We start from the raw sequence: 60,948 nt of genomic DNA on the forward strand, positions 1-60,948 counted from the left end.
AAAGCTGCTATAAATAGTTTTGTCCATGTGGGTCTTTTTCCTTTTTATTGATCTCTTTGGGATGCAGATTTCATTGCTAGGTCTTTGTTTTAAATAAATGTTTTTGTAGTGACAGTTGTCCCCAATATGTAGCATGGAGATGTCATTGTGTGGCTCAAAGAGAGACAAAACAGTTATCTTTAGCATCTTCTCCCCATCCCTTCTCCCAAGGAGACTTTAATTCCTGTCAGGAGGGAAATCAGGAGATTGGGCTAGAAGCTCTCTGCTCTCCTCAGAGAGAAGGGGTACTGGGCTAAAGTTCTATCTATCTGCTCCCTTAAATATTGTTAGTTTAGGGGACATGATTTTCAAGTTCAAATTCTGATTACTGTTCACTAATCAGGCAGAAAGAACCTCAACTTTATATTCAAGACTTGATCTCTCTCCCAGTTTCACAACGATCATCAAAGAAATCCATTTATCTAAATCCATAGCAAACAGAAGTCAGAGAAAGTATAAACAGGAGAACATATATCAAACAAGACAAGTGAAGGAGCTCTCCCTTTGGGAGCAAGATAACTCAGCAAGAGAGAGGAAAAACAGAAAGCTAGAGACAGAGAGCTAGAGAAACAGAAAAAGACAGAGAGAGAATTAGAGAAACAGAAAAAGACAGAGAGACAGAGAACTAGAGAAACAGGAAGAGTCAGAGTCATAGATGTTACGCAAAAGGGAAGTTCCGCAAAGTCTTTAGTGTGTAGGCCTTTGGGATTGGGGATTTGAGCTTTTTGGGACAAATCATTTCCTGATTTCCAGTTTTTAATTTGTAAAATAAGAGGGTTGGATTTGGTGACTTCTCAGGTACCTCCTAACTCTGGGAATTTGGGATTTGATGGAGCCTACCAGCTCCTCTCACATCAGCTTCTTCCCAGAGTCTTTTCCTTTAGCAACCTAAAGTGGAATTGGTAATGTCCATCTTCTCTTTCAAAACTGGACATTAGAAAAGTCCAATGTGACTGCAGAACCTGAAGAGACTGACAACTTCCATGGGAATGAAGAGATTCAAAGAGTCTGGCATTCTCCTCCCTACCCCTCATGCAGGTATATTGGTATCAATTTCCATCAGTGAGGAGAGAGTCCCAAGTGATAGGCTGTGAGACTTGGGTTACATTTTTTATCATGTTGATGAAAGGTCTTTTAATTTCTGCTTTTTAGTGTTCTTCACATAAATGATTGCAGACTTTCTCTGCACAAAATTAACAAAACCATGTTTTTGTTATGAATATGATTTACTATGTCAATTGTTTTCTTATTCCCAAAACATCTTCAAATTGTGGTATAAATCCAAGTTGGTTTGGATATATTTCTGTTATCTCTTTGTTTAATTTTTTGTTTGCTTTTGTTTGTTCATCATTGTTATTAATGAAGAATTCTCTTTTCTTACTTTTACTCTGGTTTGGAAAATCTGGACCATATTTCCTTATGGACTTATTTTAGTAGTATAACCCCTAGTCCAAGACTCCCACCAGCCCATAAAGGTTTCTGACTCAGGGTTCAGTGAGAGAGATCCCTAAATGAAGAAGGTAAGATTTCTCTCTCTTTTTTACTCATTAAAAAAATCTTCCTTTCCCAGGAAGTACCTACTCTGTGTAAATCCCAAAATCCCAAACCAGAGTCCCTTGTAGAAGAAATCCCATTGATGTCACAGGTCACATCTTGGGGTTTTTCTGGGTTTTGAAGATATGAGTCCCACCAATCCAAAGCGCCTAATCCCTTTCCGAAAACCCACATTTCTTTGGAGCTCACCCAAGTTTGTTCTATTTCTGTTGCTACTAGTGCTCTTGCTTATGATTGAGCAAGACTGAATTTCCATTTAGATGTCTTGTTTTTCAGGGTTTGACTTGAGAAATTTTGGATGCAGGGGCTCAGTGGAAATTTTTTTTATTAGACTTTCATTGGGAATTGCCTTATATGTTGCAGGGATGCAGAGAAAATATTTATGGACTCCCTTATATTCTGAAATGATCCGTGGGAGGAATTTTCATCCTGAGAGTCGATTTCTCTCTGAAGGAAAAAGGAGTGACTTCCAATTCATTCCAGTTTCCTAACTATTTGCTGTTGGGAGAAGTCCACATGCTAGTCCTTTGGGACTAGACTCTGAAAAGGGAACTCCATTTTCTTTTCCTCTTTTTTTTCCTTTTTCTCCTCTGTAAATTGACCTAGTATCTTATATGTACAAAGCATTTAGTAATCTGTGCACCCAGTCAGTTCAATGTTGCTCTGATCTGGTTAGCACCTCACTTTTTTTTGCACTTAATAGTACTTTTTTTCCAATTATACATAAAGATAGTTTTCAACATTCATGTTTGTAAGATTTTGAGTTCCAAATTTTTCTTCTTTCCTTCCTTCTCTCCTCTTTCTCCAAGACACAAGCAATCTGATATAAGTTATACATGTGCAATCATGTTAAACATATTTCCATATTAGTCATGTTGTGAAAGAAAAATCTGAACATAAGGAGGAAAAAAACATAAGAAAAAAACAAATTTAAAAAGTGAAACTAGTATGGTTTGATCTGCATTCAGACTCCATAGTTCTTTCTCTAAATATGGATGGCATTTTCCATCACAAGTCTTTTGGAATTGTCTTGGGTTGTATTGCTGAGAAGAACTAAGTCTATCATTGTTGACCATCATACAATCTTGTTGTTACTGTGTACAATTTTCTCTTGATTCTGCTCAATTCACTCAGCATCAGCTCATGTAGGTCTTTGCAAATTTTTCTGAAATTTGCATGCTAATCATTTCTTACAGTACAACAGTATTCCATAACATTCATATACCACAACTTGTTCATCCATTCCCCAAATGAAGGACATTCCTTCAATTTCCAATTCTTCACCATAAAAAGAACTGCTAATACAGTTTTGTAAATGTGATCCATTTTTCTTTTTTATGGTCTCTTTGGGATATAGATCCATCAGTGGTATTCCTGGATCAAAGCTATGCATGATTTATAGCCCTTTGAGCATATTTCCAAATTATTCTCCAGAATGGTTGGATCAATTCATGACTTCACCAACAGTGCATTAGTGTCCCAGTTTTCCCATATCTCCTCCAACATTTATCATTTTCTTTTTCTGTGATATTAGCCAACTTGATAGGCAAGAAGTGGTACCTCTGAGTTGTTTTAATTTGCATTTCTGTAATCAATAGTAGTATCTCATTTTTACTGCCATTATTTTTCACTATTCCTTGCCTTTAGTGTCAGGAAGAGCAGGATTCCCATCCCAAATTCCTTTCTGGGTCTTCCCAGAGTTTTTTCCTTTAAAAACCTAAAGGAAAGCAAGGGGGAAGCAAGGACCTGGATGCTACTTCTCTCTCTGAACTTCAATATGTCCTCTCTCTTTAAAAGGAAATGCTTTCATTTCCCCAGAAACTTGAGAAAGTCTGGGTAATGTCTGTGCCAACACTCCTAGGACCATCCCAAAACATCCCCACCCACCAAGTCTCCATGGCAACATCTCAGTGGGAAGGTTGATTTCCCACAGAGGTTACTCTAGAATGCTTTCTCTCTCTTTCTCCTTTTTCTTTCTTCCTTCCTTCCTTCCTATCCCTCTCTGGCTCTTTCTTTCTTTGTTTCTCTTTCTGAAAATAATTTATGCAGCAGGACAATTCTCTCTTATTCAAATATTTGATAGAATTTACTTATAAATATGTTTGGACCTGACATAGTTTTTTACCCATGACTTTTCATTTATGTCTTGCTCAATTTTTCTTTCTGAGATCAAATTATTTAAATCCTAATAGTTAGCATTTAATTACTAGAATATATGTAGCACTTTAAAGTTTGTAAAACACTTTGTCAATATTATCTCATTTGATCCCCACAACAGGGAAAGGAGAGTCTATTATTCTCATACTCATTTAAAGATAACAAAAGTTGTTAAGTGATTTGCCTGAGTAACACCATTAGTAAGTGTCTGTGGTCACATTTGAACTCAGATCTTCCAGAATCTATGTTTAGCTCTCTATTCATTGAACCATGTAGCTGCCCAAAAGATCATCTATAGCAGTGGTTCTCAAAGAGAGGTCAAGAGAACCCTTGGTGGAGGGGCAGCTAGGCACAGTGGATAGAGTACCAGCCCTGAAGTCAGAAGGGCTGAGTTCAAATCTGACCTCAGACACTTAACATTTCCTAGCTTTGTGAGACTAAGTCACTTAGCCCCAGTTGCCTCAGCAAAAAAGAGAGAGAGAGAAAGAGAGAGAGAGAGAGAATCCTCAGTGTTCCTGAAACCTTTAAGATAGTCTACAAATTCAAATTTCATTTTCATTTCCATGAATATCTATAAAGGTAATCCACATAAACAAAAACTCAATAATACTTTAAAGATACTGAGATCAAAAGTTTGAGAACCTCTGATCTATAGCTTCTCTTGTTGTTTTTCCTATTTTTAGCTTTTTGTCAAAAAGCAGTATGACACTAATCAAACTCCCAAGAAACTATTTTACTGACCTAGAAAAAATAACAACAAAATTCATCTGGAAGAACAAAAGGTCAAGAATTTCAAAGGAATTAATGAAAAGAAAAGCAAATGAAAGTGGCCTAGCTGTACCAGATCTAAAACTATATTATAAAGCAGAGGTCATCAAAACCATTTGGTATTGGCTAAGAAATAGAGCAGTTGATCCATGGAACAGGTTAGGTTCACAGAACAAAATAGTCAGTAACTATAGCAATCTAGTTTTTGACAAACCCAAAGACCCCAGTTTTTGGGATAAGAATTCACTATTTGACAAAAACTGCTAGGAAAATTGGAAATCAGTATGGTAGAAACTAGGCATTGACCTGGTGTATTCTTCTTTTTTTCTATAATATATGATGGTTCTCTCTGGGAGCAGGTTTCTTGGGGAGGTTTTCTGGAGGCAGCCTTAGTTTCGGTTCAGAGTAATAATCACCCCAAATACAGCCAGGAGTTAAAATCCAGTCCTTTATTGTATCCTTCAAAGTCTTGAGCTTTAGCCTCTAGCTCCCTCCGAATGTCTTCAGCCAACACAAAGATGGAATGTGGAATGAATCTGTCTCCACCTCCGAGAGTGGGCTTCTGTGTCTGGCCCTGAGAGCTTCTTGCTTATATGCTGTGCACTGAGTACACACCAATCATTATATCACTGGGAAACCATTATTTGTTATAGGATTAAATCAGTTCTAAACTAGATTTAAACATTGTCTCCTCAATTCCACTTAGTACCTTGTTTCAAGTTCTGGCCCATAACATCTTGTAGGATCAGATCAATCATACTGAACCATGCTGAATTAGATAATTATTGTCTCTATCAATTCTAATGATTTAACACTTTGTAAGGATTCCAACACTGACCCACACCTAACAACCTATATCAAGGTAAGGTCAAAATGGGCTCGTGATCTATATGTAAAGAATAGTATTATAAACAAATTAGAAGAACATAGGATAGTTTACCTCTCAAATCTGTGGAGAAGGAAGGAATTTGTGACCAAAGAAGAACTAGAGATCATTACTGATCACAAAATAGATCATTTTGATTATATTAACTTTAAAAGTTTTTGTACAAAAAAATTAATGCAGACAAGATTAGAGGGGGAGCAATAAAGGGAAAACATTTTCATATTCAAAAGTTCTGATAAAGGTCTCATTTCCAAAACATATAGAGAACTGACTCAAATTTATAATAGTTCAAGCCATTCTCCAGTTGATAAATGGTCAAAGGATATAAACAGACAATTTTCAGATGAAGAAATTGAAATTATTTGTAGTCACATGAAAAGATCCTCTAAATCACTATTGATCAGAGAAATGCAAATTAAGACCACTCTGAGATACCACTACACACCTGTCAGATTGGCTAAGATGACAGGAAAAGATAATAATGAATGTTGCAGGGGATGAGGGAAAACTGGGACACTAATACATTGTTGGTGGAGTTGTGAATGGATCCAACCATTCTGGAGAGCAATTTGGAACTATGATCAAACTGTGCATACCCTTTGATCCAGCAGTGTTTCTACTGGGATTATATCCCAAAGAGAACTTAAAGGAGGGAAAGGGACCCACATGTGTGAAACAGTTTGTGGCAGCTCTCTTTGTAGTGGCCAGAAACTGAAAATTAAGTGGGTGCCCATCAATTAGAGAATGGCTAAATCAGTTATGGTATATGAATCTTATGGAATATTATTGTTCTGTAAGAAATGACCAGCAAGAGGATTTCAGAAAGGTCTGGAGAGACATATATGAACTGATACTGAGTGAAATGAGCAGAACCAGGAGATCATTATATACTTCAACAATAATACTATATGATGATCAATTCTGATGGACATGGCCTTCTCCAACAATGAGATGATTCAAACCAGTTCCAATTGCTCAGTGATGAAGAAAGCCACCTACACCCAGAGAGAGAACTGTGGGAGCTGAGTATGGAGCACAACATAGCATTCTCACTCTTTCTATTGTTATCTGATTGCATTTTGTTTTCTTTCTCAGTCTTTCTTTTTCTTCCTTCTTGATCTGGTTTTTCTTGTGCAGCAAGATAACTGTATAAATATGTATACAGATATTGGATTTAACATGTATTTTAACATATTTAACATGTATTGGACTACTTGTCAGCTAGGGGAGGAGGTGGAGGGAAGGAGGGGAAAATTTAGAACAAAAGGTTTTGCAAGAGTCAATGCTGAAAAATTACCCATGCATATATTTTGTAAATAAAAAGCTTTAATTAAAAATTTAAAAAAGCAGTATGACATTGTAAAAAAGAAAAAGAAAAAAAAGGACCAGACTTGGAATCAGAAGATTTGAATGAGCTCTATTCCTTTATGTAAAATGTACTAGCTATGTGATTATTGGGGGGAAAGGGGAATAGCAAAAATCAATGCCTCAAATAACTTTATAAGAATATGTTACTACAAAATGTTTATCTGTGTTTCCAGGATGGAAATTCTCCAAACCAATAAAATCAAAGATTCAAAAAAATATGTGTATGTTTATTATATATGTGTGTTTGTCTATGTATATATGTACACATAGGTGTACATACATGTATACACAACTCAAGTCAAATCAATAAGTCAGCAAGTACTACTACTATTTATTAAGTGCTTTCTATGAGCCAGGTACTGTGCTAAGTATTGGAAATAGAAATAGAAGCAGAAAGAAAAACAGTATCTGCCCTGGAGTTATATTCTTTTTTTAATTTAATTTTAAATTTACATTTTAGAAGTACAGAGACTTTTTTATCTTCCTTTTTTTGTTCCAAATTCTCTTCTTTCCCTTCTCCTATTCATTGAAAAGGAAAAAAAAAAAATCCATGACAAATATAGTATTACAAAACAAATTTCTTTTTTAACTAAGTCCCCTCCCTAACCCTACCTCAAAAAATTTTTTTTCATAATGATAACTTTTATTGACAGAACCCATGCCTGGGTAATTTTTTTACAACATTATCCCTTGCACTCACTTCTGTTCCGACTTTTCCCTTCCCTCCATCCACCCCCAACCCCCAGATGTCTGCCTCAAAAAATTAAGAAAAAGAAAGAGAAAAAATAAATATATACATATATAGACACATATATACATACCAGACATATATAAGTGTGAATTATGTACGTATGTCTACTCCATCAGTACTCTATCTGATGGTAGATAACATTATGGGGTCTTTGGAATTGTGTTGTTTCATTTTGTTGATCAGTTACTAAATTAGCCTTTCCCAGGTTATTTTCTTTTTGTTGTTGTTTATTTCAATCTTGTACAAGTCTGACTTTTTGTGATCCCATCTGGGGTTTGCTCTGCAAATATACTGCAGTAGTCTGGCATTTTCTTGTCATTTTACAGGTGAGGAAATGGAGGCAAACAGGGAGAAGTGACTTGGTCAGGGTCACCCATAGAAAGTGTCTGAGGTCGTATTTGAACTCAGGAAATGGTCTTATTTGAACTGCAGGCCCTTGACACTCTACCACTTAGTTTGATAATTATTTTTACCATTTTTAAAAATCTTTGTGTATTTTATTTTTATTTTTACCATTTACCAATAAATACCATTATTTTTACAATATTGCTATTACTTTGTAAATTGTTCTTAGTTCTGCTTATTTTATTTGCATCAGTGCATAGAAATCTCCCCAGGTTTCTAAAACTATTCTATTCATTATTTCTGGCAAAGCAGTAGTATCCCATTATAATCATATACCAGAACTTGTTTAGCCAGTCCCTAATGGATGAACAACCCCTCGGATTCCCATTCTTTGCCATCACAATAAGAGCTATTACAACTATTTTTGTACATATGAGTCCTTTTCCTTTTTCTTTTATCTCTTTGGGATATAAACTGTGTGGTGGTAACAGTGGATCAGAGAGTTTGCATGATTTAATAGCTTTTTGGGCATAGAACCAAATTACTCTCTAGAGTGGTTGGACAAGGAGCTTTATTTTAATGGGGACATTAAGACAATACATACAAGGGAACTGAAAAGATGTTATAAAGGGCACAAGGCATACTAGACAAAGGTCTATACATATGAGTCACCAGTGCAGTTTGGAGAAGGCTAACATGCACACACAAACACATATATGTAGACATGCAGTAGAGCACATGTATACATAGAGGTGATTTGTGCATTCAGATATACATGTGCCCATTGTCATATATAAACACATATCAGGTAAAAAATATTTATTAAGTCCTTACTATTTGCCAGGTGCTAAACTGTGGGGATTTTTAAAAAATCAGAAACACAATCCCTATCTTCAAGAAGCTTATACTGTAATGGAAGAAAATTATAAATAAAAGCAGGAGAGAGAAAGAAAGAAAATACCAGGCTGGGGCCAAGGCTGAGAACTTTGCAGAATGAAGGATGGCTGATCTGGTTCTCACTTAAAATGAAGGTTTTCTGGCTTCAGGGCCAAAGGTTGAAGAAGGCTGAATCATGGTGGCAAAGTCCCAAGAGAAATATGAATTATGTATATTTGTGTAGCAATATGTACACATATATACACACACATATATATATATGCATATATATATATACATATATATTTGTATATATACTTCTCCCCCTTGGAGGGCAAAGAAAACTTGTCTCCTGTGTATGTCTATAGACACACAAGCATATATCTGTATATATCCATGTATATACATATATATATATACACACACACATGTATACATTTTGGAATATATTTACAGTGTCTGAGTTTATAAAGTGTTTAGTTCAGCAGGAAGACTATCTTCTCTCTCTGGATCCCACCTTCACATGGACAGATCCCCCTCCTTACGGCATAAATTTCTCTTTAATTATTCCTACTTATTCTTCTCCCTTCATCTCAGTGGAGGGAACCCAACCTATTTAGGAAGAATTATTTGCTATAGCTCAAGGGAACAAGACAATTGTCTCAATACAGTTATTTCTATGTCTTTTAATTTCCTCTAACCAACATGGGTTAGTTCCATTGCCTAGGAGAATTCCAGTACCCATGGCTTTTTCTTTTGTTTGCCTTTAGGGTGGTTCTAACACTCCTCAGAAAACTCTCTGATTTGTAATAAGTTATAAATCAGATATTCTTGTGATTTGGGAAAAAAAAATCTCTGTTTTTGTCCCTTTTAGAACAACCATAGTCTCTCATTCCATTGCTTCTACTGAATACCCCAAAATGATGTCCTAGAGAACCTGGCTTCTTTTTTTGAAGACACTTTGACAACACAAAGAAGGGGAAGTAGTGGGAGAGCCAGGCTGAGACAAGAAGGTTGTAGTTTTACCATTGTGATTTATTAGCGATTGGGAATAACAAAAGTCAATAGCATTTTCTTTTTTAACATTCTCCCTCTTTCTTGAAACTTCAGGGTCTTGGCAGAAACAGTTGCACTGGCCCTCCAAAGCAGCCCATTGTTATCTGCTCTTGTGGTTTCCAAAATCCAGACACCAGTTCCTGGAACTGTTATCTCTTCATGTGAGAGGATGATGATGATATAAGGAGATTGAGAGGCTGTTGCATTGTCTGACCTCTCTCCTCTTCCCTCTATCTCCAATTTATTTCATTCCCAGTCCGCAACATCTGTGTTAGTAAAGGCTGCCCTGAAACTCCCTCAAGTTTCATAATCCACAGCTTCGGAGACTCTCAGAGAATTGATTTGCCCTTTCACCCAGGCATGGTCCTTAACACCCATTTTTCCCTCCTTCTTATCTTAGTACTATTACACCAGTGAGAAATTGATTTTCCTATCCCCAGAACATTGCCTTTCATCTCTTGTCTTTCATTAACATTTCAGCTCCTCCTTTCCTCAGATAAAGGAAAGGACCTCTGTCTTTTCAGCTGCAGACACAATACCCAAGGCTCCCAGAAATTTGTGTAAATAGGTATTGGAGACTATATGCAAACATAGACTTTGTCCCCAGTGGCCTACTACACACCTATTTCAATTAGGTTTCCAGTTTTGTTAACATATAATTTGGTATGGTAATGTAACCTCATTTTGATTTGAGCTTGGGTGGTTTTTCTGGACTAGACTGGGTAACCTACATCCTATATGGGTGGAGGGAGATGTGACTCCTGATGGCTTAGAGAGAGAACACTGAACCATGTTGTATAGCATTCTTATATCAGGAACAAGGGACTTTTTCAGAGAGATGGTTGTAGGACTTTGAGAGATGTGGTCATGAAAACTGTGACCTTTTGAAAAGCAAATGAGTGTGAAATAATAAAATTATCTCTTTTTGTAGATAATATGATGATGAATTTGGAACCTAAAGATTCAACTAAAAAGCTAGTGAAAACAATTAATTATTTTAGCAAAGTAGGAGGACATAAAATATACCCATATAAATCGTTAACATTTCTATGTAACACCAACAAAACCCTGCAAGAAAAAATGGTAAGACATGCCCCATTTAAAATAATTGTAGATAGTATGAAATACCTGGGAGTATATCAAGAACTACCAGGAACATACTTATAAAACATTTTTATACAAATAAAGTCAGATTTAAATCATTAGAGAAATATTAATTATTCATGAGTAGGCTGAGCCAGTATAATAAAAATGACAATTTTCTCTATTTATTCAATGTCATCCTATGTAAATTACCCCTCAAAATCATTTTACTATGCACAAAAAATAATATAGTAACAAATTTCATTTCATATAACACAAAATTCATTTGGAAGAACAAAAAGTTAAGATCATAAAAGGAATTACTTAAAAATGTAAAGGAAGAAGGTTTAGCAGTACTAGATCTTATACTATAAGGTAGTAATTATCAAAACTATCTGGTACTGGCTAAGAAATAGAAGGACAGAAGACTAGAACAGTCGATATGTAGTAGATAATGCAAGTGATTATTTGACAAAGTAAAGATTTAAACTTCTGAGATAAGAATTTGTTATTTGGTTTAAAAAAAGTGCTGGAAAATCTGGAAAAGTCTGGCAGAAATTAAATATAGAACAATATCTTACACCATTTACCAAAATAAGGTCAGAATGAATATGTTGTCCAGATATATAGGGAGATAACATAAGAAAATTAGAAGGTGGAATAAATTACCTATTAGATTTATAGATAGGAAAACAATTTATGAATAAACAAGAGAGAGAGAGAGCATTGTGAGGTATAAAATGGACAATTTCAATTATTTCAAATTAAAAAGATTTTGTACAAATAAAACCAACATAACCAAGAGTATAAGGAAAAGAGAAAACCAGGAGAGCATTTTTATGGACATTTTCTCACATAAAAAGCTCATATGTCAAATATATAAAGAACTTTTTCAAATTTTTAAGAATAAGAGATATTATCCAATTGGTAAATAGTCAAAAGATATGAATAGGCAGTTTTTTGATGAAGAAAACAAAACTTAAGTCTGTGTGTATGTGTCTGTCTCTCCATGTGGTGTGTATATATATATATATATATATATATATATATATACACATATATGTCATATGAAAAAAAATCTTCTAAATCATGATTATAGAAATGCAAATTAAAAGAAATCTTATGCCTATCAGGAGCTAAAATGATAGAAAAGGAAAGCAACAAATGTTAGAAGGGATGTAGAAAAATTAGACATTAATTCACTATTGGTAGAATTGTGAACTGATTCAACTATTTTGAAGAATACAGAATTATGCTCCCCCAAATTATAAAACTGTATATGTCCTTTTGACCCAGCAATACCATTATTAGGTATGTTTCCCTAGGTAATTAGGGGAAAAGAAAAAGAATTTAAATGTTCTAAAATATTTATAGAAGCCCTCTGTGATGGTGATGAACTGCAAATTGAGGGGATGCTCATTAATTGGGGAATGGTTGAACAAGCTGTGATATATGAACGTAATGTAATACTATTTATAAGAAATGATGAGCTGGTTGCTTTTAGAAAAACATGGAAAGACTTGCATGAAATAATTAAGAGAGAAATGAGCAGAACCAAGAGAATGTTGTACATGATGATAACAACTTTGAAAGATTAAGTAATTTTGAGTATTATATACTGAAATTAATAACAAAGGACCTGTGAAAATGTGATCCATATCCAGAGAAAGAATTGATAAACAGAAGTATATATAATACGGTTTTACATATATGTATATATTTGTGTCTAATGATAGCCCTCTTTATAGTGGGGTGAGGAAGGAAGGAGAAAAGTAATAAAAAGTACAGAGCAGGGAACAAACAAAACTTAGAAGCAAAGAACAGTTGGGTAGTTTTGAAAAGACAGTTATGTAGTTAAGAAAAATAGAAAATAGAAAATCATAATTTTAAATTGAATCCTTTTTTATGTTGTACTATCTATGTGGAAATGTTGGAAGGGGATTGTATTTAAGTTCAAAATTAACAAAAATTGAAAAAACAAAGAAAAGCAAATTTAGGCATAGGTTATGTCCAGAGTATTCCAAATGTGTATGGAAGAATCCTGTACCTAGCTTGCAATGTGGTTATTGGTTATAGTATAACATTTATTTCATCTTACAGAAAAGCAACCTGGTACTGGGACTGTATGATCGGGTGAGGAAGGAAGGAGAAAAGTAATAAATGGTACTCCCACAGCCACTGACCCCAACATATTGCTTGACTTTCAGATCTTTCAACTCTAGCAACTGTTGGGAATGATTCTCCCTTAGTGTGATTTTTCTCTTGGTGAGCTGAGAGCTTATTTTCCTCCTAGGAAAAGAGACCATACTTTTGTGCATTTATTTTATGGAGGGTTATTTTAATGTGCATATTTTCCCAATTTTGTTTTACTGCTTGCTTTGATAAAGAATGGTTTTCAGCTTTGATGGACCAGACGCACATGTGGAAATGTGTGGCCAAAGGGTAAACTCACAGTTCCCAGAGACGGAAAATCTTGTCTTAAAGCCATAATCTGCATTCTTAAAAAGGTCCTGTACCTTGAAGCTGCTTTCTCTTGCAAGCAGAGACAAACAGATTTTTTTTCCCTATATCTTTGTCTGTGCTAGTCTTCAGCATGTGCTCCTTGTTGGGTGTGTGCTTCAGGTTCTCTGATAACCAGGTCCATAGAAGGAAGGAATGTAATATTTTCTCTGGACTCACTCCTCCTTTTCCCAGAATGCCCTATAGTGTAAGTCACAAGTATCAGTTGATTTCTGGAAATGGAAGCCAGATTGCAAAAGTGATGAGAATTGAGTGGGAAGTGAGAAGATGAGGCAAAGATACTTGAATTCACTGAATATCAATTTAGTAGTGAGAGGTAGGACTTAAAAATGGGACAATGTAGTTGAAAGGGATAGAAAAGAAAAGAAATGACTTCTTCATTTAAAGACTTGGGGAGACCTCAGAATATTTGTAGGCAAATAAAAAGAAGCCAATTAGTGAATAATTTTTATTAACCATGTACTATATACTAGCTACTGTACTAGATGCTGGGGTTGCAAATACATGTTTCCCAAGGCATAGAGAGCCCCAACGGGAATTCTGGGCTCACAAGGACCCAGGTTTGGATATGGATGCAGCCTGATTCCAAAAAGGTCAAATTTCTCTTTCTTTTGAGTTATCATTTTCACATGGATTAATCAAGGAATGTCTCCAAGACAAAATATAGGCATAGCTTATGTCCAGAGTATTCCAAATGTGTATGGAAGAATCCTGTACCTAGCTTGCAATGTGGTTATTGGTTATAATATAGCATTTATTTCATCTTACAGAAAAAAGCAACCTGGTATTGGGACTGTATGGTAGGATGAGGAAGGAAGGAGAAAAGTAATAAAAAGTACAGAGCAGGGAACAAACAAAACTTGGAAGCAAAGAATAGTTGAGTAGTTTTGAAAAGACAGTTATGTAGTATATATAGTAGACAGTATGTAGAATGATCTTTCAGGAGCCCATGAAAAATCATAGCATAGTCCATTTGTTTTCAGCTAGCATCCTCCCATTTCCACCTCCCTCTTCTTTAGTCTTAGACCAGAACTGACCTTGGGAATGCTATCATGGAAGCCCCCTATCATTCAGATGAGTTCTTTCACAGCCATCTCCCTCACTACTTCCTACACCCTCTCCCAAAGACTCATGTAATGACTGTGCTTTAAATTCTCCCTGAAAAATAAATATTCTTTGGGGCTCTTTTTTTTTTTTTTTTTTTAAAGCATACTTGCTGCTGAAGCAAGAACCATGCTCTGCTACTTTCTGAACAAACAGAGTCCATACTACTGACTTTGCTGTCTCGAGAAATCACAGAAATGATATGAATTGACTCTTTCCTTCACCAAAGAAAAGGAATCTGTAGGAATTCTTATCTCTCCAGAAGATCCAGTGATATAATTCTAAAATTTCTGAATTTGAAGTCATCCAGTGACAACTCTCAAAACTGGTGCTACCCATTTTTGTTTTTCTTCCCGGGTTATTTATACCTTCTGAATCCAATTCTCCCTATGCAACAAGAGAACTATTCGGTTCTGCAAACATATATTGTATCTAGGATATACTGCAACATATCCAACATATAAAGGACTGCTTGCCATCTAGGTGAGGGGGGGGAGGGAGGGAGGGGAAAAAAAAATCGGAACAGAAACGAGTGTCAATATAAAGTAATTATTAAATAAAAAATTAAAAAAAAAAAAACTGGTGCTACCCAGGAAATGCTTTTTCTTAGCTAGAAGGTTACTGTCTAGAATTACATAACCTAGAGAATTCAACGTCTGCCTCACCCTCTCTTCCTTTATATAAGAAACTATATACATTGCTCAGGAATATTGTCCTAGACCTTTCCACCCATGCACATGGAGCTATAAATGACAAGACACTGTTGGAGCTTCTTACTAACTGACCCCAAGAGAGGATGCAGTTGTCACGGCAACTAGATCCAAGGAGAAACAAGGCAAAGACAAGTGACAAAAACTCATATTCTCAAACAGAGGTTTGAAGGCAGTGGTGGAGGCTAGACCTAATGCAAAGGAGGGGCATCTGAAATTCCAGGCCTGAAAGAGAGTTTGGATCAGAATATGCAGTACTCAGAGGCAGTTGTGAGGCTGTGAGGGTGCGCCAGCCTCTTAGAAAGAGGAACAATTAAGCTCTCATCTGGGACTTGAACTCCAACTCATTAAGACGGGACTAGAATGGTCTGGCTTCCCTCCAGATGAGAAGTCTGTCCATTAATCAATCGACAAGCATTTGTGGTTGTTAGAGGCATTCCAGTGAATTCCATCTTCACCCTGGGGACTTGTAACTCTGTCCTAAAGGTCTGGACTCTACCCATTCAAGAGAGGAGAAGAAACTCAAGTTGTCCAGGCTTGCTATTGGTCATGTGCTTTAGATAAAAGATCATGGGATTTCAGAATTAGATGTGGAAGAGACCATTGAATCCAATGCCCTGATTTTACAGATGAGGCTGAAAGAAGACTTGCCCAGAATTACATAGCAAGTAAATGTCCAAGGAAGGATTTGAAATCAGGTCTTTATGACTTGAAGCCTATCTTTATATCTTTTGAAGTCACTTAACTGCCTCAGGGGAGAGCCAAGTTTCTGCGAATATTATGAAGTAAAAGAAATTGTGGTTTCAGAATGACAAAACCATGCAGTAGAAAAAAAATGCATTTGCAGTCAGAGAAAACAAGTTCACATCCTGATTCTACTATGTTTATGACCTTGAACAAATTTCATAGGCCCTTCAAGTCACTCCATATGCCTTGTTTTTCTCATCTCTAAAATGAGTAGGTAACCTCTAGATTTTTGTTCTTGAAACAGAATCTCAGATTTTAATGAAAGGCCATCAGGTTCAACTGGAGGCCATCAAATTCAACGTGAAGGCTATCAAATTCAATTTGGTGGCCATCAAGTTGAACCTAGAAGCCAGCAAGTTCAACATACAGAACCAAAATTTGAAGCTGAGTCCTAGATCTAAAGCCAGAAGACATTAGATTTGAGTCCTGACTTTGCCACTCACTGTCTTTGATGCTGTGCAGGTCATTCTTCTCTGAGCTTTAGTTTCCTCATCTACAAAATGGGGATTGAGGGGCAAATTATCAAAATGAACGGAAAGCTTAGTTCTAAATCAGGAAGCTCTGGGTCCAAGTTCTGTCGCTGACATATACTAACTGTGTGACTTTGGGCAAATTAACTTCTCTACTAATTGGAGAATTTAGAGGTATTGGGGAACTTCCCCATCATGGAGTTCTCTAAAGATATTACAGATTTGAACCAAAAATAAATAAATAAAATGAGTTATAATCTCTGCCAATTACTCCTTCCATGGCAGTTGTGAAGGGAACCTTCTGTTCATTCTAAAGTGCATATAAATGTGAAAGTCCCAGCAGACAGTTCCCTCCCACTCATCTAGATGTCTGTACATTCCCTTTCCTTCTCTTTGCTGTCTTTCCATTTCTTGGGAAAACTGAGGGTCCTTATCTCAATTCCTCCTCTCACAGTACAAGGCTACCTATTCCAAAATGGTATAGAATTCTACACCTAGAATTCTAGGGGTATCTAATTCCAAATCTTCCCACACTCCAAATTTCCCAAGGTCCTTCCTTTGTGGGGAAGGAGAAAAGGACAGAGAGAAGATAAAGCTATTTTCCCTCCCATCCCCACAAGCAATTTTTTCTTTGAGGCAAGACTGGAATTATTCTCTCCTCTAATCTGTCAGGCTCTTGAATCCTGGATTCCTAATTGGCTTGCTGTTTTATCCAAAGAGCCTTCAGCCAATCACAACATATTTCATGTCATATCTAGCTGAACTGCATTGATTGATTGATTGAATGGAAATGTCTAAACCTGCTTCATCTTTCTGATTAATTTCATTGAGAAAGCTGATGAGCTCCCATCCTTATAATAGAGGACACAATTAGCTCTAAGTGTAATCCTTTCTTTGAATATATCTCTTACAGAAACTATAGAAACATACTTGCCTTTTTGTTTGTTTGTTTGTTTTTCTTTTGCTGAAGCAATTGGGGTTAAGTGACTTGCCCAGGGTCACACAGCTAGGAAAGTATTAAGTAAGAGCAGATTTGGACTCAGGTCTTCTTGTCTTCTGGGCTGGTGCTCTATCCACTGTGCTACTTAGTTGCCCTGATTACTGCCTTTTTAAGAGCATAAGAAACTAAACTGAATTCTGTTAATTTTGGGGGATGAGGTGAGGGGATAATTTTAAAAGTCAATTCAGTTAAGAAAATGGTTTGATATGAAGTACCTTTCTATATAGAGTCAGGAAAAAGGTAACATTGTTGGGGTGGTTTTTTTGTTGATGGTCTGTGTGGATCTGTATATGTGGGATGAAGGAGAGTGAGGAGTTCAGGATGATGCTGAGCTTATTAACCTGGGAGACTGGAAGATTGGTGGTGTTTTTGAGAGAAATAGGGGAGTTTGGGAAGAGGGAGGGTTCAGAGACCTTGTTGAGATTGGAAGACATGAAATAATACTGTATCCCGTCATCACAGTTGTGAGACTTCCTGTAATTCATTTAGCAGCTTTGGAGGAGAAAGAAGAAGAACTGAGAGGAGGAAGGTAAAAAGGAGGATGAAAGTAATTCTGGGCTGAGGATTGGCAAGGGAAGAGGGAATAGAACTAGGGTACGAGAGATTCTAAAACAAGATAATTCAAATTTGGCCTCAGATAAATTAGTACTACCAATCCTGGGCAAGTCATTTAGCCTTGTTTGCCTCAATAAAATAAAGCAGAGGACAAGGAAGAGGTGAAATGTCTATCTATTGATTTTAATAGTATTTTATTTTCCAAATAATATGTAAAGATATCTTTTAACACTCATTTTTATAAAACTATATTCCAGATTTCTCTCTCCTTTCCTTATCTCCCTCTTTCCCAAGAGAGCAAACGATCTGATAGATTAAATAAGTGCAATTCTTTTAAACAAATTTTCCTATTTATCATGTTGTGCAAGAAAAAGCAGAATGTCCAACTATTGAGAGGAGATTGGAGAGAGAGGAAAGTATTCATGAAGGAGAGTACAGAGATCCTGGTAAGGTCCAAGGATAGGTGAAGCAGAGGAAGAGAAGCCTCAGCAACAAGCGAACAAGCAAAGGAGAGCTCCATTAGCTGTGCAACCATGAGCAAGACACACCCTCTCTGGGTCTTAGTTTTTTCATTTTTTTAATTACTCAGTTTCCAAGTTCTTATTATATTCATGATTGTGTTTGTAAAGAGCAGCGGCCACCACAAGTAGGGTTCCTGGTCTGACTGATTTAATATCTGTGAACAGAGGGACAAAATGGCCATCTTTAAGATGTTTCTCCCGAGAAGAGAGTCCACCAGCCTTCCTTGTTTAGCAGGAGATTTGTGATAGGTGAGGTGAGCGGGAAGAGTCCAGAGGAAACGTTCACTGGTTCTGCTGCTTTTGATGCCCTGCTGAAAAGCGTCCAATCAGGATGACGCCGATTCAATGCAACCCAACAGCCATTGCTATGGCAAGATAGCCCTTCTGGAAGGGTTCCTGTGGCGATGGAGGCTCCGCCATGCGGGGTTACCCAAGATGGAGAGTCACAATGGAGAGCTCTGACAACGGGTGACTCCCTGGAGAAGGACACGGACAAGAAAACCCCGTGATGATCGGCCTGGCACGCTGTGGTCCGCGGGGCCCCACGGGCGATGGGGAGACAAAGGCTGAGTCTTGGGTGACTGGACAGACACGGCAGGACTTGGAGACAAAGGCTCTGAGTTCCAGTGCTACTCTTGCCACTCACCAGCTATGTGATCGTGGACTATTTATTCCCTCTCCCCTGTTTCCTCATCTGCAACCTAAGGGGGTTGAATTAGATGACCCCTGAATTCTTCTCTAGCTCTCCGATTCAGGTAAGATCTGAGGGGCTTTACAAATAAAACGCGAAAGAATGGAACTGCATTTCGGTTTACTTTGGGAGAGGCTTGAAGCGTGCACAAGCTCACATCTTCTAACCTACCAGGCGCACGTCTCCCGGCTCCGCCCGTGGGCGGGCGCGATGTCACGAGATACGCCTCCCGCTAGTCCCTTCTGCCCGCCTGATCTCCGGAGTCTTGGGCCTGGACTGGAAGGTGATTGGTTGTCAGATGCCAATGTGGGCGGGGCCTCTGGGGCGAGGGGTGGGACTACAGATGCGAGCCCGCCGGTCGGCGTCCGCGTTCCCAGGCGTCGCCTCATTTTCCTCCGTCACCGCGTTTTACGCGTGCGCTCCCGAGCCTGTCTTCCGCCGGCTCTTATAGCGGCCGCGGCCGGAGCCCTGGAGGGATTGAGTGACCGAGCAGCGACCTAGCGAACGGAGACGTGGGCCGGCAGCTCGAAGTCTTCGGGACACCGACGTCGCAACATGGGGGCCCCGCTGTTGTGGCTGCTGGGGACCGTGTTCCTCTGTGCGCGGGCCACCTCCGGAACCGGTGAGCGGGGCTGGGGCAGCCTGGGGTCCCCACGGCCCGGGCTCGGGGACCGTTGGAGGTTGAGGGAATTCAAGCAGGGCTCGGGGTGACGGACTCGGGCTGAGGTGTTGAGGTTCTGAGGCCCCCGGGGAGGGCTGGAAGATTGAGACTCAAGGGTCCGGAGGGGGGGGTGCTAGCTGGGGGAAGCTCAAGGGTTCGGAGGGGATGGGGGAGGGACGGGTGCAGCTTGGGGGCTTGAGGCCCAGGGTTCGAGGGGGAGGGGTGCAGGCTAGGGAATTGAAACTCAAGGGGCCTGGAGGGAGAGGGAGAGGTGCAGACTTTGGGATTGAGACTCAAGGGGCCTGGGGGGAGGGGTGTGTAGGCTGGGGACCTGAGGTTCGAGGGGCCCGGTGGGAGGGGTGTAGGCTAGAAAATTGAGCCTCCTGGACCGGAGGGTGTGGGCTGGGGACCGGAGACTAGAAGGAGCTCCGTGGAGAAGAGAGGAGCACAGACTGGAGGTTAGAGCCCGGAACGCGAGGGAGAGAGGGAGATTGCTAAGGTTGGGAGCGAAAGGTCCCGGAATTGGGGGCGGGAAGGGAAAGATGAGGCCGAGAAGTAGGGACTCGGTGTGTGTGTGGGGGGGGGGGGGAGGCGGGGCCAGGTTGAGGCTCTGGCTGGGAGGAGGGAGGTGCCCCGGAGAGCTGGGGTCCTAGGGGATTGGGGCGGGGGGGAGGGGGAGGACGAGGGCGCGATGGCGGAGGGAGAGGGCTGGTTAATTGCTGGCCGGAGGTGGAGATGAGATGGTGTGATCTTGAGTTTAGAATAATGGAGTGCTTTGGGGCTGCTGAGGTGGGGCCTCCCCTGTTTGGGAGAACTTGGGGAGAAGTGGAGTTTAGAGTGGGGAAAGCTGAGCAAAGATCTCTTGACATACCGTTTGGCAACTCTAGCTTGTCTCTCCAGGACTCTTGATATTTTCAACCACTTACTGGACTATCTCAGTTTAGGCCCGGAGCTATTCTATTCATCATCTGTTATATAGGGTGGTAAATGTTGGTATAAAGGGAAGGAAATAAATATCTCTTCCTCAGTTTGATTCTGCATTAAAACAATATGGCAATAAAAATTTTAGCTACAAGTTTTGTGGGCTTAATGTTCTACATTGATTCAGAAATTCAGCTTGACTGTCATGCATTAGGGGAAGAGTTTCGGGAAAAAAAAGTGAATCTTCATTGTAAGGTATTTTTCCTTTTTTGAGGTTTAAAACCATAATTTATCATGAATGATAGCAAAATAATAGCACCTGTGTATTGTACATCCACATGGAAGATTTGGAATATAGCTGTAACTTTGGAGGGTTTTCATAAAGCCCTTTTTCTACAAGAACTGTGAATTGCAAGTATTACTGTTCCCATTATAAAGAAAACTGAATCTCAAGGTGAGGGAGTAATCTGCTGTTCAAGGTCATATAGCTAGTAAATGTTGGAACTGGAAAATTCCTGCCTTCCACTTAAATGTTTTTACCATAACACTATGCTGTAATTTCTGTTTCTAATGTTTAATTTTAGTATTCTAATTATTACTGTTTCTAATTATCTTTTTTCCCCACTCAGTTCCTTTTCTTTATTTCATAATTAAAAACTATTCCAATGCTCCTTGTCCTGGATACCTGTGAACCAAGATGAGATCAACAAAAAGGTTGCACCTTTATTTCCATTTATTATAGCCCTGGAAACAAAAGCTTTCCAATGATAGAGGTTTTACTCTTGTATAAATTCACTTTTAACTTCAGGTTGTGTGCTATTTTTGCCACATGGGTTTGTTTTTAATGAAATTTTATTTTCATTTATCAAGCATTTGTTTTCCCCCATCTCTTCAAGAAAATAAAAATTTATTAACCTTGTAACAAATGAGCATAGTCAAGCAAAATAAATTCCCATGTTTGTGTTCAACAGTGTTTCATTCTGCTATATTAGTTCATCATCTCTGTTAGAAGTTAGGTTGTCTGATGTCATGGTTATTCATTGTCTTGACTACTTTTTTTAAATCTTTCAAAGTTGTCATAATATTAATGTTATGTAGTACAAATTATTCTGGTTCTTCTCACTTTTTTACATCAGGGGTTCTTAAAATTTTTCCACTCAATTCCTTTTCACTCAATGAATTTTTACATCACCCTGAGTATATATACATGTAATTATATGGGCATATAAATCAGTCATTTGCTGATGATAATTTTGTGACATCTCTTCCCCATATTCAGTTCCTTTATCCCACATGGGGTCTCAACCCACAGTTTAGGTTTCCCTCCCTCATTTTATACAGGAGTATGCCGTTACATGAAAATACTACTCTTTGTTCAGCCATTCTTCAGTTAATGGGCTCCTCTGAATTTCCAGCTTTTTGCCCTTAGCAAAATCTGCTATAAATATTTCCTATTGTGTTATTGACTTATGTTTTGTGCCATAGTCGAACAGCTTGCAATTTCAGGAAAGAGAAAAAAATTTTCATTCCATTTGAATATTTTCCCCTTCTTGAGTTGGTTCATCTGCTTTTTATTCCCTTCCTCACCTCAGGGAAAATTAAAATTTAGTCCATTTAATTGATGGAGGATGGGGGTGGGTGAGGACTTGGGCACTCAGTACTTGGGGGTTTGAGGGTCAAGAGAGTGCTTGTTAGGGTCAGATTGCTTTGAATCAGTTTGATTTTTTTTTTTTTTTTTTTTTTGCAATAGCTGAAATGCCAAAAAGAGAAAATTTCTTGATCCTACTTTCAATCTTGTTTTTGTGTCTCTCTTTCTCCCCATCTCACCCCCATTTGTTTTTTGCTCTAATCTTGCAATGTAGTCAACTCCTACTAGTTTTCTTTAGGTGAATTATTTTCCTTTTCTACAAAGAATTAAAGAATTCTTTGAGGGGAAAATTGAGGGGAATCTTAGAAGTCATTTTATCCCTCTTGCTGACTAATCCTGACTTTGGCTGCCAGGTATTACAGATGGTTTAGTATCTCACATTCCTTTTTGTCATGGGGGTTTATGGGGAGAAGGCCAGAATAGGATTGTTAAATATATTTGAAGCTTCCTTTATCCTCATATCTACCTCTATTGGTATAATTTAGTCAGTTTTCTAGGAAGGAGCTTTGTATTATATCTGAAAGATGTAGGGCTGTGCTTCAAGGGAGCAGAGGGTATGGAGTTTGGTTTGTTTTCCCTATCTCAGTTAAACTTTGGTTACAATCCAAGCTCTCTGGGTGCTTTCTTCCCCTGGAGCAGCAGGTAGTATCTGTTTGTAGGTGAAGGTGACTTTACTTAGGTCATATGGTTTCCTTAGAGTAGAGGATCAAGGGGCAGTAGTAGAGTTTTAACTTTTAGACTGATTTTGGAAAAGAAATTTACACATTCCTAGTGCTCCTAGTTGCTGGGGAACTTTATACCCTTTGTACTCTGTTAACATTATCCAAGCTATAGTTGTATACTGTTTGTGGTTGGTAGTGATTTATTGCTTCAAGGATCCTGTAAAGCCAGGCTTGGATCATTGTAAATTCTTCCTGAATAGTGATAAATGGTGTACAGTAAATACTTCCTACAGATTTCTCAAATTTTCATATGTGTTTTCCATAATATCTTAGGTTAAAAGATATTATTTAGCTGATGGTTAATATAATCCTTCATTTTATAGATAAGAAAATTTAGGCCGAGAGTTTTTATGACTTGCCAAAGTCATATGATGAATTAGTAAAAAGTAGGATTAAAACCCAGGACTCTTAGTTAAAAGCGTTTGTTAAGCACGATCTTGTGTTGGGCATTTTGCTAAGTTCTGGGGATACAAAGAAAGGAGTTTCTTCGAGGAGCTTACACTTCTAATGTGGGGGGGCAACATGCCAACAACTTGGGCAATTTCAGAAGGATGATACATTAATGGAGACCTGATAAGATTTCTTGCAAAAAGTGGGGTTTGGCTAAGATGGGAAGGAAGTCAGGAGTCTGAGATATGGAATAGAAATAATGAGAAAGGAATGGGCACTTCGCTAAATGCTTTACAAATATTATCTCATTTAATCCTCACAGCATTCCTTTGAGGTATATGATGGGGAAGAACTTTTCAGGCATGGAAACAGCCAGTGCAAACCCAGAGTCTGGAGGTGGAATGTCTTGTTCCAGGAATAGCAAGAAGGCTGCTGTCATTGGATTGTAGATTGTGTGGAAGAGGGAGGGTGCTGGTAAGGGTGGGGATGGGGCTGTAGGATGAGGTGTAAGGAGGAGCCAGATTAAGGAAGCCTCAAAAGCCCAGGGAAATTTAATTTGATTCTGTGGATGATAGGGAACTACTGAAGTTAGGACATGGGGAGTGACATGCACTTCATGAAGCTCATTTGGACAACTGAGGGGAGGATGGACTGGCATGGGGAGAGAGCTGGACCAGTCATCAGGTGAAGTGTATAGACCCTGGTGATGGCAGTTTCAGAGAAAGAAAGGAGGAGGATGAGAAATTGCAAAATGTAGGATTAACAGGACTCTGCCCACTTTGGTTTTTTTGTGCTGAAAAGCTCTTCTCTGAGCAGCTTGTAGACATCTAGAAGCCGGCCAGCATTCTCTATTATGAATGCGACCTTGGGCTTGTTTTCTTCAAAGGGATCCTTTTTTTTTTTTTTTTTTTTTTTAGGACCATATCCAGTTGCTTCTAATGTTTGGTGTTTGCTTGTACAGAAGCATCTCTAATTATTTTTGGACCAAGGCAAAACTAGATACAGAAATAATCCAGGTGCTGGACTTGGCAGATAGGAGACCTAAGTTAAAGCCTGACCTCCATCAGGAACTACCTTGGACAAATCAGTTCACCTGTTTGCCTCAGTTTCCTCAACTGTAAAATGAAGGTCATAATAGTACCTACCTCTTAAGGTTGTTGTGAGGCCAGGATGATGTGATAATTGTCAAGTGCCTAGCCCAAACCTGGCAGGTATTAGGTGCTATATCAATGCCAGCTATTAGATAGTTGAGAACTGATTAGTATTAATCTGCTAACAGAAGCTGGCTGCTTCACTGACTCCAGGAGACTGTTATAGAATCTCTTGATTGATTTGGAATGAAATCTGTGAAAGGCTTAAAGCCTTGATTCTCTTGAACCCTTGAGCATTCACTTTGTAGATTGTGACTTATCTACTACCAGACCCTTTCTCACCCATCAAAATATTTGTGCAGGCTCACTTGTATGTATGTGAGGTGGAATATCGCCAAGTCCTTTGATCCTTCTGTTCCCCTTCACACATCCTCAGCTGAACTTGACATAGCTTGATCTCATTCCAAATCTGTATTTCTTTGCTCATCCTGCTGTATATACATACCTCAGGCCTGGGATAGTTGCCTTGCTTCCCTTAGTTTCTTCTCTGCCTTCTTCATGCAACAATAACAAAATTACCTTTCGAAATCCTGAAGCCGTAGCATTTCTAAGGCCCAGTTCTAATTCCACTTCCTCGATGAAGCTTTTCTTGCTTCCTTGCTCTTCACTTTCCATATATCACGCCAAGTTGAAAATGATTCCTTCTTCCTTAGTTATCTTAACACATATAGCTTTGATCCTTTTGTCTTATTTCTGTATCCTGCTCCTTTCCTATCAGCTCAGAAGGAAGAAGCCATATTTTATTCATCTTTATTGTATTCGGAGAGACAAATAATGTATTGCATGTAGAAGATATTTAATGCTTATTTAATTGAACTGATTAACATTTGATTTCTTGAAATTAATTCACTTTGCACCTCTTCCCTCAACTTTTCCCCCACCCCTTCCTATGGAGCAGTCAAATACATAATCAGACTTTTGTCTATGGCTCAAGGTTCATCTGGTTTTATGGCTTCAGGCAGCATTCCTTGGGGGACATAAAAGAAAAAGAAAATGAGCTTAAGAACTCCATTTTTGCTTAGCCCAGACAATGAATGGCTCACTCAGAGAGCATAGATCTCTTCATCCTTGACAGCTGTTACACAAAGTTTATAAACTCAGTTCCTCAGATGAACTGTGGCTTTGCATCTTGGGCTTCCTGGTATGCTGCTATTAGCCTTTAGGGCTGTACTTCCTGGACAGGACTTGGAACATTGCATGTACATACACTATTGATTTTGTAATTTCTGAAAATTTTAGCTTCTTCTGGGTTATTTGAGTTGAAATGAGATTTTGTTGTTGTTCTAATGGCACCATTGGAAATTCCCAGCCCCAAGCAACTCTTTAAGGATTCAGAAATTTCTTTGGTTTCTAAATGAATGACAGCTTGCTATTTTCAGATGGCTTCCTGGGTACTCAAGCCCCTTAACCCAATGTGTTGGTCAGAATCATTGTTGCTAACAAGCCTTAGATTGAAGGTCAGGAGGCCTGGGTTCTTGCTTTGTTTTTACAAATAAGTGACCAGGTGACCTTTGGCAAATCCTGGATTCTGTCTTGATAGCTGCCTCAGACTGAGCAGGAGCTGGTGGAGGTTTGCTTAGTAAGACAGTGAAGCTTGATGTTTTTGTCATATACTTAATTGGAACATCTATTAATGGCTGTTGGATTGCGGTAAATTACTATACCTGGCCAGGTACCAAGTTTGTATTTTGTGCTAGTTCTTTATCTTTTCTGGACTTTGTTACAGTGATTAGTTTAGATGTAATTACTTGGGCATTCTTTACTTTTAAGCTGCAGCTTGGACAATAGGAAACATTGTGATCACAGGAAGACACTTGAATTTCATTTAATACCTGTCAGGAACTGATATAATTATAGATACTAGTGACTTTTTGGTAATGTTTGCCTTACATGATGTCTTTAGAAGTACATTTGGATAGTTTAGATTTTAGAATAATGTGCCAAAGTAACCTGATATATCTAGGGAGGAAAGAAAGGATACTTAAATTTATAAAACTAAGAACTTCTATTCTGCACTTTTTTTTTTCTTTTCTCAACACCTATTTTTTCACCCTTGACTAAAGTGGTCTGATGCAAACACACAGCAACAGCAGTAGGTAAAGACAAGTGTGAAGCTGCTGTTTTTTGTTATTTGCAGTCATTAGTCTTTTTAAAATTATTCACAAAAAAGTTGTTCAAAACTATGTTCCCTAGTTAGGGAAATGTATTTTTTTTGCTTTGTATTCTTTTCTTGAGAATGGTTCGTTAACTTTTGTCACTTTGTGAGAAGGTTCATCCAAATTTGTAAAATATTTCTATTTCTAAAATACAACAATTGATTTAGTTAAATTTGATAAATAAAAAGCAACTTTTGGACGTCAAAATAGTGGGTAACTAAGAAGCAACAAAATGCATCTGTACCGTCAAAATAATGGTGATAATCCAAGTGTCTAGACTGTTTTACAGGGATGACATGTCATAGAGATATTGTTGATCCTTAACCTCTCTGAGATAGGTAGGACAGATAAAGTTCTCAGTTAGAAATGAAAATCTAAGATTCAGAAGCAAAGTGACTTATCCAAAGTCCCCATAGCCAGTGAAAAACTGGGCCCAACTCTTCTGAGTCCTGATTCCACTGCCCTTTCTTTGTCACATTGCTCTTTAGAAAGAATGACCACACCTGCAAAACAATTTTTTTAAAATGGAGATTATGTTAATCCTCCGGTTCATCCACTCATAATTTATGAGAATTAGGGCAGGGATGCAGGTGTTCCCCAGGCCAGGGAATTTCCAGTATTTTGGATCTTGGGACATAATTCCTTTGCATTCGTTAGTATGGGAATTAGATTTAGAGAATTGGCTTTCTTTGAGTTGTTTTTTTGTCCTTTTTTTTTCCTTTTAAACTAACATTTGCAATAATACCTCTTCGACTCATAGCTGGCTTTATAAAATCACCACTATCCAAAAAGAAATTGGTGGAGGACAGTGTGGAATTACACTGTGAGGCAATTGGCAGCCCCATCCCAGAGATCCAGTGGTGGTTTGAAGGAAACGAACCTTATGAGGCCTTCTCCCAGCTGTGGGATGGTGCTCGGCAGGACCGCGTCAGAATACATGCCACCTACAATGAGCTTTCTGCCAGCACTGTCATCGTCTCTAACCTCACAGTCAGCGACTCGGGCACATATGAGTGTCGGGCCAGCAACGACCCTGACCGCAACCACTTGTCGAGGAGCCCCAAAGTCAAGTGGGTTCGTTCCCAGGCGAACGTAATTGTCGTCGAACGTGAGTGGCCAGGCTGAAGCACTTGACCAGACTCCGCATCTCTCTGGATGTCTAAAGTTTGCAGTGCACCACCTCCCACCTCTGCCCCGTGGCTTTCTGAAAGCCCATTGTCCCTCCTCACTTCCCTGCTTTGGCTTTGTAGACCTGAGAAACTTTTTTCCTCCTGTGAGTCTCCCTCTCGTTCCCTTACCACTGAGGCCCTGCTCAAAAAGGGTTGTGTGACTTTGATATAAAATGCTTCTGACTATCTTGTGCTGGATTCCAAAGGCCTAGAATGGTTCCATGCCCAAGTCCTGTTCTGTGTTTGCAGATTTCAGAGTCTTGATTCTTCTGTTTGAGGGCTCTGTTTTAATTACTAGCAAACTCCTTTTGTTTTTTCTTCTATGAATACTTTGCCTTACATTCAAAGGAATCCTGCCTTTTCCCAGATGATACAACCATTTTTGAAGTGGCCATTTCTGTGTTACACTAGTAGATCATAGTTCTTGGTGTTGTAAACCAACCTTGCATACAGAGCTGAAAGTCTAGGTTTTGAAGCAGGGGGAGTTTTCCTAGTATTGGAGCTATTCTAAAAATAGGTTACTGCTTTGGGAACATTGTACACTTTGAATCTTATTTGATTTCCTAAGACAGCTTTTTGATATTCAAAGCTGTTGTAGTCAAATGACTTAAAATGTTCTCTTGGCCAATAATGCCAGCTCAAAGGTGGGGCTGTGCCAAAGTGGCCAAAACAAAAAACATTTTTCAGCCCTGTATGAACAGTTTGTTGGGTAGCACCAGGGTGACCTGGGCATAACAGGATGGTAGATGTGTATGTTATAGTGATCATTTGTGGGGAAAGTTTAGCTTCAACTTAAGGACTTTTTTTTTTTTTTAAATTTAAAAAAAATCTTGAGTTTGAGAGCAAAGACAATTTTTAGTAATAATTAAAACTGATACTTAATGCTTTATGAAGTACTTTGCATATTCTTAATTTGATCAACATAACAGTCATTTAAGGCACTTAGAGCTGGTGTCATTTCACACATGAGAAGTGAGCTGGGTCCCATTTTCATGTTAGGTTAATTTTAAGAGTTTCTAAATCTAAAATAAAATAGATGTATGGCTATTAACATATTGCGAACAAGGATATATTAGAGATATAAGTAAAATTCCTTCAGAAAGGACTCAGATTTACTTGGGGATTAAGGTTTTTTTCTTGAGGATATACCTACTAATAGAACGACTAGAAATGCTATCTGCCTATGAAGAAAATAGTTTTTTATATGGTCTCTATTCAATACTTAGGTGTCTCAGAGTTCAGCAATGTCCATTTTTCTCTCTTGCTCCATAAAAGTAGAAAACTATAAAAAATTAATAGGGGATGAGCAGGTAAGAAGGAAAGTGGGAGAAAAGAGAAAAAAAAGCTTTAAATTTGACTAGATCGTGGTTTATTCCGCCTCCCCCCCTCCAATTCTTTAAAAAAAAAAAATCTCACTTTTTCCTTTTCTTTTGTAAAAATGTAGGAAGTCACGTTTGGACGGCTGTCGATGTTTCTGCTCATAGAACACTGCTGACCTGTAAATTGAATAAAACTTCAACTCAAATTGAGGGTCATCGTTGGCTGAAGGGTGGCAAAGTGTTGAAAGAAGATACATCGGATAGTACAGTCACAGAATATGAGTAGGTATTTCTTAAAATTAATCTTGCTACAGAGGTAATGTTTCTGTGTTCTGTTTTTTTTTTTTAAAGTTGTAAATAAATATCTTTAAAACCTTCCAAAATAATCTATTCCTAAACCCTTTAAATTCATCATCCATCTCATACGCACCATGGATAAGAATGACTGTGTGGCTGGTCCTGGAAGTTGAGGTTATTGAGCAAGGAAATGAAAGGAGAAGGCAGGGGACCAAAAAATTTCTTGGTTTTCAGAGTAATACCAGCTTCTCTACCAAATCCATACCTGAAGCATCTTGGAAAACCACTGTCTTTTTTTTTTTTTTTTTTTTAAACAGATTGACTTAAGCCATCCTGCCCATTCTTTTTAAAAGTTGAGCAATTTTGGTCAGTTTTTAATACGCACCTGCTAGGTCCAAGCACTGGATCTAGTTTGACTGGAGTTTCTCATCTTTAAATCAGGGGTTGTCAGCATGAAAAGAAGACCAACAAGTTTTATTGTAGGGGATAGTAAAACTTCAGCCAGATCATAGGCTATATATATTGACTTGAAGTATCCAGTTGAAACACCTCAGAGTCTGTCCAGCTATCCCTGTGGACAGGGTAGATATGTTAGACAATAACAAAGTGAGGTAAAATTGGAACTAGTTGAATGACTGGATCCAAAGAAGAGTCATTAATAATTGTCTGCTTGAATCATGTCTCTTTCTAACAGTGATTTGGATAAAAAGTATAAGTGACATGCTCATCAGATTTGCAGATGACAGAAAACTGGAGATTCCAAAAGACTGGTGTTATCACTGAGCTCTTAAGGATTTTGTAGATAATGGCTAACAGAAGAGCTAACTGTATTTTGGGGTTACATTGAGAATCATCATATCCCTGACAAGGGAACACCTAGAATATAGTGTTCATTTCTGGCAGCTCCATTTTAAGGAGACTTTGGTGAGCTGTGTGATCAAGTTAGTGAAGGGTCTAGAGATCATAAGAAGATTTGGTTGGAGAAATTGGATATATTTAACCTGGAGAAGAAAAAAGACTTAGAGTTGGCATGAGAGCTGCTATCAAGTATTTGAAGGACTGTGTTACAGAAAAAGAATTAGACTTGTTTTGCTTGGCTCTGGGGACAGAGTTAGGGACAATGGAAAGACGCAGATCCAGCTGTGTAAAAAACTGATCTACCTAAGGAGAACAATGGTTTCACTATCACAGAAGTCTTCAAACAAAGGTGGAATAACTACACATTGTTCATAGTATAGAGCAAGTTCTTGTTCTGGGACAGTAAGAATTGGGTTTGTGAAGTCCTTTTCATCTGAAATTCTGTATCTGGGCTGTTAAAAATTATTTTTAATTATTTTTAAATTGGAACAGCGAATTCAGTCACTGCTTTCAGTATTGGTGAGGCCAGTCCTTTAAGAGTCAATCCTATTTTTAGTGTTTTATTTGATCTATATTGATCTGAATTCTCTTTCCAGTGAAATACCCCCCCAGTCCTGATCTTAGTTCCTGCGATTGTACATATGGAATCTTTCCCCTTGACCAACTTTCTGGATATTTGAAGACCACAAATGTGTTAAATGTGTCTGGTTTTTTAACCATTCCTCACAGAATATGGTTTAACGTTCCTTCCACATTCCAGGCTTCCACATTTCAGTTTTCTTTATTGATATAACTCTAGAGCTTTACCATGGACCAAACTTTTTAAGTACCTGGAAGGATTTGAGCTTTATGTGTCCATGTGTCTTTTCTAAGCTGCTAAGAAATGTGAGGTTTAACACTGCTGAGTGCCCTCTCAAGTTTTGTACTGTTCCTTTCAGCTGAGGGCCTTGCTTCTTACTTGACTGAGAAATTATAAGCTATTTGCCCTGAGTTCCCTCTTCTCATAAACACTGGATATCGTCCCTCACCCCTTTTTCCTTTCTTTGGGTCTCTTATGAGGTACATCTCTCTCTCTTTTTTTTTTTTTTAAGCTTTTTGTTTTCAAAATATATGCAGAGATAATTTTCAACATTTCATCCTTGTAAAATCTTGTGTTCCAAATTTTTTCCTTTCCCTTATTCCCCTCCCTTAGATGCCAATTGTGCAATTCTTCTATACACATTTCCACAATTATCATGGTGGTGCCTCATCTCTTCCACTCAAGTCAGTCCTCCTTATATGCACCTTAATTCCTTTTTCTGTCTTCTCCAATAAATTGTCTTCCTGCTTCCGCCACAACCCTTCTCTCTATAATTTTCACCTCACTATCTGCCCAAGTCTTCTTTATCCTTTAAAAAAATTTTCCTTCAACTGTATCATCCTTTTTTAATTATCATCCTACATTTCTCTTTTTAGTTGAAAGCCTGGGGAGGGGGCGGGGAAGATCCCTTTTGGTGTCGAGGACACGGAAGAACAATGGAAAACATACTGGATCTGAAGCTAGAGGCACTGGGTTCAGATATCACCTTTGACACTTTCTGCTACTCCCTCTGTGATCTTGGGCCAACCACAACCTCTTCAACCCCAGTTTCCTCACTTCTCCAATGAAGGCATTAGCCTTAGATGGCCTCTGAAATCCCCTCTGGCTCCAGATCTGGTAATAAGCTGTGATCCTTTACTGTCTCACAGATCACTATGTAATTGTAGTTTAAAGCTCCCTTCTGAGCTCTAGTCTTTCTGCAGTTGGCCCTATTGGCTCCTGTGAATTTAATTATCTTTTCTATAATTTCCCGCCATAGTCTATTCTGAGCTTCTGTTCCCCATTACCAACTAATGATTGCATAATTCTTACTAGTTGTCCCATTGGCATCTTGAATTTAGCCTGTCCAAAATAGAACTAATTATCTTTTCCTTGATTCCTTCCTGTTTCTCTCCTTTTTTTTTCCCCCCAAGGTTAGCAATTCATTTATTACATAAACTACACACAGGTACAGACATTCACCCGTTATATAGTCTAAAAGAGAAATTTTTTTTATTGTTATTATAGCTTTTTATTTAGAAGTTATATGCATATAATTTTATAGCATTGACAATTGCCAAACCTTCATGTTTCTCTTGAGCACCACCAGTCATGCAGGTTCAGAGCCTTGGTGTCAACCTTGACTTCTCATTTTGAGGGAATGGGGAGTGGATGTGAAGTAATAGGGTTAAGTGACTTGCCCAGGGTCACATAGCTAGGATGTTTTGAGGCTGAATTTGAACTGAGGTCCTCCTGACTCTGGGCTGGCACTCTAGCTCCCCAACTTCTCTCACTCAGCACACAGCATGTGTTCATTCTGTTGCCAAATCTTTCTCTTTACCACATCTTTTGTATTTGACTTCTTTCCATAGACATGGAAATTTGCCTTGCTTTTCTTCATGCATGTTATTGCTTTTCTGTGCTTTGGCACACATGGTCCCTTTCCACTAGAATATCTTCTTCCTTATCTCTATCTCTTAGATTTCCTACTCTGATTTTTCCTAATCTCTGTAGCTGCTATGATTCTTCCCTTCAAAAATCAAATAGCTACTTTACATATTCTTAGAAGTATATGTGTGGTCTCCCTTGATAGACTATAAGCCCATTGAGGCTAAGTACTATTTCATTTTTCCTTCTGGTATCCCTAGTGTCTACCTTAGTACTTAAAACAAAATAAATGCTTAATAGTTAGTGATTGGTGTAGAAAGGGATTTTGGCTCAGTGGGACAACCCAAAGAAAGCTTGAAAGTAAACTCTTGACCTTAATCTTGTTGATGGTATGCATTGTTGCCATTTTGAGGATTTGGGAGTAATTTGTCTGTGCTACTCTGGAAATCTGTATTTCCAGTTAAACCTCTCATAGTTAACATTCCCAAATGTGAATAGCTATTTTGTAGAATGGCAAGAGCTGGGCCTATTAATGGGAGTATTAGCCCATTAAAATACCATAATAATAAGCTTTTCCTTCTCATTACTATCGGTTCCAGCTGATGTTCAGATCCAAAGCGACCTGCCTTTGAGTAGAAGAGTTGATGGGTTTCACTCCTTCTCCTCCTCCCTCCCTTCCCATGGCAACAGGGAAGCAAAATGAGGATTAAAGTATTTATAACCTGGCCTTCCTCCCATGACCTCAATTCCTCAGCTGAGTGGCTTTTGGGAAGGGGGCAACATAACCATCTGGTAGAATTAACAAACAAATCATTGTGATCAGTGTTGTGACATAAAAGATTCGGGTCCTTACAGCGAAGGGCCTTGGAATTACAGAATCAAATGTGTTTTTTTGTGGGGTTTTTTTCTCAATAGTATTTTTCCAAATACATGTAAAGAATAGCTTCAACATTCATTTTTGTAAGATTTTGGTTTCCAGATTTTTCCTCTTTCTCCCTTACCTCCCTCCCTAAGACAGCAAGACTGAATCATATTTTTTTAAAGAATGGCTACCTAGTATGTTGAATTCTGTCATGTCAAATACTCCAAAAGTTTTTAGGGGTTTTACTTGAAATTTAAACAGTAAAGTTTTTGGCTGGTCATAGAGAAAGTAACTTAATTTTTCTTATCTATAGCAGGAAATAAGAAGAGCAATATTGGTCATTCATGGAGTGAATGAAAAGTGTTCTTAGTTTAGAGGGCTAGTTAATTAATTGGCTGAAAGGCCTATATTGGTTTTCAGTCCTGTAGCCCAAGGAAAGTGATTAGAAGCAGGATGGTCACCAGCACTGATGTAGTTCTCCAAAGATTGCAAAACTTTTTACATGCCGTATCCCAGAGAATACTCACAACAACCTTTTGTAGTAGGATATTTCTGGTACGAACTCCATTTTATAGATGAAGATCTAAGGCTCAGGTCAATTGACTATCTTGTTTTTCTCTATTTCTGACTTTTCATCAATTCAACTTTGCTTTTCCAAATTTTTCTAACTCTCCTTGAAGCACAGCTTGAGTACTCTTTCCTTTTCCTGCCACCCTCCTGCAATCACTTCCTAGTTTACTTTTCATTTATTTGGAAATAATTAACAAATAAATGAAAAGAAATACTTACCTGTATATAATAATCTCTCCCTCTTCCTTCCCCCCTCAAAAAAAATATAAAAATTCACTTGGAGCAAGCATTATTTAATTCTTGCTTTTTGTCTTCCTGCCTAGTACAGAGTTTGTGAGTATCAAAGGCAGGATTTAAAAAATCTTTAATACTCTTAAGGCTAGCACTTTACCATCCAGAAGGTAAGGAGCATTGATGTTTATTTACCATACTGTGCACATTTTTACTGGAGTAGAAATCTACAGCCCTAGCATGTTGGATTTAGAGAATATCTAGCCCAGCTGTTTCCTTTTGTAGATGAAAACACTAAGATGTGGGCTTCCCCAGGGGGAATGCAGCCAGCTTGGGCAGACCTGGGATAAAATTCCATGTCTCTTGGCTCTTGGCTGTGTTGTCTTCTTTTCTTAAAATGTTTGATGAGTTTCTTTAGACTTTTGTCTAGATGGGAAGTACCACTGGGCTTTTCTGCAAGCAAGCAAAAGGGAGCAGCCTAGAATCATAAAACAGTTTGAAAGCCTTTAGAATCAAGGGGATCTTAGAGGCCTTTCTAGAAGATTCTTAATTAGTATAGGAATTTCAAGGGAGCCTTATACCCGGGTAATAGTGCTTTCTTGTTAGAGTTCCACATGGACTCAACTTTTTCTGTTCTTTGGAAAATGGGGGAAATTTATATCACTTTGCTTTCTTGAGTGCGGTACTAACCAGCTAAACTCCCCATGTCTATCTTTTGAGTTCCCCTATAATTGACTGTACCTATCTGTTCTTTACCTTCATCACCTTATATTTGTTTCTTCTTGCAGGGTTTTGTCAGATGATAAATCTGGGGAATATCAATGCGTTTTTCTTCCAGAACTTGCAGGAAAAGCTGATGTACGAGTAAAAGGTAACATCTCTCACTGGACCAGAAAAGTAACCATAAATGTAAAATTTAATTAACTAAATGTTTATCGGAGGTTAAGGGTTGAGAGAATGTGGAAGGAGTCTCTAGGAAGCCAAAGGGAATGTTTTGTAAGGAGTGTAATGAATATTTTTTAAGAAAGTGTTTCAAGCAGATAAATAATGGTATCCTGATGTTTGTAGAGTCCCTACTAAGTGCCCTTTTGGGTAATTCTTCACATGTTTCTGATTCAGATGAAAGGCTAGTTCAGCCCACTGGGAACTCCTACATTGAATCTAAAGCTACCTAGACCTCTGGTATCAAGAAAATAAAATCAAACCTTTAAAAGACTTCAGGAGACCATATGTGAAAATTATTCACATTTTTTAATTAAGAAAAAACTTGGGAGAGTTTTAGAAAAATTGCTTAATGTGCAATGGTGAATTTCTTGTAGAAAACTGAGTAGTAACTCAAGCTTTTATTCTTTCCTAGTAAATAATTGTTACTTTAGAAATAAAGGAACTTATTGTTGGCCATTTTAAATCTAAGCTTTGTCTTATGCATGCACTTATATAGGAATGAATTCTTTAGGAATGCTTTGCAGATGACAAAGTTTAACTTGACTAGGTTCAGTAGCATTCTTTCCTTAGGTGAATTAATGAAACACTGGCAAGATGGAGTAAGACGATTACATGTGTAGAGCAATGCATAAAGCCCTCATTGATCAAAGAGCAAAACCATTAACGAGAAAAGGATTAAGTCTGGCATTTGGGGTATTTCATGTTAGAAGTATATGTACCACTGTTTTACCTGTATTATCTTGTAAAGAACAGAATTATTTTTTGTGAGATTCAGGTACCAGGTGCATAGAGGTAATTGAAGCTAGGGGAGTAAAAAAAAAAAATGCCAAGGGAAAAAGTAAAAGTGGGCCAACAAGAAATCCTTAGAGAAAACCCCCATTAAAGGTTTGGGAAAAACCAAGGCAGAGTAATTAGAGAAGGAAACAAGAAGCAGGAAATGAGGTCTTTGTGCTAAGAGAGGAAAGTCTTTTCAATGGGAGAAAGCAGTCAGGTGTTCTGAAAACTACAGAGAACAAAAACTAAGGATGAAAAAAATTGTGATACTGGCATACTGGAGGCAGAAATCCAGAGTGAAATGCCTCTTTTTTTCCCCTTGTTTTTAATTGGGCTTGATGGGGACAGAGGGAGGAGTGCCAAAAAAAAAAAAAAGAATGAGCCCTTGAAACATTTTTAAGGGAACAGAGGAATTCAGGAGGAGGGGAGACACAAGCAGGATAATTTTGAAAGTAATAGGTTGAATTTATTTTAGTCTTTAAGAAGAAATAGATTTGATTTCATAAATTTCCTTTTTGTGATCTACTTTGTATATGGCAATCTTACTGTTTTTTAATGTTAAGTTCAGGAGTTGGGGTGGAGTAGGTGGGGTAGAAACCATTATACAATTGCTAGACCAAGATTCTGATGGAATCTCACCAGTTCTCACAGTCTTAGGTGAGTCGTAGAGAATAACTACCTCTATATCAAATGACTGAGGACAGTATTGGGATTGCTAGCAAAAAAAAAGAGAAGAGTCTTTATTAGGAATTAGGAATAGAGTAGAATTGCTGAACAGCAGTGAGTGTTTAGCTGAGGTTATATACCAAGAATTTGGCACTAAACTCAATTTACCTTAGAGCACTCATTCTCAACAGCCATATAATAGGACTACAGAAAACTTTTAGGGGTTACTTTTGTGGGTGAAAAAAAAAAGAGAATTTCTCTTATCAGATTTTGCTAAAAGGTCATTGTAGCAAAGGATCCTAGGGTAACTAGTGAATTGTTAAAGTGGCAGACCTTGTGGTCACAGCAGGACATGGAAACAGATGAAGCCAGAAAAGAGGAACAAGATAAAAAATAAAAGATTGTGATTAGGGTTTAGTGTGAGAGGTAGCAAGAAAAGCATATTTGACAGGGGTGGGACACAGTGTTGAAACAGTTAACAAACATTGAGCTTTACTCTGTTTATTCAATCTTGGAAGTGGTGTGATTCTGAGAGCTGGCTGATGAGGTCCAGAGTATGTCCATGTCTGTGTGGCTTAAGATAGAGAAGTAAAAAAAAACATTGAAATGCCCACAGATGATGGGAAATGGTGACCTAGATTCATTTAAAAGTTAACCTGGAAATTAGTAGATGCCCAGCCACAAGGTATTAACTGGAGAGAGTACAGTTGGGTGAGTGGACCTTGAAAGAGGAAAGGCATCCAGTTTTAGAAAATGATTTAGAGGAGGTAGTGAGGAACAAGGAGTATAGATTGCCTGCCCCTTCTGGTCCTATGTGTGTTGAGGCAAATGGAAACAATGAGTGTTCAATACTAGGAAGGATTGACACAAATGAGGGATTCTCTGAGGAGACCCACACTTCTCTGTTGACTTGAAGCAGGAAGATGAATGTTGGTTGAAAAATTGGAGGGTGTATGGTTAAGGAAAAACAAACCGAAAGAAACTTTTGAGAAATAAAAGAGCTATATAAGGGATGAATCAAGTAAAGTAAAAGGAATGGGTATGTACAGGACCAAAACACTGGAAAGAGGGTCATTGAATGGCAATGAAAATCTGTTCAAATACTATGGGCAATGTTAGTAAGAAGCTTTGATAGTTAAAGCATATGGTCTTCCTTTCGGTTAATAATCTGTAAATCCCAGCCCTTCTGTTGCCTGGTTTTATGTGAGTGTGTTCAGGGGATGCCTAAAGGACTGTAAATTGTTCCAGTATCTCTTGTAGCAGCACAATGTATTTATTAGGGAAAAATTAAAGTTTGCAGTTATAAAGCAGTTTTTGTAAGGAACAATGGAATGGGCTCAATGCTTATTGAACCAGGTGGTGATGGGACTGGATGGGAGATGGAGTGGGCATGTAGGTAAGAGGTAGAGGGTTCTGGAGCAGAATGCAGGGCATCCATCTCTCCTAAGGCAGAAACACAGGCTACACTTAATTATTAGAGAAGCTTTACCATTAATCTAGTGCAGAACCTGAGGGAGAATTCTGAACTTTGATCACTTAGCTAGTGGCGGAGATGGAGTTGTGGCCTGCCTCTAGGATATCGCTGCTGACAATTAGAGGCCGGTATCTTGGCACCAAATGATTACTTTTTAAAATCTCATACTTTTCTCTTCCTTTAGGTCCCCCAAAGATTGTGGTTAGCAAGAAGTCAGAACATGGGAATGAGGGAGACTCGATAACTCTTACATGTAAGAGTTCATCTTATCCCTCCATCAGTCATTGGACTTGGTACAGACAATATGAGTCTGGAAGTAGTATGGTAAGTAGTCTCATCTTGGATATCTGTGAATTATTATAATCTCTTTGGGGCTTTGAGCCTAGGCAGGTCAGGTATCAGGACCATGGATTTTTCTCTCCATTTTACTTACCAGAGAGCAGAGGCTCAGCTCACATAGCTAGTTAGTGGCCTGGGGGAAGTTGGGGGGGGGGGGGGGGGGAGGGTGTATGTTAGAGTAGCACAGATTCAGATTTGGAAAAAACTGCAGACTGCCTTTTACCTCTCATGTTTCTGATGAGGAGTCTGGGGCTCAGAAAAGCTGTAACTTGCCCAAGATCTCACAGGTAGAAAGTACAGGGCAGAGCTGAAATTGGAACCATATTTTGTGACTTCACATCTGACTCCACTTTCCATTGTGGTGATGTATGTGCTGCCTCTTGGGAACGCTGGTCTGCCTCTGGGACGGCACTTTTCTCTTTGATGATAACTCCTTCTTCTTTACAGAACATTGTAAATGGTAGTGAAGGGAGGTACTTTATAACAGAGACTCCTGAAAAAACAGAGCTACAGATTCAAGCAGCAGATTTGGAGAAGGATCCTGGAAAATACATCTGCAACGGCACCAGCTCCGAGGGCTCTGATTCTGCTGAGATTACTGTGAAGGTCCGCAGCCGTTTGGCTGCACTCTGGCCCTTCCTGGGCATTGTGGCCGAGGTGCTGGTCCTCGTCACCATCATCTTCATCTATGAAAAGAGGAGAAAGCCTGATGATATAGAAGGTAAGGCGCCAACCTGTTGATTCCTAACAAGATGGAAAGGAAACGTCAGGGAGAATTATTGGTAGAGTACTTATAAAAACCAAGGGTCACACAGTAGGCCTTTAATCTAGACCAGTGTCTTTCATAAATGAAATGAAGTCTTTACTTGTTTCCAAGGGCTTTTTCTCCAGAACAATTCAGCAATTATATGTTGAAGACTTATAAGCAGGACTATCTTTCTGGGTGCTGTTAAAAGATGCAGAGATGACTATAATAGATCTGTCTTAAGTCAATCTATCACTTGAAAAAGATGTCATCTTCAAAGGGCTTGGAGGATGAAGAGCAATCAAAACAGGGGTCCAAAAGTAGAAGCATAGACAAGGGGGAAGAGGAGGGGTGGTGGGATGGGAAGATCAGTGGCTAAGCCATCAGCAGAGAGATCCTAGGTTTTCTCATTCACCAAGTGATTGTACATAACCTTTTTCTCTCTGGCTGACAGTTTCCCCATTTGTAAAATTAGGTGCTCTTTAAAGCATTTATTGGTTCTGATATTCAGTGTTTTATGTGCTTAAGTTCCTTCTAGCTCTAATATGCTATGGTGTTGTTAAGTATTAGTACTGGGCAAGTGATTTTTAAACTCTGCTTAAATTCTGTCCCTGGATTTTTTTTGCTGAAAGCCTATGCATGTATTTTTTTTTTTTTTTTAAGTGTATGTCCCTAAGCTTCTGCAAATTATTTTTCCTGCTTGTTCCTGTTCTTTCATCTTTGTTATTTCTCATAGTCCTGAGGGCTTATACCTACCTGACCAAGCCAGGTTGCCCTCTGGCAAAGACTAATATGGTGAAAACTGAACAAAAGGTTGTAAGTTTGGGTCTTGTCTTGACTTTGTGTGTACCTGAGTTAAGTCAGTCATTTTTTCTGGCTCAGTTTTGTTGTCAGTAGGAAAGCAGCAGGTGCCTAAGTGAGGGAATGTGAGGGTTTCTTCTCTTTGTAGGAGAGGCCTAAGCTATAGCAGAAAAGGATTATGTTAAATCTCAAGGAGGAACTGGCCTTGTTTCTTCATAACCTGGAGAAGGACTTGATTTGTTTTGTTTTTTTAAAGGTTACTAGACTGATAGGTCAGGGAAATGTAAAAGATACTTTGTGTCTAGATTTTAGCAAAGTATCTGATAAAGTCCTTCTGAACAAAGATGGGGCTTTGTGGGTAAGAGGATTATAATACCTGGGTGGATTTATAGGCTTTTAAATGTCCAGATCTGCAGTTGGATCTGTCTTGGAGATATCTCTAGCATTGGGTCTATTATATTCAACATTTTTATCATTATAAAATTTTGGAACTTTAGCAAAGATTTAAATTGAATGTGAATTGGCAGTGTTGTATGGCCACAAATATTCTAAAGAAGGCTGCTGTTGGAGGAATAAGGGAAATGACAGAGCACTGATCAGACAACATCCAAAGCAGTCATACTGGAGTAACCTTTTTTCAGAGAGACGTTAACAAAGAAGAAAAGTAGATCTGAAAATGGATAATTAAGGGGTGGGGAGTGGAGATGGGGAAATACAAATGGAAGCTAGATGAAAAATATAGGAAGAAAATAAGAGCAGAGAAGTGGGAAGGTAATTGTTGTCTTCAAGTGTCTAAAGGTGTCCTAGTATCCTAGACAGGAGTCTTGTTTCTAATTCAGAACAAGGACTCAGAAGGGGGAGTTAAATTTAATCATTAGATGCCCCTTACTGTTATGGATTGGCTCAGTGCAAGTTAACTTTTACCTGGAAGCACACATGGAGGGAATAGATTACTACTTGCAATGTTGTTGTGAAAGGAGATTACCTCTATCAGGTAAGAGTTGGACAAGCTTATCTTTGGGTCCCTTTAGCTTTCAGATTTTTCTGTTCTAGGACTTCCCCACATGTGAGTGACAAAATCTGCATCTTGCACATGCTTGGGGTCAGAGCATCCAGCAATTTTCCCACTTACAAGTTTGTTTGGGGTGTAGTGAGGGGAATAGGAAAGGTATAAAGGGAGGGAAAGGGGAGGACCTATCTACATTTACCCTTCTGGACCATCTTATTTGGAAGTTAAGGGAGTGGGTTAACTTTAACTGAATAAATGATGGTACTTTTCATTTAGCAGAGAAAAATCTATTAGGCTAGGGTTGTCAGAATTTCTAGAATTCCACCAACTTTTCCATGAGCAAATTTATCATTTCCCATTAAATGATAGAGATAATCTATAGAAGGGGGCTACTCCTAGTTAGTTGCATAAGACTTAAATTCTAAGTGTTGGTTTTATTTATTTATTTTTTTTGGAAAGGTATTCCCCTGTTCATAAATTATTTAGTAGGTGACAATTTCTGTGTTAAATTAGCCATTTCTAGTTCTGTGGAGTTTGTTGTCAGAGGTCAATAAGATTAATAGTCCAGGTTAGAGTGATCACCGCTTCACTTTTTACTTGTTTTCTCCTTCTTGCTTCTGCTGCTAGCTGAACCCCCACGTGGTAAGTGAATGGCATCCCCATTTGTCATTTGGCTTCAGCCGTTCCATCAGCTGTTAAAGTCCCAAGCATGAACTCCTTGACTTTTTGCATGACTTCTACATTGCTGGGAGCATTCGCTTAACTCAGGAAACCTGAGCCAAGTCAGCTGTTCCCAGATTACTTGAAGCATGAATGACACAGACACCCTGTCCTCCCCATGTTCCTTGTCTGCATGTTTCTGGCATCAGGAATCCCTCAGGATTCACTGAAAGCTGTCCTCACAGTATGAGCACAGAACCAGTTGCCTCACAGATATCCACAATTCTAACTCTTTTTCCCCTTTCTTACTCATTACTTCCCATTACTTACTCATGAGGTGTTCAGACCTCCCTGACAGTATGGGTCTCCTCAGGTTTCCTGCAGAAACATGAGCGTCTTGTCCTATCAGCATGGAATCATGGAGGCTACATTTGTATTGTGTCTTTGTGACCTGCTGTGTTTGTCTTCTCTGAAAAAGAGAGAAGCTAATCATTTACCTTCCCTCTGTCCTTCGGAGATGATAAAAATGAGTTCTATTCAGAAGCAGTTGGAAGGACTTGGGGATTGTTTAGTCCAACTCCTCCATTTTTTCCCATAGGTCTTAGACCTAAAAGAAATCCTAGATTTTTATGAAGAAAAATGAGATACCAAATAAGGGAATTGATTTGTCCAAGGTCACATAATATGTTCAATATAGAAACATTTCTGAAGCTGCTGGCACGGGGTGTCTTTTCTTGGGCCATACATCAGGTAGCTTCCTGGATCTTGTGACTGCTTTTTCAAATACGAATTCATCACAGGAGTGGGGCCTCTCATATACATTATGGAAAGAAGGCTGGACCAGAAATACAAAGACTTGCCTTCCAGGAGGATCCCCTCCTCGGATTTCCTTCCTTTCTGGGGTTCAGATTACTCATTGGTAAAATGATGAGAGGATTTTGGACTCATGATCTCTACTGTCCTTTTCCACCCATTCTTTTATAATTGAGGTGTGTGTTCTTGGGCGAGCTTGTCTCATTTACTAGGAGCTGGGAAAATGAGGGGATATGGTAGAACTGATCATTTAATAGAAGTTGGACAACCATGAACTAATTCTAATGCTTTTAATTTTTCTCTCTTCATGGTTACCCCTTGCCTGAGAAGATGAGGATGGCGGGTCTGCCCCACTGTAAGTACTGATTGCAGCCTGCTAGTCATAATAGTTACAAGTAGGCAGGGAGCCACTTTTTAGGGTTTGGAGGCTGGATCCGTGCAGATGGAGCATCTGTGTTCTTCAGCAAGGAATAAGAATATCACAACTAGTAAGAAGTAAAGATGTTTCTTGTTGGATAGTTTTAAGGTGAGACAGCTTATTTAAGGACAACTCAGTATTGACTCACATGCTTTTGGTACATCTTTTTAGTGCATTCAGGTTCACCCATTTGAGTTGAGCAGCTAGCATTTATTATGGTTTCATAGTATGCTAGGAACTGTTCTGTAGAGTATGGGGGGAAGAAAGTATTGGGAGACTAAAAAGGTGGGAAGAAGCCAAATTCTGAAAACATTAAAGGCCAGACAGGATTCATTTACTTAATCCTAGAGGTAATAAGGAGCCACTGGAGTTGAGAATGATGAAGGATATGATGAAATCTGAATTTTGGGAAGATCAATTTAACAGCAGAGTTGAAGATACATTAGGGATAGGGAGAGATTTGATAGGGAGGCCAGCTAGCATAGTATTGCAAAATCTAGGCATGGGGGGATGAGTGTCCACACCAGAGCAGTTGCACTGTAGGAAGACAGAAGGAGGCATATGCAAGCAGTGTGGCAAAGATAAAAACAACAGGACTTAGCAACTGATTGAAAATGAGGGATTGAGAGAGACTATCCAAAGGTGTCACCTGGGCTGCAAGCCAGACAGAATCAGGGAAGCTAGGGGGAGGACTTGGAGAGAAAGGGTTACATTCACTTTTGAATAGGTTGAGTTCAATATTCAGTTCAAGAAATCCAGGAGGCATTTGAATATTATAACTGAAAGTTAAGAAAGAAGTTAGTGTTGGACAGTAGATCCTGAAAATCCTCTTGCATTGAGATGATAATTAAATCCATGAGATCTGATGAGATCACCAAATGAAGAAGTGGAGAGGAAGTAGAGAAGAGGGTTCAGGACAAAGCACACTGTTAACAAGCTGGATGAAAACTCAGCAGAAGAGATTGAGAAAGTTTGGTTATGCTGAGAGAGCAGGGGAGAGAATATGAAGGAGAACGCGAATGGAAAGTTTTAGAGGCTGCAGAAAGGCTGAAGACAGAGAAAAGACTAATAAATCTGATCATTAAAAGCAGTTTTGGTGGAAAGTTGTGGTTAAAAACTAGACTATAAAGATTTAAGAAGAAAGTGAAAGAAAGTGGAGGCAGTGATGGTAAACGGTTTTCTCGGAGTTTAGCCACAAAAAGTAGAAGAAATATAGGCCAGTGGATATTTGGCTCCCTGCCCAGGCTTCCTCTTTTCCAAGTATGCCAAGAAGTTCTCATCTTCTATCTTTATCTTCCTAGGAAAAGTGGCGTGTCTGCAAATGACAAAGAGAGACAGAACGTTCGTCAGAGAAATGCCAACTGAGCGAAGGTGAGATTCTTCCTCCTTAAGAAGTTGAGAGTAGTGGATGAGAGTTGATTTGAAAGTCTGCCACATCAGCTTGCCCTCTCCCACTGGCGACTACCTTCTCACTAGATCACTGTCTAGTGTGATATTTAAATGTCCTTAAAAACTCAGTTCCTGCAATTCCAGTTATTAAAGGTTAGGACATCTGGTCAAATTTTCTCATTTTATAGATGCACAAATAAACCTCTCATGTAATGGAAAGATCCTTGTTTGCTACATTGAGTTGGCCCTGGCTCAACTTTCGGGTGATCTGGGGGCAAATCAAGCTTCTCTTTTTGGGCCTTATCCTCCTTAGCAAGAAGCTTGGACTAGAAGGATCTATAAAGAATTTTCTAGCTCCTCTCCCCCCCACCCTCCTGAAAGAAAGCTGTGATTCTGGATTGTGCCCCTTGGGTCGTGTTACTCTTGAATGTTTCCCCCTTTTTCTTCCATAAATTTATAAGTCAGTTACTGATATTGGTCAAATACCTTCCTTATCTGTAATAAAAGGGAGTAAGCTTAAACATCTTAAGACCTTCCCTGCCCAGCATTGTGGTCTAGCTTGACATAGGCTTTTTGGAAATCCCCAATATTTAGTTTTGTACCAGTAGGGAAAAGAGAAGCTTTGAAGTAAAAGTATTGGCTTAATTCCAAGACACTGATGTAATTTGTTTTGGTTTAGATCTAGCTTGAGCTGAAACTTCTACATGAGGATGTTCCCTCTCCCAATGGAGGACATCCCTACAATTTGGGGTGGGGAGGGGTTCTGTGCCTAGAACACTTAGAAGGGAACGGGACTTTGAAGCCAATTCTTCTGGCATGAGGTTTAATGAGAGAAAGAGAAAAGGGCAGTAGAGGGGAGCTTGATGAGTTAGTGTGGTTTATATCAGCTTTTGATTTACTTGACAAGTTTGGTTTCAGTCCTGGTAAATTAGGGATGGTGTTTTGCTTTGCTCAAAGTTCTTTAAAGTAAAAAAGCCAACCTTGTTTTAAAATAAAAATAAAAGGGCTGTTGCTCACAGACCAGGCATGTGTCTGTTGTATAAAATGAAATGATTCTGTGTGTCCGTGTTCTTTATGAATGGAAATAATGGCTCACAGAGAGGGTTTTTTACATCTCACCTGTGGCGCTCAGACACCTTGTTGGTATTAACTGTGTAACAAAAGTCTTGAAGAGGTTCTCACAAGGATGCTTGGGCTGCCTATGACTCCTGAACCCTCCATCCAATACACCAGGAGTATAAAATAGGCATTCCTAGAAGCTAAGAAATAGGAAGAACTGGCTTCTAGTCTTTGTCCTACCACTAACATGACATAAGACCTGGATCTCGGTTTCCTTCCTTAAAAAATAAAGTTGGGAATTGGGAGGACTCTTAACTTTATTTTTTCTTGATGATATAGCTAGTAATAGGCCCCATTTCCATCAGAATTCTCAAATGATGGATTTGCAAACCCTTTCCTCTTACTCCTTATGGTTTCAGGTAATTGGCATTAGAAAGCTGGGAGTGAAGCTCCAAAAGCTAACTAGTTAACTAGAACTTCATAAATGGAAAAAGCCCCAAGAAATTGTTTTCACTGTTCTCTTCCCTAGGTGACTTCTGATGAAGACCTTGCCTGGACGGATGTGTGTGTGTTTCTTTGCAATGTAGCATGGATTATATTCCTAATGTACCTTGCAAAAGTCCAAGTTGTCTTCACCAAATTATAGCAAACTAAGTTGTAAATTCAAGTACTTTTTAAAATTGTTGTGGGGGGGATTGGGTTTTTTTTTTTATGTTTTTGGTTTTTTTCTGTTAGGGTTTTTTTTTTTTCCCTCTACATGTAAATTTTTGTCCTTTGGCCACCAGTCAGTCTGGTCTTTGGCGTTAGTCCCTGGGGATGTGGGGGTAATGGATATCACAGCCTGCGTGCTTGTCCTCTTCTGGATTTCTCTACCCTTGTTCTGGGCAAGTGAGTCACAGAACTGGGGAGTGTTCTCTTGGCAGGAAGAGTCCTTTCTTTTTTTAGAGGCCCAACTGCCAATAAGGGAGAAGATTCCATAGTGGTTGGCCACAAGTTCTAAAAGAGTAGAGTGTGTAATATTGTCTTGTGTGGGAGGAAAGTCCAGTAGAGCAGAATAATTAATCGAATGAGATGGCTTTCAAAAATGGGTCCTGCTAACCTGCCTGTCTGAAGCAATTGCTGTTTTGTCTTTAAAAAAAAAAAAACCTATTTAAAGCCACAAGTATTACTTGTCTTTCTTGGGAGATGTTCAGATGACCTTTTCTGGGTGACAAGATCTGACCTCAGTGGTTAAGAATAAGTGATGGGCAAGCAACTACAAAGGTCCCTCTCGTGTTCCCTGAATGTTCTCCCTGGCAGTGTGCCCACACTCTGAAAGGTCCCTGCAGGGAAACCTACGCCACCTGCTTGACAGATATTTGAGTGTTGTTAAATTGATCTCGATGTTCCGAGCTTGCCATTCATGGCCTTTTCTTCCAAAATGCTACCTTCCAGTTAGACCATGTAAGAAATGGAATCTGAACTCTAGCAAGGGTGACTGTGATAATAACTTATTGCACAGACTTATTTAGTATTGTGGTAGTATCATTGGCACAGGGAGCCAAACACACAGTAGGTGACAGGACTATTGTGTTTTCATAGACTAGACTGCATATATGTGCACGTGACAGGCAACAGTAAAGCCTATTCCACTTGAAATGTTGGCTCTTCATCCCCATCGGCTCTAGGAACCTGTGGGTGCATAAATACATGTGTAATCTGTGCTGATTGCCAGTGTTCCTCTAGTATTTTGAGACACCCCTGTCTTGTTAACATTTCATCAATAAAGACATTTTTCCATTTTCCAGCTTAGTGTTCTGTGTCTGATTGACTATTGGATGGAAATTTTTTTTAAAAAGAGCTTCTTTGAGGCATAAAGGCTACAAAGACAAAGAAACAGCCTTTATTTTCCAGAAATGTCTTCTCCTGGTGAGAAGACAAAGTTTAGGGCACTGAGCCAGGAAAATTAAAAGGGTTCCTGTGAGAAGGAATACCTGAGATAAGTTTCTAAGGGGCAGTAGAGAGCAGGAAAGTGCCTCCCCTTGTGCACAAGACAGCAGAAATGGAACATTTGGGAATCTCAATGCATAGTTCAAGACTAGAGCTCTTGTTTTGTATCCCTGCCATCAGCACTGGTCAAGTATCGCCTTTTAGGAGGAATGTGTGCAAGCTGGATCGTGCTGAGGATGGCCAAGAATGGGGCAGCTGAACCCCCTTCAGGGGAACATAGTTTGAAGGAATTACATTTGGCTTGGTGAACAGCATGGCAGGGATGTGTTCCTTACCTTTTCACACATAGGAAGGAAATAGCCAGAAAGAAAGTAAATGTATTCTGTCAAATGCTTTTTCTGCATTTGTTGAAATAATCATACTATTTTTGTTAGTTTGGTTATTAATATAGTCAATTGTGCTAATGGCTTTCCTAATATTGAACCAGTCCTGTATTCCTGGTATAAATCCTACTTGGTTGTGATGTATTATCCTGGGGATGACTTTTCTATAATCTCTTTGCTAATATTGTATATAAGATTTTTGCATCAACATTCATTAGGAAAATTGGTCTACAAATTTCTTCTGTTTAACCCTACCTAGTATAGGTATCAGTAGCATGGTAGATGTATTCTACATAGCTCCATGAGCACAGAACCAGGACTTGGGGAAGTTTTACAAATATAAGTGGGGAAATTTGTGGTGTCTGAAAATGTGAAATCTGGGCATTGTGCTCACAGCTGGGAGTGGGAATAGAATTTATTTATTTATTTTTTTTAATGAGTGAAAAAATTTATTTATTTATTTATTTTTAAAATTTTTTATTTAATAATTACATTATATTGACACTCATTTCTGTTCCGATTTTTTTTTTCCCCTCCCTCCCTCCACCCCCTCCCCTAGATGGCAAGCAGTCCTTTATATGTTGGATATGTTGCAGTATATCCTAGATACAATATATGTTTGCATAACCGAACAGTTCTCTTGTTGCGTAGGGAGAATTGGATTCAGAAGGTATAAATAATCCGGGAAGAAAAACAAAAATGCAGATAGTTCACATTCGTTTCCCAGTGTTCTTTCTTTGGGTGTAGCTGCTTTTGTCCGTCATTTATCAATTGAAACTCAGGTCTCTTTGTCAAAGAAATCCACTTCCATCAAAATATGTCCTCATACAATATCGTTGTCGAAGTGTATAATGATCTCCTGGTTCTGCTCATTTCACTTAGCATCAGTTCATGTAGGTCTCTCCAAGCCTCTCTGTATTCATCCTGCTGGTCATTTCTTACAGAACAATAATAGGGAATAGAATTTAGATGAGGTCTGAGAGGTGTATTATGTAGAATAGAATAAGAACAGGCTATAGGCCACACTGTCTTTAATTGTTTAGGGGCAATTAGGATCTGTTCTCCAGATCCTTAACTCCTTTCCATCTTTCAAATGAGCTCACCCTGGTGTTCTTTGTCACCTCTAACATCCTATGAATGTCTGTAAGCAGGGGTTCAGGTAGCAATGCAATCCTGGCATCTCGGGACTCGGATGTTCTGTAATATGGCAATTCTGAGCTCTTCATGTCTGATTTTTACCATAGTTCCCTGAAGTGGAAAACCACACAGGGACAGTTGGCCCTGACAGACAAGCATGGATTTGTGATAATAAGGGGGAGTGAGGGGGAGTTTTGGGGGCTGATTTGGATCTGCCTCCCTGGCCTACATTCTTGACAAGTGTAGATCCTGGACAGTGAGGAGATCTTTAGGGCTTGGAGTTCCACCAGCTGTGTGGACCTCCTCTGGGGTTACTCTAAACAGAAATGTCCTGGGCGATTCAATGCAACAGCTTCACAGGTGGTGGTTGGCTTTGGTGAGAAGGATGCTCCAAGCAGCCAGAGGGGGGGGAGGGCCTGCGAGAACGGCAGGGAGCAGGGCTCCCTGTGGGGCTCCCTCAAACAGTCCTGCTGTTTTCAAAATGGCACGTGCTGAGGCCCCTTATTTGTACACAGCAAAGCATGTGGGCATCAGAAGCAGCTCTTGTCTCTGACGGCGCTGCCTTGTTCCCCTCCGGAGCAGAGCGAGGGTCGCTGAAGGCCGGGCTCCAGGGCTGGTGCGGCAAGCGAAGAGCGCCTCCTTCCCACGATGGTGGGCACGACGTGACTCGCTCAAGAGAACCTTAGACGGACTCCTTCCAGCAGCCCATCCCCTTTCCTATATTAACAGTTGGTAAAAAACAGACTCAGAGAGAAGGAACTGGTTCCCCATGAGTCAGCAATCACCCGTGGACTAGGGTTTAGGAGGCCCAATTCCTAGTCAAGCTCTTCCTGCTGCGCCCCATTCGGTCAAAAAGCCCTAAATAAAGAGCAGGCTCCTCTTCTCAGAAGACAGAGGCACTTTTTCCCATTTATACATGTGCCTAAAACAAGGCGAGGGAAAGCCTGGTGAAGGCGGCAGTCCAACTTGTGAAGGAATCTGGATTTTTGAGAGGGGGCTGGGGAGAGCAGTTCCAGACGTGGGGAAATGGTCCCATTTCACAGATGCCTGTCCCTGGCAGGAATGAATGGTGGGCTTGCCCACACACTTCATAGTATAGGACCAAACAGGGCCAGTGAGACTCCCCTTCCCACACCCATTCCACTTGCTTCTTGGCTCTAGGACTGTAGAACACTAGAATGTAGAGTTAAGAAAGCCTTGAAGCAGCTAAGGGATACAGTGGCTGGATCAGTAGACTGCTGGAATCAGGAAGACCTAAGTTCAAGTGTTTGTCAGAACACCTGGATAAATCACTTAATCTCTTGCCTCAGTTTTCTCATTTGTAAAATGGGAATAATAGCATCTACCCTCTGGGGGTTGGGGGGGGGGGGGAGGGCAGAATGGGTTTCCCTGGAGGTCACAGTTTTGTTTAACTTAAAAATCAGTGACATAACACTGGGGGGTTAGGGGGAAGGGGAGGGTGGGAATTGCTCAATCACATTAAATTCCCACCAGATTCAACAGGAACAGTGTCTCCTCAGCCTCCTTGCTGTTTTTGGACCAAGAATCTCTTCTCCAACTCTGTGTTTTCATTGTGTCCCATGCATGGATGGTCTCTCCTCATCTGTCTCCTGCTTCCTTGAATTCCCTCCTGTCCCAGCTAAAATACCACCTCCAGAAGGTCTTTCCTGATCCTTAATTCTAGTGTCTTTTGGGTTATTTCCAATTTGTCCAGTTTGTAGCTTGTTTATACATAATTGTGTGGTGTTCCCCATCTCCCCTGAATACCATTAGATTCTTAGTAAGCGTCTTTTACCTTTCTTTATATTTCCAGCACTTAGCATAGTGCTTGGCACAAATAGTAGGTGCTTAATAAATACTGTTTTCACCTGATCTAAACCAGAAACTTCCTGTGGAAAGGAAAAAACTAGATGATCTAAGATCCTCCTTTCAGCTCTGAGACTTCTCTGATTCTTTAACTCTTCATCTGAACCTCACTGATCTTAGATGCCAAATAAAATGACTTAAAAATAATAGCTTTCTATTTTTCAAAATACACACAAAGATAGTTTTCAACATTCACCCCTGCAAAACCTTGTGTTCCAAAACTTCCTCCCTCCTCATCTCTCCCATCCCCTAGAAGCAAATAATCCATTATAGACTAAACATGTGCAATTCTTCTAAACATTTTCACATTTATCATGCTGCACAAGAAAAATCAGATCTAAAATGATTTTAAGTCTTCATCCTCGTCCTCTGTGTAGCATTTGACATGGTTGATCACCATTTTCTATTAAAACATCATCTGTGTCACACTACTATGTCACAAGTCATTATTCCATCTCAGCCCCTCTCCCTAATCATCTTTTTTTTGATCTTCTATAAGAGTGTCAACATCTTTTTAGTCACGTGGTTTCACATCCTCAATATCATCCTGGATTCCCTTCTCCGCATATCCAGTCATTTGCCAAATTTTGTCATTTTTACCCTTTGTGACATAGTTCAAGCCTTCATCAGATCTCACTGGAATTACAATAGCCTAATTTTTCTCCTTTGTAACACAGGCACAAAATTTCAGACATGATCAATTTATTAATAAAGCATGAATTTGCCAGTAAATAGGATCTTCACTTTCTTGGCAAAAGTAAGATCCCAGTCAAAGGGGACAGCTCCCTTTTCTAGTTTGGGGGGAGTTCAGAAAAAAGAACTGGGCTTTTTAGACAAGGAACAAGATATGATTAGTTGTCATGAATGACAAAATCAGTATGATTGGTTACAAGCTCTTCCCTTCTATGATTAAGGAGTATTCCTTGTTTCAGTCTAGCTGCAAAAATTGATGGACCAGCAAATCAGACATCTTTGAAGGATATCTCGGTGCTGTAAAGATACCAGAGCAAATTCTGTAGTATCCACTGAGGACAGCAGATTTCCTTGGGGCAAGAATGGAAAAGTGATTAGCAGGAGAAGTGAATTTATAACTACAAAGTGTTAGAGACAACCATGGCTTAAGCAGATACAGGACAAAATCAACTTAGCTATAAAAAGGACCAATAAAAAGAAATCAATCTAATTTCAATTTGTTTCATTTCTACCAACTGCCTCAATGCTTCCCACTCAATAAATCTCTATTACATCCAGGATCAAATATCAAGTTTGGAGTTTAAAACTCTTCACAACCTGGAAATTTACTTTCCTAAGCTTATTATATTTGACTCCCTCACATGCATCTATCCAACCATATTTTACTTCCTTGCTATTCCTCAAATGCAACATATTTCATCCTCTCTCCAAAGTTACCTTCCTTTTATTCTGTATATATCTTGTAAATATCTAATGTTACATACTGACAGACTGGGGTTTTGGGGGTTGGTTTTTTTTTTTTTTTTTTGGTCTTTATTTTATTCCTAACATTTAACAACATGCCTGGCTCATGTTGTGTGCTTGATAAATGATTGTTGAATGATTCTATAATGTGTCCACATGTAATTCTTCAATTTCTGGAGATCAAAAGCCATAGCATCTTGGACTGTCAGGACTAAAAGAGATCTTAGAACATGTAATATTAGAGTAGAAATCCAGCCCAAAGAGCTTTTTTTAAAAAATCATTATTATAGTTTTTTTATTTATAAGATATATGCATGGGTAATTTTTCAGCATTGACAATTACAAAACCTTCTGTTCCAACTTTTCCCCTCCTTCCCCCCACCCTCTCCCCCAGATGGCAGGTTGACCAATGCATGTTAAATATGTTAAAGTATAAATTAAATACAATATATGTATACATATCCAAACAGTTATTTTGCTGCACAAAAAGAATCGGACTTTGAAATAGTGTACAATTACCCTGTGAAGGAAATCAAAAATGCAAGACAAAAATAGAGGGATTGGGAATTCTATGTAGTGGTTCATACTCATTTCCCAGAGTTCTTTCGCTGGGTGCAGCTGGTTCAATTCTTTACTGCTCTATTGAAACTGACTTAGTTCATCTCATTGCTGGAGATGTCCACGTCCACCAGAATTGATCATCATACAGTATTGTTATTGAAGTGTATAATGATCTTCTGGTCCTGCTCATTTCACTCAGCATCAGTTTCTGTAGTTCTCTCCAGGCCTCTCTGAAATCATCCTACTGATCATTTCTTACAGAAGCCAAGAAGCTTTTTAAAACTTAGAATATGGCAAAGTTACTGTGCCAAGGATATAAGACTAAACATGTTCCCAACCTTAAAGACTTATGGAAATAAAATATATAAACAGATACAGAAGAGAACTGGAGGCTTCCCTGTAAGAGGTGGAATTATAATCTAACTTTCATCCTATGAGGCTGAAGTGTAGACAGGGTACTTTCTAATCTTATGGTATTGCCTGTGCTAGGGCAGAGATTCTAAATAAATGAGCAATACATAATAAATCTGAAGAGGTTAAGTTGGTATAGGAAATGAAGAATATGAAGAATTCAAAGAGATGAGAGAACTTGACACAGAGCAAAATACAGTGAAAGGGGGATGACTTGCAAGATGATAGCCATAGTAATTTAAAGAAAAACAAGACTGGAAGATTTCAGAAATCTGACCAAAGCAAGCACAAATTGTGATGTCAGAGGACCAATGAGGAAACTTGCTTCTCATCTCTCTTTTTTAAAGAGTGCAGAATGTTGCAGAGTAAGGCATGCCTTATTTATCTCTCTTGATTTATTGTTTGTTGCCTCTTATTTTTATAAAATTCTTTTCTGAAAGTTTCACTCCTTTCTTCCCTAAGCCAGCAATTTATCCCATGTAACAAAGATGAAAAAAGAAAAAAAAAAAAGGGGGGGGGGAAACAAACCAAAGAATCCACCTTCCATATCCTTAGATCCTTCCCACTTCTGCATTTAAAGGATTTTCCAAATCTCTTATCCCAGACCAAAACTGACCCAGCAGAATTATACAGCATTCAGTTTTCTTTTTTAAAAAATTTACATTTATGGAAATTAGTATGGCAGAAACTAGGCACTGACTCACACCAACACCCTATACCAAGATAAGGTCAAAATGGGTTCAGGATTTAAACATAAAGAGTGATAAATAAGTAAATTAGAAGAACAAAGGATAGTTTACCTCTCAGATCTGTGGAGAAGGAAGGTATTTGTGACCAAAGAACTGGAGTACCTTATGGAATGCAAAATGGACCATTTTGATAATAAGTTAAAAAGTTTTTATATAAAAACCAATGCAGACAAGATTAATAGGGAAGCAACAAACTGGGGAAGCAACTGTAAAAAAAAATTTACATTCAAAGATTCTGATAAAAGCCTCCTTTCTAAAATATATAATTGACTCAAATTTATAAGAATTCAAGCCATTCTTCAGTTGATAAATGGTCAAAGCTAGACTCCAACAATGAGATGATTAAGGCCAGTTTCAATGATCTCATGATGAAAAGAGTCATCTATACCCAGAGAGAGAACTGCAGGAACTTACATAACATTCTTTAGTTGTTGTTGCTGTTCATTTGCATTTTGTTTTCTTATTCATTTTCTTTCCTTTTTGATCTGATCTTTCTTATGCAGCAAGATAATTGTATAATTGGATTCAACATATATTTTAACATGTATAGCATATTGAATTACTTGCCATTTAGGGGAGGAGATGGTAGGAAGGAGGGGAAAATTTGGACACAATGCTATGCAAGGATCAATGTTGAAAAATTATTCATGCATATGTTTTGAAAATAAAAAGTTTTAATAAATTTTTTTAAATTAAAAAAGATAAATGTCAAAGAATATGAAAAATGAAAAAATTGAAACTATTTTTAGTCACATGAAAAGGTGCTTCAAATCACTATTGAGTAGAGAAATGCAAATTAAGACAACTCTGAGATACCACTACACACCTATCAAATTGGCTAAGATGACAGGAAAAGATAGTGATGGATGTTGGAGGGAATGTGGGAAAATTGGGACACTGATGCATTGTTGGTGGAATTGTGAATGAATCCAATCATTCTGGAGAGCAATTTGGAACTATGCCCAAAGGGCTATCAAAATGTGCATACCCTTTGATGCAACAGTGTCACTACTGGGTCTGTATCCCAAAGAGCTCATTAAAAAAGGTAAAAGGACCCACATATGCAAAAATGTTGGTGGCAGCCCTTTTTCTAATGGCAAGAAACTGGGAAACATACGTGAATGCCCATCAGTTGTAGAACAGCTGGATAAGTAATGGTATATGAATGTTATGGAATATTATTGATCTGTAAGAAATGACCAGCAGGATGAATACAGAGAGGACTGGCGAGACTTACAAGAACTGATACCAAGTGAAATGAGCAGAACCAGGAAATCATTATACATGGCAACAACAAGATAATACAATGATCAATTCTGATGGATGAGACTTTTCAACAATGACATGATTCAGGTCAATTCCAATGATCTTGTGATGAAGAGAGCCATCTACACCCAGAGAGAGAATTGTGGGGACTGAATGTGGATCACAACATAGTATTTTTACTTTTTTTGTTGTTTGCTTGCATTTTATTTTTTTTCCTTTTTGATCTGATTTTTCTTGTGCAGCATGATAATTGTGGGAAAATGTATAGAAGAATTGCACTTATTTAACATATATTGGATTAATTGCTGTCTGGGGCAGGGGATGGGGGTAAGGGAAGGAAAAAAACTTGAAACAAGGTTTTAGAAGGGAGAATATTGAAATTATGTGTATATTTTGAAAATAAAAAGCTTTAATTTTTAAAAATTACATTTATAATTTATAATTATTATGCTATAAGAAATGATGAGCAGGATGCTTTTAAAAAATCCTGGAAAGACTTACATGAACTGACAAAGTAAGATGAACAGAACCAAGAGAACATTGTATACAGTAATATCAATACGTTATAAAATTGATCCAATGTGAATGATTTAGCTATTCTCAGCATTAGAATGATCCAAAGTAATATTGAAGAACTTTATGATGAAAAATGCTATCTACCTCCAGAAAAAGAACTAGTGGAGTTTAAATATACGACGAAATATTTTTTTCACATGACTAATATGGAAATATGTTTTGCATGACTGCACATGTATAACATAAAATTGCTTGCCTTCAAAATGAAGGAGGGAAAGAAAGGTGTAAGAAAATTGGAAACTTTTAAAATATATTGTTTTTACACACAAATGAAAGAAAAAATTTTAAATCAAGAAAAAAAAGCAATAGAACTATACTGGACATTCTTTCCAGAAGTGCCTAGAATTGACCCTAACAAAAAGGTCATAGTCAGAAATTAGAGTAGAAGAATGAATGAACAGAAAAAGAATCCCACCATCAAAATCTATTATAGAACCAAGTTACTAAGACACCCAGAAAAAGAGACTGATTCCAAAATGTCTACAAATAAAAATCTCAACAAAATTTGAGCACAAATTCAACCCAGAATACCTGAAGAAAAGTTTTCTTTTTAATTTTTATGTACAAAATGAGAGCACTAGAGGGGAGAAGTGGGAAAGAAATGAGAGCTGTGGAAGAAATAATTAGAAAAGGAATTAAAAGATTGTCACAAGAAGTACAAAAATTTAACCAAGCAACAACTCCCCGATAATTAGAATGGACCAAATAACAGCTAGTGACAACAATATTTAAAAATCAATTTTGGAAGATCTAGCATTTCTGATCAATGTAATCACCAATCTATCGAAGAGAACTAATGATTAAACCTGCTACCCACCACCTGATAGTGGAAGGTCTCTTCAGACAGATTTAGATACATACATTCATAAGCATACAAATATACATATAGGTCATAGCCAATGTGGAAATTTGTTTTGACTACATGTGTAACAAAAGTTTATTGTCAACTGAGGGAAGAGTTAGAAAGTAGATTTTTGCTGATTGAAAAAATTTTTTAAAGAAAATTGATATAGGGGAAAGGGTCTAGTAGTGTACAGATTTAAATTCAATATGTGGAAGAGAAAAGTTGGGGAAGGGAAATCACAGGTTAATATTACCTTAAAAAGCAGATTAAGGAAATAATAATTACTCATATTTTAATAATAGCTCACATTTATATAGTGCCAAAGCCCTTTACAATATTATCTTTTAGTCTTCACAGCAACGGCTACGTAGGTGCTATCTCCATTTTACAGTTGAGGAAACTGAGGCATTCAGAGGTGAAGTGATTTGCTTAGGATCACACAACTAGGAAGTGTCTGGGATGGAATTTGAATTCTATCTACTGTTCTATCTATTGCACCATCAAGCAGCCTCATATTCTATCTCTCTAAGTTGTTTATGAAAACATCTACAAAAGAACCAAGCATTAATGGAAGTGTGAGAAACAAACAATTAGACTTTTACAAATGACTTTTTACAAGGGACTACCCCATTTGTCCTTTGTATTCAAAGAGGATCATGACATCCCATCAGGAAGATTATATTGTGATAAACAAGATGAATTGGATTTAAGTGAGGTGGGACTGTGCAAAGTCTCCAGCTTCACTCCTCCAGAAGTCTGGTAGCAAGGTATAAATCATGTTGACTGGAGATGGTCCTACTACCCCTGCAATTAACTTAAAGGTAAATAGAGAATACCTATCCTACATTGTCCATTGCTTGTCAATTTTTAAAAAGAAAATAAAAGCCAAAAAACTCAATAGAACAAGATTTGGGTTCACTGTGTTCTGCCTTTACAAAACATCTTCTATGAATTATGCCCAATTCAGACAATATTCCTTAAAAAATGCAACCAGAAAGATAGCTTTATTCAATGATCCTCTGATTAGCAATCACAATGAAAAACACAACGTGCTATCTTGTTGGCCAAAGATGTTTACTGCTGGAGGACTGCTCTGGGAGGAATGGAAGAGGGTTTCCCTATTAATGGCAAATTCCTTCAGATGCTACTGTTTATGGTGCTATTTATATCTTTTTTTTTTATTCTTTAAATAACTTTTTATTGACAGAACCCATGCCAGGGTAATTTTTTACAGCATTATCCCTTGCACTCACTTCTGCTCCGATTTTTCCCTGCTCCACCCCCTTCCCCAGATGGCAAGCAGTCCTTTACATGTTGAATAGGTTACAGTATAGCCTAGATACAATATATGTGTGCAGAACCGAACAGTTCTCTTGTTGCACAGGAAGAATTGAATTCAGAAGGTATAAATAACCCGGGAAGAAAAACCAAAATGCAAGCAGTTTACATTCATTTCCCAGTGTTCTTTCTTTGGGTGTAGCTGCTTCTGTCCATCCTTGATCAATTGAAATTGAATTAGGTGCTACTTATATCAAGCCCAACTCCCCCAATGAAATTCACGACCATTTCAAAGAAACTGTTAGTTTCATCTTCCACAGAGGGAAAATCCAAATAGATGAAAAATGTCCACATTGTGACAAAAACATTGAGCATCCCTTTCAATTGATGTGTGAGTACATATGGATAGAGTGGAAAACCTGAGTTCAAATCCAGTCTCAGATACTTACTAGCACTGGGCAAGTTATTTAATATCTGTTATTGTTTCATCGTGTATAAAATGGAAACAATAATAGCAGGTACCTCTGAGAGTTGTTGTGAGAATAAAATGACATTATACTTGTAAAGCACCTTGTAAACCTTGAAATGCCATGCAAATGCTGGTTTAAGCTATCATTCTGGAAGCAGCATTGTAATTGGAATAATCAGGTGGAAGGAGAGAGGGAAAAGAGAGTGAATGATCCCCCAAATTCGAGCCTTGAGAGTGTTAGTGGGACCAGGGGAGAGGGGAAATGCATCCTGACTGATTTCCCATGAGTCTGTATAATGTAAGAAATGGAAATTCACTAGAGCAGGGAAGAGCAGTTCCCATAGCCCCTCCTCCATCACGCCAAAAGGGCTAATAGGAGATATGAGATTGTGGGCACGGTGTGCACAATACAGGTTAAGAAAAATAGAATGGGGGAGCTGTCAAAAACACTCCTGTTCCCCGAGCTGCATCAGGTTAGAGTACCGGTTCCCTGGGAAAGGGAACGAGTGCCATCTGCTGCAGGAGAGCCGAAGTGCAGAGAGCATTGAGCAGCAAAATTTAGTCTCTGGAGAAAAGCTGACCCTCGCAGAGCGCAAAGCAGAGGAAGAGCTGAAGAGCAGGGAGTGGGACAAGGCTTCCACTGGCTGAGACACTGTAGGGGAGCACTAATGAGAGCAGCACCTGCAGGGGGAGGAAGGGAGGGAAGACCCCTGGCTGGAGCTTCATCCCGATAGAACTCATCCATCATAGACGGCCCTCTTCTCTTCCTCTGTCCTATTTCACCTGGTGATCTCATCAGCCCCGTTAATTCAACTATTCTCTCTCTGCAGATGTAGATTTTACGTTAAACTTTTTCCATAGAAACAGTGTGATGGATCTGGAGTCAGGAAAACCTCAGTTCAAATCCAGCCTCAGATATTCACTGGTTAGGTGACTTTCAATAAATTATTTAAGTTCTGCTGGCCTTAATCCAGGAGAAGGAAATGGCAAACCACTCCAGTATCCTTGAGCAAAAAAATCCACAAAAGCCCACAGACAGTATTGCATGTTGTGGTTCACAAGAATGTGAAGAATAGGACATGACTGAACAATAATCTTGTATCTCTATCAATTGGACAGCTTAAACTGGATCTCTCAGGTAATCCTAGTCCCAACCCTTCTACTTCCTTATTACAATCCAGGGCCTCCATCTTCCCAGTCACCTAGGATCACAACTTTCAACTCCTCACCTCTCAACCATCATACCCATTATTTTCTTTCTTTTTTTTGCGAGTCAATCAGGTTGACGTGACTTGCCCAGGGTCACACGTATATGTCCCATGCCTGAGGCCAGATTTGAATTTAGGATCTCCTGACTCTAAGGCTGGCATTCTATCCACTGTGTCACCTAGTTGTCTTGCAATTATTTCTAAATACTGTTGATTCTGTCTCCATAATGCCCCTCACATCCATCTCTTTTTCTTCCTTGAGATGCAACCACACTGGTGTGGGTCCACATCATCACACATCTGTACTACATTCTCCCCACTCTAGTCTATCTTTCATTTATCCAACTAAAGCACAGTTCTGACCAGGTCAGTCTTTAATTCAAGCTCCCTCAATATAAAAATCTGATTTTCAGGTTTGTTTGTTGTTTTAATCCTGGCTTTTTCTGACCTTTTGAGCCAAAAAGATGGAATAGCAGGGAAAAAAGAGTTCCCCCATTTCTCCAAACTCCTTAAAACTGATCTCAAATACACACCTGACCCAGCCAGGTTGGGAAATTCAAGGGGAAAAAAATCATAGTGAATCATTTTTCTAGCCCATGTCAGCATAAGAGCCAGGGATGCCTGAACTTACTGAGGAAGGAGTCTGTCCAGGATAGAGCTCTGTGGCTCGTTTAGGCATGGGGAGAGGCTATATACCACTAGATCCAAGGAAGAAGAGCCTCAGTTTGTGGAGGCTGCTGAAACAGGTGCCAAATGGCACCTTCTCCATTCTTCCCTAGTTCTAGGGAACAGATCCAGGGAGGAATCTTTGATGCCTTCTTTCTGAAATTATCTGCAACTTATTCTTTCCATGGACAGCTAGGAAGCCAAGTAGAGAGAGGGTCTGAAGTCAGGAAGCCTCATCTTCCTCAATTCAAATCTGACCTTAGACACTTCCTAGCTGTGTAATCTTGGGAAAGGCACTTTCCTCTGTTGGCATCAGTTTCCTCATGTGTAAAATGGGCTAGAGAAGAAAATGGAAAACCATTCCAGCATCTTTGCCAAGAAAACCCTAAATGGGATCACAAAGAATCAGAAATGACTCAATATTCTTTCTATTTCTTGTTTGTATATATTTGTTTATATGTCTCCACCATTAGT

The 60,948-nt window shown here is 38.7% G+C and overlaps 1 protein-coding gene across 3 annotated transcripts; it reads left to right on the forward strand.

Annotated features, from left to right (window-relative positions):
• The first annotated feature begins 19,587 nt into the window (after positions 1-19,587).
• BSG (basigin (Ok blood group)) lies at positions 19,588-48,150 on the forward strand. 3 transcript variants are annotated; one of them, XM_051972431.1, is made up of 9 exons: positions 19,589-19,823; positions 29,464-29,620; positions 35,391-35,473; positions 38,646-38,785; positions 39,248-39,521; positions 41,983-41,997; positions 43,159-43,183; positions 44,548-44,617; positions 46,224-47,480. In XM_051972431.1, the coding sequence occupies exons 1-8, from the start codon at positions 19,757-19,759 to the stop codon at positions 44,609-44,611; spliced, it is 825 nt and encodes a 274-aa protein (XP_051828391.1). In that variant the 5' UTR covers positions 19,589-19,756; the 3' UTR covers positions 44,612-44,617; positions 46,224-47,480. The 3 variants fall into 3 exon arrangements, with proteins under 3 accessions (XP_051828393.1, XP_051828391.1, XP_051828392.1); XM_051972432.1 differs by lacking the exon at positions 41,983-41,997 and having other exon boundaries at positions 19,590-19,823; XM_051972433.1 differs by lacking the exons at positions 41,983-41,997; positions 43,159-43,183; positions 44,548-44,617; positions 46,224-47,480 and adding an exon at positions 47,879-48,150 and having other exon boundaries at positions 19,588-19,823.
• Positions 48,151-60,948: the final 12,798 nt, after the last annotated feature.

This window comes from Antechinus flavipes, chromosome 1 (genome assembly GCF_016432865.1).
Source record: "Antechinus flavipes isolate AdamAnt ecotype Samford, QLD, Australia chromosome 1, AdamAnt_v2, whole genome shotgun sequence".
NCBI classification, from domain to species: Eukaryota; Metazoa; Chordata; class Mammalia; order Dasyuromorphia; family Dasyuridae; genus Antechinus; species Antechinus flavipes.

Coding starts and splice junctions, on each gene's coding strand:
- BSG (XM_051972431.1), top strand. CDS start 19,757: ATGGGGGCCCCGCTGTTGTGGCTGCTGGGGACCGTGTTCCTCTGTGCG. Junction 29,621..35,390: donor AGTACAGTCACAGAATATGA/GTAGGTATTTCT, acceptor TTCTTCTTGCAG/GGTTTTGTCAGATGATAAAT. Junction 43,184..44,547: donor GATGGCGGGTCTGCCCCACT/GTAAGTACTGAT, acceptor TTATCTTCCTAG/GAAAAGTGGCGTGTCTGCAA.